Source organism: Grammomys surdaster, unplaced genomic scaffold (assembly GCF_004785775.1).
Source record: "Grammomys surdaster isolate TR1022 unplaced genomic scaffold, NIH_TR_1.0 126660, whole genome shotgun sequence".
NCBI classification, from domain to species: domain Eukaryota; kingdom Metazoa; phylum Chordata; class Mammalia; order Rodentia; family Muridae; genus Grammomys; species Grammomys surdaster.
This window is the reverse complement of record NW_021621449.1, coordinates 2742026-2793447: the sequence shown is the minus strand read 5'-3', so window position 1 is coordinate 2793447 and position 51422 is coordinate 2742026. Positions and strand designations below refer to the sequence as shown.

The window sequence follows — 51422 nt, the reverse complement described above, 5'->3', positions numbered from 1 at the left end:
CACTACAGATGGTTGTGAGCCACCATGTGGTTGCTGGGAGTTGAACTTAAGACCTCTGGAAGAGCAATCAGTGCTTTTAACTGCTGAGCCATCTCTCCAGCCCCCGAATTTTCTTTTTTTTTTCTTTTCTTTTTTTTTTTTTTTTTTTTTTTTTGGTTTTTCAAGACAGGGTTTCTCTGTGTAGCCCTGGCTGTCTTGGAACTCACTCTGTAGACCAGGTTAGCCTCGAACTCTCAAACTCAGAAATCCGCCTGCCTCTACCTCCCAAGTCTGAATTTTCACTGATAGAATTTTTGTGTATACTAAAATGTGAAGAGAAACCTGGTTTTCAGGGAGGGGCCGTAAGGGGAGAATAGGGACAGTAGTGGGGTGGGGGAGTGATGGGGAAGGAGCATTTGCTAAATACACTTTCAAAAATGCTGAAACCAGAAAACCTTTATTCCTGGCTTTATTGTAGCATCTTGGATAGCTTCTTGTAGTAATATGTGCCCTTCTTTTTCATCTGTATCATATGTAGCTTAAATGAGTTAATGTCTGGAAAGTGCTTTGTGAACTATAAGTGAAAGAGTTTTCACTCTTTTACCTACGTCCATGTTTCACATCTGTCTTGATCTTGTACAAAAAGAGCAGGTACTTGTTTGTGTTTACAAGTGTTGCCTGCCACATCTCAGCGGCCTTTTGTTGTTTTCATAAAGATTGATGGTAAAACTTTTTTTTTAGTCTTTTGATAGAGGAACCATGTTGAATTTGGGTAAGAAAATAGTCACATAAAATAAGATACTTTTTTTTAGTGTCATGAGAAGAGGTGTCTTAAGATAAAGGGTTTGAATGGACCTGAAAAATTTGAGGGTTTTGTTTGGTTTGTTTCTGTGATGTATACTTATATCGGGAGACAGTGGTGATGAGATTCCTGTCACTGCTAAAGTCCTTTTAAATCCTCTGTCTGCCTTGAAGTGTGTGAGGTTGAGTCTCGTCTCTCAGGACTTGGAAGCTGTGATCCTAGAAGTGAGGACATGGAGGCATTCCCTAAGTCAGAGGATGTGATAATTTGATGGTGACCCTCATTTGGAGATGGAGGGATGATTGAGTACTCTGTGGTGTGATAGTTTGAGAGATTTTCCTACACAGCATTAGCTATTTCTGTGAAGAATTACAAAGAAGGGTGATGGTGGCACACTTGTAATCTCAGCATTCAGGGAGGCAGAGGCAGAGTGTTTTCTATTAATATTTTTTATTTCATCTCTATACTATGAAGTCCCTTTTTCTTTTCAACAGAAATTTAAATCTGCCTTTGGAAGGTGGGGCTGGAGATTGTACTCAACCCCTTTAGTCATGTTAGGCACAATGAAATACTTTACCATTGGAAATACATACCCAAAGTTATATCTGTCAGTCTAATTTTATGTGAATTCTAAATTGTATTTTCTCTGGGTTGAAAGGATTTGTAGACATTAGGATCTATTAAATTAGGGAGAAAAAGCTTTGATTTGACTACATCTAAAAGTGTAACAGATAAAATTCTATTATCAAGTAAATTACTAGGCACATAGTGTGATGAGGGCAGACTCTTGACACTTAGGGCCGTAAATTTTCTGGAGATGTAGGCTCTGCTGCTAAGGTATTTTTGATGGGGTGGGGAGTCTTCATCTCTTGTCCTAGTGTGCTGGACTTGCTGGACTTTGACCCATGCCCTTTATCACTTGGCTACATCTTCAGCTCTTTTAATGAAGTTTATTAATCTGTGATAGCTATTATACTACTGATGGATGAGTTGAAATATTGTGTGCAGAAACATTCCTTAGGAGCTGAAGGGGCTTGCTGCCCCATGGGAAGAGCGACAATACCAACCAGTCAGAGCTCCCAGGGTCTAAACCGCCAGCCTGGAAACATGTATGGAGGGACCCATGGCTCCAGCTGTATATGCAGTGGAGGATGCAGCGAAGGCGGGATGCCCCAGGGTGGGAGAATTTGAGCTTGGGTAGATGGGTGGGGGCACACCCTCATAGAAGCAGTGGGAGGAGGGACGGGATGGGGACTCCCTTCCTCGGGGGGATGTGGAAAGGGGATACATCTGAAATGTAAATAAGTAGAATATCATATATACATTCCTTCGAGCTGGAGATGGGTAAGTTGTATGGTGTCTGATTAGCAGAAAGCTAAGGTTCATCCCCTGAACCTGATAAAATCAAATGCATTTAATTATTGTGTGCCAGGCCTGAAATGGGAGGGGAGACAGACCAGGTGTTAGAGGCGTCCTTGGTGTTAGAGACATGCTGCCTGTAGTGTGAGTGAGTATGGAAGTTGGGACAACTTCCAGTTTTTCCTTTCACTCAGGGTTCCTGGATCAAGCTCAGGTTGGGGATTGAGTTCAGGTTGTCAGACTTAGGCTTGTACCGACTTTTTACCTGCTGAGCTGTTGCTTCTGGCCCCATTTGTTTTTGTTTATTTGTTTTGTTTTTGTTTTGTTTTTGATTTCAGTCTAGGAGTTTACTATGGTAGCTCAGGCTGTCCTAGAAACTGCTGTGTAATTCTGCTGGCCTTGAAGGATTAAAGGTGTAAGACTTGCTACACTGGCATGAGAAATTCTTGTTTTATAAACACAATTAACATGAAAACACTGTGTGCTGTGACTTATCTGTCTGTGTGCTTGTCTGTATGTTTGTATAAAATCTAGGTATCTTCCTCTTGTTTTCTACCTTGTTTTGTGTGTGTGTGTGTGTGTGTGTGTGTGTAATCTCTCCTCCAAGTAGCTAGGCTAGCTGTCCAGTATCTGCCCATCAGTTCCTCCTGGTACTGGGTTTATAGACTGCTATACCCAGCTTTTATATGGGTGCTAGGGATCTGAACTCAGATACTTGTGCTTGCAAAGCAAATACCTTAACTACAGAGCCATCTCCCTAGGTTTCTCCCACTTATTTATTGACTTTTCAGATAGGGTCTCATTGTCCCGGTTTGACCTCAGTCTACATGTAGCCTAAGGATAACCTTGAACTGAGAATTTGTGCTTCCACGTCATGAGCCCTGGGACTACAGGTGCGTACCTGGTTTATGGGTAGATGGAGTCTGAACCTAGGGACGTGCTGGGCAATCGCTCAGAGCTGAGCTACGTCTCTAGTCCATTTTTTTCTTAGTTTTTTAGATTAGCATTATAGGCCAGAGGACATAGCTCAGTTAGCAAAGGTACTTGCCACCGAGTGGGACAGCCTGAGCTCATCCCCTGGGTCTTACTTGGTGGAAGGAGAGGCTAACTTTTCAGTTATTTATTTGCTTTACATCCTAATAGAAGCTTTCCCCTCACTCTTCGAGAACCTACTTCTAAAAGTTGTCCTCTGACCGCCACATGAGCCCATGGCACATATACTTACTTACACACCTTACACAAATAAAACCGAGGGAAGAACCAAGCAGTCCAAAGTCATGGGCTTCATACGGCCTTTAAGAAATCTTTTTATCATTGTTGTTGTTTGTTATTTGTGCATTGATGTTTTATCTGCATGTACATCTGTGAGGGTGCCAGATCCTCCTGACCTGGAGCTATCGTGTGGGTGCTGGGAATTGAATCCAGGTCCTCTGAATGAGCAGCCAGTGCTGTTACCTACTGAGCCGTCTCTCCAGCCCACAAGACATTTTATACAGAATTTGGCCAAATTGTCACCTACTACTCACCTCCCCTGCTATGTGCCTTAGCCCCGCCTCCTCCTATCTCACATTTATTGCCCTCTCTCCCTCCCCTTAAGATTTCCTCTTCCCCTTTCATGATCTTTATAGTTTCATGACTCCTCCCATATGTACAGACATGAAAAATAAAACCTAGGATGTACATATGAGAGAAAACAATATTTGTCTTTTTTTTGAATCTGGTTTGTTTTATATAATAGTTAATTTCCAGCTCTATTTTTCTGTAGATGCCATTTTTCTTTAAGGCTGAATAAAATTCCATTGTGTGTGTGTGTGTCTGTGTGTGTGTGGTCACATTTCATTATCTATTCATCTTGACTAGTACCATTTCTTAGCTCTTGTGAATAGTATAGTTATAAGCTTGGATATGCAGATACCTCTGGTATGATTTCTTTAGTTATATACCCAGAAGTGGTATAGCTAGGTCGTGTAGTACAATTTTTTTGTTTGCTTACTTGTTTGTTTTTGAAAATCTGTGTACTAATTTTAGCAATTGCTGTACAGTAGCAAATAGCCATTTCTCTTTACCTTATAAGTATTATTTGTTGTTTCTTTACTTGATAACCATCCTGACCGAGGAGGCAGAATCAGTGTATTTCCCAATGGCTTACAATATATTGGCTATTTTTGTTTCTTTTTGAGAATTGTTCTCAGTTTCTCTTTTTTTCTCCCCTTTTGTTTGAAACAGGGTCTTTCATTAGCTTACTTATTGTTTGGAAAAAATATTTTTATTATATGTATGTATGAGTATCTGCCTGTATATATATTACACCATATGTATCTGGATGCTGGCAGAGGCCAGAATGCATCAGAACCTTTGGAACTAGAATTATGAGTGGTTATGAGCCATCATGTGGGTAGTGGGAACTGAACCCATGACCTCTGCAAGAACAGTGCATGCTGAGCCATCTCCCTCTCTTTTTAAACTGTATTGGTTCCTTGTGAATTTCACGTGCAGCCTAATCCCATTCATCCCCCCCCCCTCCACCCTTGCAACTCACCACACAACAAATAGAGGGGGAAAAAATCTCATTGTGGAAGCTGTAGTGTGTCAGTGTGTCCCACAGTATTCCCTTTTATCCACGTCATTTTGCTTTCGATGAGTCTTTGGTCTGACTTCTCTATCAACACTGGAATCTCCTGCCAGATCCTGTTGTTGCCCTTTGTCATGAAGATCCTGTAGTTTTGGCTCTATAGGCCTGGCCCCTTCATGTACTCCAGCAGTTCATCCATGGGTTAGATGTTGGGAGTGGGCTAGTTCAAAGCCCTGGATCTGGGCCTAAGAGGTATTTGAGATGGTCAGCCTGCTGGCTCTCACACTTAAATGCCCTTGGGCAGGCTCACCATAATCAGGGCTATCTATTCCCTGCTGCCTAGGTGAGGTTGAGGTGCAGGGCCCGGCTGAGCCATCTCTTTGGCCGTAGTGTGTGTGTGTGTGTGTGTGTGTGTGTGTGTGTGTGTGTGTGTTTAAACAAACTTTAGCAGTTCTTGTAGTCTAGATAACAATCATCTGAGGTATAATTGACAAAGATTTTCTTCCATTCTGTAAGGCTGTCTTCACTTTGAATGTTTCCTTTGCTGTACTGCATTTTAATTTCCATATAATTCTGTTTGTGCTACTTGTTCTATTGGAATCCTTGGAAAGTTGTATCTTAAGCCCATTATTCTGAAGTTTTCCCTACGTTATAAAAACATAAGGCTTAAGAATGATTATTAGAGCACTGGGAGATCCTAGTTTATAGGAACTTGAATCTGCTGGACAGGTGGTGGCTGACCTGTATCACCAGCTGTGGAGTTTTATTTTATTTTTTTAATGATTTCTGTCCTGAGGACTGAGTTCCTAGATTCACTAGATAGAACTTGCAGACACAGAGAGCTAAGTATATTAAAGAGCTTTGGCATACCGTCTGATGTTAGACCATCTGATTCATATGACAAGTGTAGGACCCTGGTATGGTGCCTTTAATCCCAGCCAGGTTTACATAGCAGGGTTCAGCCCTCTCAGGCTTACATGGTATGACCTTGTTTCAAAAAACAATCAACGGCAAAAAACTTGGTTGGCGTGATAGATTAGCAGGTAAAGGTGCTTGCTGCCTCTACCAACCTCTAGCAACCTGAGTTTGATCCTCAGGACCCACATGGTAGAGAGAACTGACTAGGTTAAGTTCTACTAGTGCACTGGCACGTAAGTATCCCTCCCAATAAATCATACTCCCCAAATTATAATACGATAGTGCTAGAGTACGAGTGTAATAGTCGACAGGGCCTCTTTAGTCGCTAGAGGAAGGAGGAACAAGGACAAACATCAAGTAACAGGAAATAGGAGAGAATACACCCGACAGGGAGGTGGTGCAGAGGGGAGGTATTTTATAGTATTCTGGTTGTATGATGAATGAAGAGACCAGTGAAATTGAGATAATACAGAAATAAAATATTGTATGTATGTGTGCCTTTTCAGAAGTAGCAAAGAAGGCAAGAAAGAAGCAAAAAATAGTTACTACGTTTCTGAATGGAGTACCACTATTAGGATATATATCAGCCACCAGGCAGTGGTGGTGCACGCCTTTAATCCCAGCACTTGGGAGGCAGAGGCAGGCGGATTTCTGAATTCGAGGCCAGCCTGGTCTACAGAGTGAGTTCCAGGACAGCCAGGGCTACACAGAGAAACCTTGTCTCTAAAAAAAAAAGAAAAGAAAAAACAAAAAAGATATAAATCAGCCACTGTTGGCCAGAAATACAAAGTAAATGTATGAATGGATGAGTTACATAATTGTGAGGTTAATAAATCCAAATCTGTCAAGATGGCTAACAGTTCATAAACACACAAGTTGGAAATTGCTGCCTTCGAGCACACTAATCAGCTGAATGGTTGTTGGGAATTTTGACTCTTTCCTGTGAGACCTAAGACTTGGCAGAGTCTTGTGTTTGAGCAAGGTCTTCAATTGATTGGACAATGGAGGCGTTCCACATCATACTTAAAAGTCAGTAGATTATAGCTCTTGATTATTTCTACAAAATACCTTGAACATACAGACAAGTATGTGATCCAACAGATGGGCACTGTAGCCTCACTAAACTGGTCAGAAAGTTTAGTGATCATGTGGAGATACAGGTGCTAAAGCAGATGTGAATTGTAAGCTCAATGAGGCAAGAGAGGATGGCATTTAGTCAGGGAAGCCAGTGACTTCATTTCAGTGATGAGCTCATAATTGGAACAAGATACTTAGGTCCATGTTCCAAAAATAGCTGAAATCTGGGTGAAAATAGCATTTCTAGGTAGTAGAAAGTGGATTTCGAATGAAACCCTGTGGTTTATGAGCAGGAGAGCTGTGAGGGACAAAGGAGCCTTGCAGGTGTGCCTGAAACTCAGCACATCGATTATCAGTCTCCACAGACCCATCCCACGCCCATCTCAGCACAACCTGTAGCCATTCTAGATTGTTTAAATGGTATTAGAATTTATCATCCATTTTAATATACAAATTCTGTTCCATATTAACATACCGCCATTCCCCCCTTGCTTTTTTTTTTTTAACCATACACTGAGAGAGAAAGAGGAACATGGTATCCTTAATTTTTTCATTTACTTTTATTTTTCTATATTATGCATTGTTTTTTGAAAACTACCATAATTCTGCAGTGGATAGTTATATCTCATTGAAAATTCTAAGTATTCATAAAGTTCAAGGATTTTGAATTTTGAGAATATTTTAAGGAAATTGGAAATAGGAAGTAGAATGCTTTCAAAATCATTTAAAAGGTGAAAAAAGTAACCATTTTTAGCTTGAGTGTAATATGAGAATTAGAAATTAGAGAAAATAAAGTCATAGTCTAAGGAATGTATAGCTGGGTTTGGTGACATTTGCTTATGTTCCCAGCACTGCTCATGGGAGTGGGAGCTGGGTTGGGGTGCATTAAGATCAAGGGCAGTTTGAGCTACATTTTGACTCTTTAAAAAAATGATCTAGGCAGTCTTAAACACTGAAAACAATAACTTTCCTATAATTTTGAGCCTTGTATACTTTATTGGCATGCTAATGCTGAGCTTTACAAGGGAAAATTGTCAAACGTGTAGCTGGCTCAGTCGTTCAGAGCACTTGCTACTCTTGCAGAAGACCCACACGTCGATAATTTCATACCCAGGTTGTCTGCTTTCTGAGCCTCCATAGGCACCAGGTATGAACCTGCTGCAAATGACAGGCGGACACACACTCGTACACAGCAAAACCTACTTCTTACTAGAATTTATAATTCAATATTTATACATTGCTTTCCTTGATAATTTGTAAGAAATAAAAAGGGATAGGAATTACTTGACCTGATTTTACAGTATAAGAGAGGAAATGAGCAGGCTACAGTGGCGCACACTCATACAGTATTTTGGAGATAGAGATGGAAGGATTGCTAATTGAAGTTTAGCCTGGTCTATTTAGTGAGATTCTAAAGGGGCTGGGAGGGGGTGGTGGCAACACTACTATGCTTCTGTAGACATTTGCCAACATTCTGTTTACCTTATACTTGTAGGAAAAGTAACCATTTCATTTTACAAGGGGGATTCTATTCATTTAAGATAGTAAATACTAGGGCCAGTGAGAGGGCTTTAGCAGGTAAAGACATTTGTCATAAGACAGTAAATCTTCTAAATAATCCATGTGCATGGCATCATAGTCTTGAGCATATAAGGTAGAAATAGGCCTTTCCTTGCCTAGGACCCAAGAATGAGCTATAGGACTCTAGCTGTGTAACTGTCCAGGAACGTTGTATACCCTCCACAAATACACCTCCTGCTCTTCTGTCAGAGAGCTGAGCATGCAGCATCCCAGTGATGCCAGAAACTAAGGTTTGCCCTTCTGCCTGTGCTGAGTCTGTTTCTGGGGTTCAGACTGGGTAACAGGTTAAGCCAAACACATCTTCAACAATACCTGCTATCTAGAGACTTCCGTAAACATTCACAAGAATTTTAATATTTTATTTATAGGTAATCCGAAAAAGGTTTTATTGACAAAATGTTTCTGCTTCTCAAAAACATTGTCTTAGGATTGCTAGGGCAGCAGCTGTCACTCAGAAGGAAAGTCCATCGTGCAGGAAAATTAGTTACCCATGAAAAGATGAGGCTCAAGAACTTAAACCGAGCACGCACTGTCATGGCTCTGGATGTTAGGGAAAGTGGTTTTTTGTTTTTTGGGGGTTTTTTTGTTTGTTTGTTTTTCGAGACAGGGTTTCTCTGTGTAGCCCTGGCTGTCCTGGAACTCACTCTGTAGACCAGGCTGGCCTCGAACTCAGAAATCCACCTGCCTCTGCTTCCCAAGTGCTGGGATTAAAGGCGTGTGCCACCGATGGCCGTGAAAGTTTTAGAAAGACACTGAATACAAGTGTTTGTTTCTTTCCTCAGGGGAAGCTCGTTTCTTGGCTTCTCTGGTGTGACGTTCCTTTGTATCTCCACCTTCTTAGTGAGACCTTTCCATATGTGATCATGACTTCCTAGAGAGCACTTTTGCCATCTGCCTGGCAAAAGTGTGCCTTCTGTGGTTGTCCACAGGGGGGAGAGTGCAGCACTAGCCCTCAGAAGAAACATTTGTCCCTTCCAGGGAAGATGATGACAGTGCAAGTCTGCTCTTTAGGTTTTCCATGGCTATGGTTAAAGTAAAACTCTTATATCAAGGAGAGCTTTGTAGAAAAAAAGGTTTGGCTAGGCAGGGAGACATGCTTGCTGAGGAAAGATGAGGCAGGAGGTCTCTGGACTACGTAAAAAACTCCACCACCTACCAAAACCTTTCTTTTCAAGGAAAAAGGAGCATAAGTTTGTATCTTGTAGGCTCTATAGGATATCCCATTATAGGGAAAATAAAACAAAAAAATGTTTTTATTATAGTTATCTTCTAATGAGGTATCTTAAACTACACAATCATTGTAATTTACAGTTTTCCAAAATTGGGGATGATATGGCATTGGCTGGCTCTCTTCTTAGCTTTAATTGAGTTATTACTGTATGTAGCAGAGATTAACCTCTGGCTTAAAACCATTTGTTTACCTTGTGATAGAAATGGTTGTGATGTAGGAGAATTATCATCAGTAGACGTTTCAGTGGTAGGCTTAGCAAGCCAAAATACTAAGGGTCTATCTATACTGTTGGCTTACTGTGTGGGTCTGAAAAAAGTCCTCCTCAGATGATATCTGGGAAAGTGAGGAAGAGCCTACTGAAGGACTAGTTCTGTCTTGCTGCTCAGGAAGCTGCTGATCTGCCTTGCCTTCTAGTCTTGACTGTTGTTTCTGGGTGGCATTCCATGCCATCTGACGTGATACTTGAACAGTCCTAATTCCTTCTGCTCACTCCCATGCTCTGCATCAGTGGTCTCAACTAAGACTGCTGTAGCAGACATGTGTAGGCTCTGTTCCTGCTCTTGGAACAGTTTAAGTATTTGTCACTTTAAAGTATACAAGAGAATATGTGCAGGTTATGTGTAAACATCAGTAAACTTTTGGTGTGCTCTGGATGGGAGGGAGGGATGTGAGTAGAGTTGGGAGCTAGGCCTCCCTCATATCCTTGATGCTGTGGGCAAGGGACAGTTCTGGAAGGTATTTAGGGTTGTATTGATTTTTTTTTTTTTTTTTGAAGTAAGAGAGACAAGATCTCATTTTGTAGAGCAGGCTGGCCTAAAACTCACAGAGATCTTCTTATCTAAAAAAAAAGAAAAAGGGCTTTTAAAACTTTCCCCTTTATCGAACTGTGAGTGATAAACTTTGCTTTTCAGGAAGACAATTTTTTGCAAAAAATTGTTTGATTCAGACTCGGAGAAATGGCACTCTGTTGGAAAGACATCCTCATTTTTTGCACTCTAGTAAAATATGTTTCAAATGTCCTATTTAAAGGGACGCAAACAAAACACGGAGTAAGAGTGATGTCTCTGCAGTGATGGGGATGGGTGTGTGCTTGCATTATGTGGAGCTCTCTTTGTCATTGTCAAAGTCTTCTCTCTCTATTACTACCTAAGACGCTGTGCTTTGCTTATGTAGTAATACACATTTTTTATTGTTTGTAAGTTATTTATTATTGAAAAGTTTAAATATAAAACTACAGATAAAAATAGAAACTTAATGGGTTATCTAGTGATGGGGAAGTAGGATATTGTCAACGATCTATACAATTCATTTCATACCAGGAAGGGAATTTTTTTTTTCTAACATGGGGTTTCTCTCTAGCTCTGGTTGTCCTGAAATCAGAGATCCACTTGTCTCTGCCTCCTGAGTTCTGGGACTAAAGGTGTGCACCACCATGCTCAGCTGGGAATTAGATTTTTATATTATTGCTAAAAACATTTTTAGGTTTATTAAGCATATGAGTTTTTGCATGTACACTTTTGCAGTATATGCTTGCCTGTTTCCCACATGTGACACCACGTCATAGGAGGGTGTTGAATGGAACTGGAGTTATGGATGGTTGTGAGGCGGTGTATAGGTGCTGGGATTAAACTTAAGTTTAACCATCTTCACAAGGATTAGAATTTTAAAGGAAGGGTGAAACAGTAAAAATAGAAATAGGCAATCAGATTAAGTATAATTCTGAGACAAAATTAATAATAATAATACAAGGAAATTGTACTGAAAGTTTGTGCTGTGTGAGCTGCTGTATTGCTAGCTTCCCCGGGGGTTTTCTGAGAAGATGTCCATATTTTTACTGTTATACCAGCAGAGAGAACGCGTTTGTTTGAAACAGGGTTACGGAGGTTGGCCTCTGTCTCTATGCAGCCATGTATGACACTGAGTTCCTGATCCTCCTATGTTTAACCTTCAACAGATTAGCTGGAAATACTCCCCTTCACTTGTGTGTTTAGTTAGCGTAAAACTACAAAATTCTTCTGTGAAATCCAAAAACCTAGATGATTTCATCATCTCATGTGTATTTTCTTTCCCTTCTAGATAAAAGTCTACATCAAGTAATCCAGGAAAGGAAGAACAAGCAGACCAAGATGTGTAGCTCAGGGGCTGGTAAGCTGTGGTTCTTGACGGATCGTCGCATCAGGGAAGACTACCCACAGAAGGAGATCTTACGAGCCTTGAAGGCCAAATGTTGTGAAGAGGAATTGGACTTCAGGGCTGTAGTGATGGATGAGGTGGTGCTGACAGTGGAGCAAGGAAATCTGGGTAAGACTGTACACATGCTCTTCTGTGGTGAATCTGTTTCTGGAGTAATGAGGACAAGTGACGTCATAATATCCTCATCAAAAGTACCTACCTCACATTGCAAGTCTGTTTATAGAAGACATAGGGGTTCTAACAGTTCCTAAATGTCTGAAAGAGCGAGAGATATCTGAGTTCTAGTCAGTAGGTATATAGAGAGTTCTAGGACAGCAAGGGCTACACAGAGAAACTCTGTCTTTAAAAAAGCAAACAGTAAATAAATCAAAATTTATCTACAAAATTTCAATAACTTACCTTTCTTAAGGAAAATTCCTTTAACTAATGAGAATTCTTGATATTTTTTCCTTTAGATAATATCTGCAGCATTAATTAAAATAACCTATCAGATGGATTGAGTATCTTATGATCTGCCTCAGCAGGTGGTACATGCATTTCTAATGTTTCACATGTGATGTGTTTAGAAGATAACGGGCATGGTAGTTCATGCCAGTAGAGGCAAGGCCGGAGATCATAGCCAGTCAGCTATGGAATAAAGAACGTGTCCCCACAAACAAAATACATAAACAAATCTGTTGGTAGCCTTTGGGGGCTACTGCTGGTGCTGCTTCTCCTCTTCTTCCTCTTCCTCCTTTTCTTCTTCCTCTTTTCTTCTTCCTTCTTTTTCTTCCTTTATTTTTTCATCTCCAAGACAGGCTTTCTCTGTATAGCTCTGGCTGTCCTGGAACTCACTCTATAGACCAGGCTACCTCTGCCTCTCAAGCACTGGAAGTAAAGGCATGTACCTCTCCCACCTGTAAAAATGACTGCTAGTTAACTAACATTTGGGAGGTAGAGTTGGACATCACTCAGTGTGATGGTTAGTCCATATGACTTGGTAGATGATGGTGAGCTTCAAGGATCTAGAATTACCCAAAAGATGTGCTTCTGTGAGGCGTCTTAACTAGGTTAATTCATATGGTAAAAGTCACCTGGTTTGGGATCCTTCACCAGTGGACTTCTTGTGGGTCTAGGCATTTTTATACTTAAATTTTTAATATTTTTAGATTATTGGAGCTGGAGAGATGGCTCAGTGGTGCTCTTCCAGAGGTCCTGAGTTCAATTCCCAACAACTACATGGTGGCTCACAACTATCTGTAACGGGATCTGATGCCCTCTTTTGGTGTGTCTGAAGACAGCTACAGTGTACACATTTATATATAATACATAAATAAATTAAAAAAAAATTTTTTTTAGCCGGGCGGTGGTGGCACTCGCCTTTAATCCCAGCACTTGGGAGGCAGAGGCAGGTGGATTCTGAGTTCAAGAGTTCGAGGCTAGCCTGGTCTACAGAATGAGTTCCAGGACAGCCAGGGCTACACAGAGAAACCCTGTCTCGAAAAACCAAACCAAACCAAAAAAAGAAAAAGAAATTTTTTTGGATTATTACTTTATGTGCATGGGTGTTTTGTCTGCATGTATGTATGTACACTAGATATATGCCTGGTATCTATGGAGGTCAGAAGAGTGCATTGGATCCCCTGGGAAGATTTTGAGCAATTATGTGGGTGCTGAAAATGAAACCCTGGTCTTCCTCAAGAGAACAAGTGCTCTTCACTGCTGAGCCGACTCTTCAGCTCTGTACAGTATACTAAATGCCATCCTCTTGTAGGGAGGTGACGGAACAGCTTCTTTCACAGAACTTTTGTTTTTCTCCTTTTTTTTTTTATTAAAAATCATATTCTTCAAGTTCTTTTTCTCTGGAAAATTTTCCTCAGTATAAACTTAATTGTAGAGCAAAACCAAACTATGCTGTTATACTAAAGTGAAGTCAGTTGGCCCAACCCAAGTTGGGCCTGTGGGGCTCTGTCCTTGGGCTGCCAGTACTCTATTTTCCCTGCTTATCTGACTGTGGTTTTGACTTCGGACTCCCTGCTTCATCTCAAAGCCACCCCATTTGATAGCAAGGTTCCTTGTTTTCAAAATTGAATACTTGGGTCAAGCTCTTCTATCAACTGACCCGTCAGGGTAGAAAGAATAATGAAAACAGCTTTCGTCAAACAAGTGGCAGATTTTCATCTTGCATGCTTATAATGTGGAATATTGCAGCCCAGGGTGGCCCCAGATGTCTGCTGATCTCCTTTGTCTACCCTTCAGGGCTGAGATTAGTGGTATGGGTACCACATGTGGCTCTCCTAGATGTAATTTATGTGGTATTGATATTTGTTGATTATTTTTATGAGCTTTCTGCTTTGAAATGACACTGACATTAATTTGAAGAAAATTCATAGTTTAAAATACTTATGTTTCATTTTCAGTTACATACAATATTTGCTACATATGAATTATATTTCTTGTTGCCACCCTTGAGTTTTTGGATAATCTCTTCCTTTTAAAAAGTACCTTTCATTTTTAGATGAGTGTCATGTTAATTAAGTTCTGAGATTAATTTTCCAGCTAAGTTCAGTGTAGTGAAGTTTCTTCTCCCAAAGACCCTTTTTTTTTTTAAAGATTTATTTTATTTATATGAGTACACTATAGCTATCTTCAGACACACCAGAAGAGGGCATCAGATCCCATTACAGATGGTTGTGAGCCACCATGTGGTTGCTGGGAATTGAACTCGGGACCTCTGGAAGCGCAGTCAGTGCTCTTAACCGCTGAGCCATCTCTCCAGCCCCCAAAGCCCCTTTTTATTAGTGGTTTTAGAATGTACCATTTTTGTTTGTTCTGTTTGTTGTTGTATCCTGTCTGCTGTTCCCGTAGAAGGTCTTATGCTACCAGTCACTGTTACTGCACTCTCACCTAGGCTGGCTTGGAACTCCCGTAACTCAGATTGGCCTAAAAGTTGCGGTGAATCTCCTGTCTTGGCCTCTCTTGTGCTGGGGTCAGAGGCATGAGCCACTGTGCCCAGCTTAATGGTGTTTTAAAATCTGATGCTCTGTAACATCTGACCCTGTTTCAGATGATCTCTTCAAAGTATTTTTTACTCTTCTTTTGGTATAATAAAACACCCCAGCAAAACCCAACCTAGGTGAGAAATGGGTTTATTCCAGCCTACTGTTGAGCCTGGCACTGTAGATAAGGGAGGAACTTGAGATTGCTAGTTACCAGTGAGCGCATGACTGTTTGTTTGTGCTCAGCTCGATTTCTATGCTCAGGGATTCTGCGTAGAGAATGGTGTTGCTTTTAGTGAGCTGAGTCTTCGCCCACTGGTTAAGGTAATTAAGACAATTCTCTACAGACATGCCCACAGACAGTCCCTCATTGAGACTCTCTTGTCAGGTTATTCTAGGTTATGTCTAGCTGGCAGTTAAAACCGACAGTATCTGGACCTTTGTGTCTGATCTATCCCATTCAGCACTTTTTTTTTGGGTGGGAGTGAAGGGTCTCAGTGTAAACCAAGCTGATCTGGAACTCACTGTAGTGCAGGCTGGCTTTGAATTTGGCTCTGAGTGCTGTGATCACAGCGTGAGTGACAGCCTGGCTAGCCTCGTGATTTCAGCAGACTTCCATCTCTTGTAATATACACACATCAAACTTTCCTTCTAAAAGCCAAGTACTCATTTACTGTTTAACTCTACATTTTATCTACTTGGATTCATATCAGCAGTGCACAGGGTTCCAGTATTGCACTATGTCAATTTGTACTATGTTATTCTATTCAATTTGTCTGTTCTGGAAATGAACGTAGGGCTTTGTGCATGCTATAAAAATGCATACCACTGATTGCATACCCAGTCCAACTTACTTGATAGTGGCCATTCTAATGGATATGAAGTACTGTCTCATTATGGCTTTGATTATTGGTGTTGAATATCATTTCAGTTAGTAATAAGATCATCAAGTAATCACTCTCTAGGTAAATCTCATTGGATACAGTGGTAACTGACAAAGAAGGCTTGAGTATCTTTTCCAGGGGGAATGGTATTTTGGAGAAGTACATATTCAAGTCCTTTACATTGGCTTGAGGAGAGATCATGAGAACTTGGGTCTTTTCTGAGTAGGTTTTGCTTAGGTTTGTGTGTATTTTGACTTCCTTTCTGGTTTTGGGTGTCTCCATTTCCTGCAGCTTAGCCACAGGGCCAAGATTGTTGCTCTGTTCCTGTAATGACTTGCTTCAGGTAACTGCTGATCTTTAGGTTTCCCCATAGCTTTCAGAAGCAGTGCCTTTAGCTTTCCTACCTGAGAACCTTCTTAGGTGAAACAGGAATCAGTTCTTTTGCAGTACCCTGGTAGATCCGAACACTGCATATAAGATCTGTGTTACTTTCAGTTCCCAGGGAACTGTGTTGCCGAGTTCTGTAGGAGGCAGTGCCTCCACTCAGACTGGGGATGTAGGCACAGGTAAGATAGGATTCCATGAAACTAGCCTTGAACCTTTTGATCCTCCTTCCTTCTGCCTCGTAACTGCTAGGTTTGCAGGTGTATTCCAGCAGATCTGGCCCTTTGTCTCCAGTCTGGCTATTTATGTTTTTATGAGTCTTTCTGTGTAGCTCTGGCTGGCTTGGATCTTACTTTGTAGACCATGCTGGCTCAAGATCATTCTGCTCCTGCCTCCCAAGTGCTGGGATTATAGGTATGTCATACAATGCCTGGATTTCTTTTATTTTTTATTTGTGCTTGGCTGTTTTGCCTGCATGTATTTACCACTTTCATGCCTGGTTCCTGAAGAGGCCAGAAGGTGTTCCAGTTCTAGGAACTGGAGTTGCAGATATGAATGTTGGGAATCAAACACAGCTTCTCTGGAAGAGAAGCCACACAACTGCTAAGCCATCTCTTCAGTCCCCCTCTTGGAAAAATACCTCATTTCTTATAATGAGTAAATAGAGTTAAGTTATACAGAATAGTAATTTTGACATGTCTGAATAATTTGTAAAAACAAATTGTATGAGAGTGTGTGTGTGTATTTACCATGTGCATGCCTGGGTAAAAAGAGGTCAGGGTGTTAGAAGCCGTGTTGTAAGCCACCCTATGGGTGCTGGGAATTGAACCTTAGTCCTCTGCTAGAGCAGTAAGTACCCTAGTCCACTGAATAAAAATAAATATTTTTTTATTTTCTGTATATTTGGGTGTTTTGCCTGTATGTATGTCTGTATACCACACACACAAAGTGCCTACAGAGACCAGAAGAGAGTGTTGGATCTCCTGGGACTGGACTTAGAGATGGTTGTGAGCCACCATGTCTGTGTTGGGAGTTGAACCCAGGTCCTCTGGAAAGAGCAGCTAGCGCTTCTTGTTACTTAGCCATTTCTTCAGGGATGGATAATACAGAAGTCAAGTGCCCTTCTCCCTGTAGCACGTGAAGCAGGGTGCCATTATCTTTTATTGCTGCTGATCTTAAGCTGGGTTTTGCTTGCTTTACTTTTAAAAAAAGTTTCCCCTTTGTAATTAAATACTTAAGATAGGGATGATTCCTTTGAAATGTAGATCATTTCTCCTTAATTGAGTGGGTGCTGGGAATTGTAACTGGATTGTAGGCTTAGATTTTTAAAAACCTACTTTAATAAGGGTTCTCAAATGCATCTGCCCTGCTTCTAGCTCACTGTCCAAAGGTAGGGGAGAAAAGATGACAGGACAAAGGGATGTGGATTTGTTTAGAAGTTCATTGAGGTGATTCCAATCTTTGCTGCCAGGATACCATCAATCCAGTTCAGTAGTATCAGGATACCAGCAGTCCAATTCAGTAGTGTCAGGATACCAGCAGTCCAGTTCAGTAGTGTCAGGATACCAGCAGTTCAGGCATGAGTCAGCAGGAGCCTCCAGGACCAGCAGTGCCAGGAGTTCTGTGCTGTGCTTCTCTCAACAAAGACTAGAGACCAGCACCATGTCTGCCTGCAGGCTGACATGTTTTCCATCATGATGATAATGGACTAATAAACCTCCCAGTTAAACATTTTCCTTTATTAGAGTTGCTGTGGTAATGTCTCTTCACAGTAATAAAACCGTAACTAAGACACAGGTTATTTATTCCTTAAGAAACTTTCTATTTATATATGTGCAAATAAAACTTATTTCAAATTTTCCCATATAATAGTTCATCATGTATTTGGACCTTTCATTTCTTAATGTAAATATGTTATGCCGTCTCTTTAAATGGTGGTGCCACATACTCCATAATTTAGTTAATAAAACAGGTAGAATTTCAGCTTTCTTAGAGAAAAATATATCCCAATCCAGTATTAATAACACAGTGCTTTTGATTTTGTGATACAAGCTTTGGCATTTTATTATTTCTCTATAATAGTATTACTTTTATTTAAATTTCAGATTCTACATGTATTCTTTCCTTTCCTCCCTCCAAATCCTCTCATAGACCCTTCCTTACTCTTTCAAATTCACATCCTCTTTTAATTAACTGTTGGTACATGGATATATATGTATGTCTATATATGCATACTTATTGCTAAATACATAACATACAACCTGCTCAGTCTGCATTATGTTACTCATAAGTATGTTTTCAGTACTTTCTCCCACTTTATGTAGGGTTGAGGCAGGCCTCCTGGGTTTTCCCCTGTCCATGTTAGCATGTCTATTGCTATTCTTATTCAGCTCATGGTTATACAGTCCTATTAGTGAAGCTTAGTGGGTGTAGCCTCTGACAAAGCTAGGAGACACAGTCTTGGAGCAAATTCCTTATTCGTTGGCTCCTAAAATCTCTGTTCCTGGCCCCCTCTCTTACTGGCATTCAGGAGAGCTGGCCCTACTTCTCTAGGACAGCAGCACCTTGCCCAGGTAGTATAGTGGATCTGGCCTGGTAGCAGAGGGCATTGGTCAGCAGACCCTGAGGGCATAAGAGCTGACCCCTGCCACTCATCTGCTGTGAGGTGGCATAGGTGTGGGGGCGATTTCCGCCCTCCCTTTGCCCTTGCCACCAGGGAGCTGACCATGAGGTCATGAAAGCAGGAGAGCTATCCCTGCATCTCACCAGCTGTGGAACTCAGGAGAGCAAACCCTGCACCTCACCTGGGAGCACAGTAGGGCAGGCCCTGATGGCAAAGGTATGGGTGAATTGAAAGCCCTGAGGAATTGAAAGCAGGAAAGCTGGCCCAGCCCCTTGCCTGCTCCAGCACTTGGGAGAAGTGGTTCCATACCTTGACGGGCAACACAGTGTGCCCGAGCTGAGCTGACTCTTCCTCCTGCCAGTGGTGGCATTGGGTGGGCCAGACAGCCGAGTGCTGGAGAGCTTGCCCTGGAGAGCTTGCCCCAGTGGTGCTGATGTGGAAGAGCTGGCAGGCTGATTAGCTCAGATAATTAATAGTGTGAGTACTGGTGGCCTTTCCAAACATCCGTACTGTTATTTTAACTTCTTTCACCTGCTTCCTCCTCCTCTACGCTTTCCTAATTAGAGTCCCCACCCTGCTCTTTCCTTATCCCCAGTCACTGCTACTCTGCTATTCTCTACATTATTGCCCCCCTACCCCACCCTCCACTTCAGCAGAGATTCCTTGTTACTTTTCTGGTTTTTGTAGTTACTCTAGGAAATGTAGTCTCATCTGGAGAGTCAGAGTTAGGACCGTCGCATGTGAATGTGAAGTGTTCTCTCAGTATATTTTCTAGTTCCATCCATTTGCCCGCAAAGTTCATGCTTTCATTTTTCTTTGTGTATAGCACAACAGCCTTCCACAGTATATAGGTACCACATTTCATTATCCATCTGTTGGTTGAAGGACATTCAAGCTATTTCTGTTTTCTGACTGTTGTGAGTAGAGCCAAGGGACATAGCTGAGCAGGTATCAGTAGAGTGGAGTGTGTCATATGGCAGATTTATGTTTAGCTTTTTGAAAATTCTCCATATTGGAGTAGAGGTTGGACCATTTTGTAGTGAATAGTGGGTCCCTTTTCCCTCACCCCTCCAGCATTGGTTCTTTGCCATTCTGACTGGGATAAGAAGAAATAATCAACAAAGTTTTGATTTGCATTTTCCTAATTGATAAGGATAGTAAACATACTTATTTTGTTTTTGCTATTGTTCTTTTGAGATAGAGTCTCTCTGTATAGCCCTGAATGTCCTGAAATGCTGTGTAGACCAGACTGCCCTCAAACTCACAAGAGCTTCTTCTGCCTCTCCCCCCTGAGTGCTGTGATTAAAGGCACGTGTGTCCATGGCCAGGTTCAGTGTTCCCAGGCCCACTTTTCAGATGGGTTACTTGGGTTTTTTTTTGTTGTTGTTGTTTTGTTTGTTGTTCTGTTTATATATTCTAATTATTACTTCATTGACAGAAATGTATAGCTCAAAGATTTTTTGGGGGGCATCTTCTTCACAGAGTTGAGTCTTTTTTTCTTTATCCGTTTTTTTTTAAAGTTGGTCGTTTCTTTAGTTGTGAACAAGTTTTATGAAGTCCTTGTCAGGTCTTAATTCAAATGGAGTAAGCCGGGCAGTGGTGGCGCACGCCTTTAATCCCAGCACTTGGGAGGCAGAGGCAGGTGGATTTCTGAGTTCGAGGCCAGCCTGGTCTACAGAGTGAGTTCCAGGACAGCCAGGGCTACACAGAGAAACCCTGTCTGGAAAAACCAAAGGAAAACAAAACAAAACAAAACAAAAACAAATGGCGTACTCGTTAGACAGTCCTTTCCTAAACACCTATATCCTGCAGGATACTGTCTGTTTTCTAGCAGTTTCAGGGGTTCAGGCTTCAGGCTTAGGTCTTTGATCCATTTAGAATTAGTATTTGTATAAGATGATAGATAGATGTGTCTAATTTTATTCTTCAGTATGTGGACATCCAGTTTTCCCAGCACCATTTACTGAAGATGCTTTATTTTCTCCAGCAAATCCTTTTGGCATCATTGTCAAATATTAAATGACTGAATTTGTGTGTTCTTGTTTGTTCTGTTCCATTGATGTGCATATCTCTGTTGGTTTTGGTTTTTGCTAGTACACACTCTTCATGACTATGGCTTTATAATATATCTTAAGATCCTGAATGACAGTCACTTCAGCATTGGAGTTTTTTGTTTGTTTGTTTGTTTTGGTTGTGTGGGATCTTTGTGGTTCCATAAGAATTTGAGCTTAGTTTTTTATATTTCTGTGAATGAGATGGAGATTCAGGTTGGGATTACACTGAATATATTGTCACTTTTTAAATAGTAAAGAACTTGCAAAGAGAAAGATAGGATCTCACTTTCTGGTCCTGGCCTTGGTCTCAGTCTCATGAGTGGATTACAGGATGAGCTGCCAAATCCTTTTGTTAATACTCCTTCCAGTGATGTCAGCTTCACTATTCTGTTTCAGGTCTGCGGATCAATGGAGAGCTAATCTCTGCGTACCCACAGGTGGTGGTAGTGAGAGTTCCAACCCCATGGGTGCAGAGTGATAGTGATATCACTGTTTTGCGCCACCTAGAGAAGATGGGGTGCCGACTGATGAACCGACCTCAAGCCATCCTAAACTGTGTTAATAAATTCTGGACATTTCAAGAGTTAGCTGGGCATGGCGTGCCTCTACCAGATACTTTTTCTTATGGTGAGTTCGCAGATAAGAGGAATGTTTCTTTTGGGGGCCTAAAGAGATGGCTCTGCAGGTAAGAGTGCTTACTTTACCAGTATGAGAACCTGAGTTCAGATAGCTTGCACTCTTGTGAAAGATGGATGTGTTCATGTATCCTGTAGCCACAGTGCTGTGCAGAGTGGACAGGAAGATCACTGGCTACCAGCATAGCTCCAGGTTCAGTGAGAAACACTGTCTCAGGGAATAAGGCACGTTCTAGTGGTAGACTAAGACATAACATCCTTCTATGACATACACATGGACTAGTGCATGCATCACACAGAAACACATAGAAAGGTGTTTAGTATCCCATATTTAACTAATAGAAAAAACCAATTGAACCAGAAAGAGCTTATCTTATAGAAGTAATGTTCAAGATGGTTGTGACGGAGGTAAAGGCAGGAAGATTTGGGTTCTAGGCCAGCCTAGAGTATATAGCAAGGCAGAGAAGCATCCTGGGCAAGAGGAGTCATGATGTTTATTTTTCTAAGATTTATATGTGCACATGCCTCTATTTACACTCCATGCATGCATTGCCCCTAGAAGCCAGAAGAGGTCATTGGGTTTCCTAGAGCTGGAATTAACAGACAATTTGAGCCTATCATGTGGGAGCTGTGAATTGAGCTTGTGTTCTTAACCAGTGAACCATCTCTCCTGCTCTGTAAGTCACATTTTAAGGTTAGCTTTGTGACATGGAGTTTAAAAGGTTTAGCACAACTTTTCTGTAAAGTCTAGTTAGTAAGCATCTTTAGTTTTACAGTCCAGAAGTTCTTTGTAGGGACTGTCAACACTACTCTTGTAATGTGATAGCTGCTAGCTACAGTGCTTAAACAAATGAGTATTTCTGTGTTCAAATTGTAAAATCAAGCAGTAAGCCAGAAATACCCCACAGGCCGTGGGTTTTTCATAGCTTAATATTTTTATACTGTTTAAGAAATGGACTTTATTAAAGATGGGATTAAAGGTTTACCAGTGAATCCTCACTGTAGGAACACCTGACTCATAACGGAGATAAGAAAGAAATCGTACGTTTGAAAGCTTGTGATATCAGTACAATATCAACAATTGGAAATTTACAGAAATTAAGAGTTTAATCCCTCACCATTAAAGGTACAATTAACTGTCTAGTGAGCAGTTTTTGCTTTCCCAAACTGAACCACCAAGAGCATTAGGAAATCAGCCTGTAAGTGGCTCACACTAATTTTGTACTTTTGTGTAAATACTAAAAGCAGTAACTCTATCAACACGAGTGTGGGGTTCCATTCTTTATAGTAAGACAAGGAATTCTTTTAAAACCTCATTAAATCTTTAAGCATTCTACTGAGCATTATTTGAAAAAAATGCTTTCATAAAAAATGATAGTGTAATTTATAATTTCATCACTCAGGAGCCTGAGGCAGACAAATCTGAGTTCAAGGCCAGCCTGGTTTACAGAGGATGGCCAGGGCTACACAAAGAAACTCTGTATCAAAAAAAGAAGAAAATGAAAAGAAAACAATACTTCTGTAGAACGCTGGGTGACATGGTACAAATCCAGTAACTGTAGCACCAGAGAAGCAGAGGCTGGAAGATTTGAGGAAAGCCTGGTTACAGAGCAAGTTCAAGGCCATCAGCCTTAAACAAACAAAATTAACATGGTGTTATCTATATCAGTGTTAACTCAAAATGTGCCTCTTATGATGTTTGCTATGGGCTGGTGATCAAGTACAAAAACCATTTCACGTTAGTGTTAGTGCACATCAGTTTAACTCTGTCAGAGTTTAAGTACTGCTTTAAAGTCTCTTTATTAAAGATTTACCAGTGAATGCTCACTGTAGAAACACCTCTGACTCATAACAGAAATAAGAAAGAAATTGTATGTTTGAAGAGTGGGGTATCCAATTTAAAAAACAAAACAAAATAAAACCATGCTGGGCCTAGTAGCACAGGCCAGTAATCTTAGCTACTCAGGAGCTAGATAGAGGCAGGGAAATCACATGTTAAGCACAATTTGGACTGAGTTCAAGGTCAGCTTTGGTAACTTAGTGAAATTTTGTCTACAATAAAAAATAGATGGTTGAAGATAACAGCCTGGTAAAATTGTTTGCTTAGCGTGTGTGAAAGTGGGTTAAATCTGTAGGGCTACACACAGTACAGAACCCAATAAAGCACTGGGACAAAAAAAGAAGTGTGGATTTTGGAGTATAACAGGGGCTCAGATAACTCATTTAGCTGTATCCATCGGATTCTTTGCAGAAAGAATGTCCAAGAATGTGCATTGGAGAAGAGACTATTGCAGGCTGGGAAACCTGGGTAGCCACAAGTAGAAGAAACTAAATCCCTATTTGTCACCCTGCAGAAAAATATCAGAAGTGATTAAAATATCTCTCTCTGATTAAAAATCTCTCTCTCTCTCTCTCTCTCTCTCTCTCTCTCTCCCTCTCTCCCTTTCTCCCTCTCTCCCTCCCTCTCCCTCTCTCTCCCTCTCTCTCCCTCCTTTTGGTTTTTTGAGACAGGGTTTCTCTGTGTTGCCCTGGCTGTCTTGGAACTCACTCTGTAGACCAGGCTGGCCTCCAACTCAGAAGTCCACCTGCCTCTGCCTCCCAAGTGCTGGGATTAAAGGCGTGCGCCACCACCACCTGGCTTAAAATCTCATTATAGGCTCTGAAACTATGCAACCACTAGGGGAAAACACTTTTAAGATAATTTGTAGACAATTACACACCCACTGCAGTTCTTAAAATTTTATTATTTTGTGTATGGTTGCTTTGTATGTCTGCACTGAGTGCTGCCAGTGTAGATGAGAAATGGATATTAGATCCTCTGAAACTGGAGTTTTGAACAGTTGAGAACTGTCATATGGGCACTGGGAATTAGCTAGGTCTTCTGGAAGAGTAGTCAGTGTGTTACTGAGCCATCTCTTTATCCTCCAAAGATACTATTTTCAACAGCTAGTTTATACTTAATTTCTTCAAGAAAAACAGAAATTAGCCATCAGTCTCTTAACCTACCTCCCTTGTGCTGTGCTTAAAATTGGTCCCAACATACTTCTGATATTAGCCAATTAATTTTTTCCTCAAACCAGGTGGCCATGAAAACTTTGCTAAAATGATTGATGAAGCGGAAGTGCTGGAGTTCCCAATGGTAGTGAAGAATACACGGGGTCATAGAGGTGGGTAAGATTTGTGGATATGGTATTTAGTTTTGAAATTGCTTTTGCAAATTAACAAGGGGGATTTTGGATCAGCACTTCTGAAGAATAATTGAAGACCAATTGAAGACCAACCAACAAGTGGTATGAGACCACAAACTTATAGGAGATTTCCAAGACTTCCATTTGGTGAGATGCTGCTCCTGTTTAGAAGGTACAGAAGTGTTAGCGTGCATAAATAAATCCAAAATTAGTGTTCCTCTTCAGCAGTAGATAGTCGCCTAAGTTGAATCACCCCCATCCCACAGGTTGTCTAGTTGGAATACTTGAATGTCTAAGGCAGAATTGATAAAACATTTTAGTAAATTAATCATACTGCATTATAAATGCTGGCTTTGTTGAAATTTTCTGCATCATACTAACTATTCATTGACCTTTAAATGCAAAATCACATGAGGTCTCTGGACCTGGACAAATAGCACTTTACCAAATGTCATGTCTGTGGCCTCTATTCTAGTTCCCAGTAGTCTTCATGGCCATCTGAAACCTCATGCACATGGTCTGCTGTAACATCTCTAGAGCTGGCATAATGAACACACATCTTCCTGTGTTTCCAAACTCTTCCACAGAAACAGTCCAGAGGGCTCTTGCCCACATACATCATCAGGAGCATGTTCAGCAGTGTGTGAAGTCTTGATACCAGTGTTCTATATCAGTCATTTCCCCCTTACTTTGATAAATAAACACTTGACCCAAACATCCCTGTATGGAGTAATACTTTCATAGGTTTTTATTCTCTGTCTCAAGAGGGCTACTGCATTAACAATACATTTTTCTTGACCTTCTTTCAAGAATGTTGTTTTACTAGATCTTTTCTCTGGGCCACTATCTGGTTGTCATGCCTCAATATTTATCAGTATATTATATAACATTCTTTTTGAAGAACATGTTTTTCAGAAACTTGCACTGTGATGGTAGGTTGGCCAAAGATCTAAGGTTTGTTGTTACCTTAAGATGTTTATGCCAAAAGTGTCAGCTTTTGTATATCCCACGTAGCCATTCTACCTACCCTAACTGTTGGACGTTCTTTCCATATGCAGAGTTAGATTCCTCCAGTGCTGGTGTACTTGTTGGACCTTTCTCCTCTCAGTATTTCCCACAGCTAGGCTCTGTTCCTAGGGCAGCAGTCTATTTCTAGCCATTGTATTTGCAGTCATCCCCAAGCCAGCCTGATTCCTGTTGACGTAGCAAGTACTGTTGACTTTTAAACAGAAAATATAATAAATACAAGGATATGATGTGCAGTACCTTGACTGGGAAACGTGGTTCAAAATTCAATTAAAGCCATTGAGTTCATGGTTTACGTGGCTTCTATAATATGATAGCTAAGAACCTGGGACCTCCTGTGGTGAATGCTCAGTAAATAAAAAAGCTGCACACAGTACTCGACTTAAGAGTTAGAAGTCAGAAAAATGGAACCTAGCCGGGTGGTGGTGGTGCACACCTTTAATCCCAGCACTTGGGAGGCAGAGGCAGGCGGATTTCTGAGTTTGAGGCCAGCCTGGTCTACAGAGTGAGTTCCAGGACAGCCAGGGCTACACAGAGAAACCCTGTCTTGAAAAACCAAAAAAAAAAAAAAAAAGAAAAAGAAAAAGAAAAATGGAACCTAGAGTCAGTTCCCCCAGGGAAGAACTTATAGCCACATGTTGAAAAGAGCTACTTCTACTGGCATAAAGATAAACAAAGCAATGAGGCAGACTAGATAATTCAGAAACAATTTATCTATGATATTGCTGTGTTACTGTATTGTAATACATTGTTAGTATGTAATAGGTATGCATATTTAAGTCAGGGCAAGGGCTTTGCTAAAGAATGAGCTAAATTGACTAACCTTTGGAGGAATACAGTGCGGGTCATTTACATTATAAACTCAAGGTGAATAGTTAACCGTAAGAGTTTGTGTTTGGGGGAAATATAGGAAATAGTTAAGTTTGACTCTTACACATTATCTCAGTAATCATAACTAAATCACTGTCAAAGAATACTGTAAAAATGTACAAGTATAATTGGTTCTGAAGGAATATATTGGGACGCAAGAATGTATATTTATCAACTATTCAGTTTCATGACTTGCATGTATTGTATATTTTTATTCTTTTTAAATCCTAGGCAAAGCTGTTTTCTTGGCACGAGATAAACACCATTTAGCAGACCTAAGCCATCTTATTCGGCATGAAGCTCCATATTTGTTCCAGAAATATATTAAAGAGTCTCATGGAAGAGATGTACGAGTCATTGTTGTGGGAGGCCGTGTCGTTGGCACCATGTTACGTTGTTCCACAGATGGAAGGATGCAAAGCAACTGTTCCTTAGGTAAAGATACTGCAGCATCTTTCTGTTGGCATATAAGTGAGTGTGCCTTACACATGGAAATCATGTGAGAGAATTAGGTTTCACTGGTCATGAATTTACTCTCTATTTTGTGATAACTTAAATTTTTCATTTCTGTTCAAGTTTTTCATGCTTCTATACATCGTATGCTTAGCATATCCTTCATACCCAGCCACTCTTGCTTTCCTTGCCTCTCTTCCACTGGTCCCTTGGTCACCTTAAAAGCTTTTAACTTTAATGGGCCTTGCCACATCCATTGCTAGGATTAAAGGCAGTGGTCCATCGCACACGTGGCCATCATCCCCATGATTGACTTGTATTTTAGTAAGCCGTTATCTAGAAAATGTCTCCTTTTGTTTTTATATATACAAATACATATACAACTGTTTTGCCTGATGTGTATCATATGCTCTCAGGCCTGAAAAGGGCATCGGGTCCCCTGGAAATGCAGTTACAAGTGGTAAGCTAACTTGTGGGTGCTGGGATTGAATCTGAGTCCTTTGTAAGAGCAACTAGTGCTGCCAACCTGGAGCCATCTTTCCAGTGTCCCCTCTCCTCATTCTGTGGCTTGTGTACTTCCAATACAGTTTCTCAGATTTTCTATTTTGTTTCATGATTTTAAGGTTGTTTTGTTTGTTTGGGGGGGTATTTGTTTTTTGAACGGTGCTTTAAATATATCCCCTATATTTGATTTCATTGATTGTACTTCTTTTGTTTGGATTTGTTCTGTTTTGAGAAGCTGCCCTTGAATTCATGGTAGCATAGGCTGATGTTGAGTTCTCCCCTGTCTCAGTCTCATGACTGCCCCTTCAGCACACTCTGCTCTCACAAACTGCACTGTCCTTTATTTCTTCTGTGCTCGTAACTGCTGAGCTATCTCTCCAGCCCCCTTTGTCTCTATTTATCTGTATATTAAATTAATGTTTTTGAGACAGTCATACCATAAAGCCTTTGCTGGCCTGGAACACACTCTAGACCAGGGTGACCTCAAATCCCAGCTCCACTGGGATTGTACTCTAGACCTGATTCACTTGTTATATAAAAGCCAGATGGTCTAACTTTTTATGCAAAAGAGATAAACACCATTTAGTGGATCTAGGCTAACAGAACTTTCCATATCTGGGGGTTCAAGTGATTTAACTCAGGTGAATAGAGCTCTTTGTATGTATGCTTCCTAAAGGTTCCTCAAAGCAGAAACTATGCTAAATCAGTAGGAGTCAAGAAATAGACAGTCACTCTCTACCTTAGCCTCCTGGAATGCTCATCCTTTCCTTGGCACTGTTAGAGTCTTTGGATTGAGTTTATGAACTGGAAAGTTGAGCCTACAATTGTTGCTCCTGCCTTGAACATACTGTCATTGTTCTTAAGCAATAACATTTTAACAACTCTTTGGAGTTTCCATTGTAGCAGATATTACACTCTAGACCTGATTTAAAGTATGCAGGAGGTTGTAAGTACTACAGACTCTGTTAAGGGCTTGTGACCTTCTTTTCTTAGGCATGTTATCTCTGGCAGCGATAGAAGATTCTGGAAACCTTCCCTTGTGATACTATTTGGTTTATGTTATCATAAGCAGGATAAACCCTAAGGGCAGTTTAATGTCTTCCTAAGACTTCCTCACTTTTCTTTATGTTCTGGAAGATTAAAAACTTAATTTTAAGCCAGTGGTGATAGTGCATACCCATAATTCCAGTACTCAGGAGGCTGAGGCAAAGGATGGTGAGTGAGGCTGTTTGGACTACATGATTACCATCTAGCCTCGATAGGACAAAGCAAAAACCAGTTTACAATTAGAACTGTGTTAATTCTACTTCTAAAACTCTCTCCCTCTTCTCTCCAGGTGGTGTGGGGATGATGTGCTCACTGAGTGAGCAAGGGAAGCAGCTAGCTATCCAGGTGTCGAATATCCTGGGAATGGATGTATGTGGCATTGACCTGTTGATGAAAGATGACGGCTCCTTCTGTGTCTGCGAGGCCAATGCAAATGTAGGTTTCATCGCCTTTGATAAGGCTTGTAATCTAGATGTAGCTGGTATCATAGCAGACTATGCTGCCTCCCTTCTGCCCGCTGGCCGGCTCACCCGGCGCATGTCCCTGCTCTCTGTGGTGTCCACTGCCAGTGAGACTAGTGAGCCGGAGCTTGGTCCCCCTGCCAGCGCTGCTGTCGACAACATGAGCGCAAGTTCCAGCTCTGTTGATAGCGACCCCGAAAGCACCACCGAGCGAGAGCTTCTCACCAAGCTCCCAGGGGGGCTGTTCAACATGAACCAGCTGCTAGCCAATGAAATCAAACTCCTGGTGGAGTGACTCCACTGGTAAATAGTTAAACAACAAAACCTTGTAAAACTGTCTCCCTGCACCCCATCCCTTTCCCCTTTAACCAACTTGCAATGCTGTTCATGGAGAAGGCTGAGAAGGTTGAGATAAAGGTATAGTAAGATTGGTTAGAAGAAGGGAAAATAGATGAGACCCCTAATAGTAAGACATAACTGATTCATTTACAGATTTCACAGAGGAATACTAGGTGACACACAGAGAAATGGCAGGCTCTCATGTTAACCTTTTCAGTTACTAAAACCCTGCTCTTAGGCCATGAGGAACATGAAAGTTTTTTTTTTTTTTCTCCCCATGGTCTCTTGCTTTTGTTTTTATGTGGAATGATTTTGATCCAAATACTTGGTAGCATGACTTCAGTTTCAAGATTTGTAAAGAGGAAAACATCCGCTTAAAATACAGAAATGTTTTAAATAAGAATCTGAAAATTCTGCCGTTTCTCTCAGCTAGCATTTAGCGCATAGTTGTTTATGAACTCTAAGGGGCTCTGACTGGAATTTCTTATTTTCATGTTTGTCTTTGTTTTTTTCCCCTTAATTTGGGTGGGAGGGTAATGTGATTATAATCCAATAAAGATTTTTAATAACAAAATTGGCATGTTTGCATGATGAAAGGAAAATGAACAGTATTGCAATGTCTGGTATACAAAGTAACATTTACTCAATGTAGATAAAGTTACACTAGTTAAAAGTTTGTGCATTGACTTGTATTTGTTAGTGTTTTAGTCTTTTTTTGAAGGATATATGCTCTGTTAATGTTGCATTTTTAATACATGCTGGTAACACCCTTGCTCTATGACTGCATCTTTAATAATGGCCAAAGTAAACAAAATGCTACTTTTTTTGGTTAATAAGATAACCACTCAAAACACACACATTTAAAAGTCTCCCTGCCTTCCTTTTTTCCTCTTTTGATGAGTTAGACATTTTAAGGATATAAAAGACATTTCAAGGAGACAAGTCAAGGTTATTAGGTATAAAGCTGAAAAGATTTCTTAATGCTAACTTTTTGTGTTTGCATTTTTTCACATTTTAGAAAGGAGTATATATGTCGCATGCAAGTGTACATGTTTTATTCTTTGTTTACACCAAACAGAAAGAATAGATTCTAGAGAATGGCATGATGGGAAGCAGTTTTTTACTTAAAACAAAGCAGATGAATTGCCTTAGACCTCAATAGTATAGAGATAACTTAAGTCCCCTAAAGACAATAGGAAAGTAGATGTTTCTTAGGCTTTTTTGTGTGTATGTATGTTGTTTGTTTTTGTAGACTGTTTGGTGTATGATTTATTCAAGGGTACATGCTTTTATTTAATGTTGTGGCTGTGCATTTTCTTTTTTATGCTTAAGATCTGGAGGGAGGTGGGCTGGATGTTTATTGGGGGATTTATTTAAGTACTTACGAGTCTCATATAGCCCTACTCCTACGCCTTCAGTACTGACCACTCTGTTCCTTTTTTGAATTGATGAAAGCCCCAAACTGCATATAATATGAGCCTTTAAGTCAAGGAATAAAACAGTCTAGTGATGAGTCTGGAAGATGTGTTAAGAAGTGGAGATGCTTCAGGGATCGACATAATTTTTCCCCAAGCTTTTCTTGCTTCTCCAGTGCTGTTTTTCTTCAGATGGACCTTAACATAATTTCTTGGACACTACTTAGAGACTTCAAGGCGATAATAAAACATCAGCATTATCCAGCTCTAACAGAGGTTTGATCATGCGTAACTGTATAGTTCTTCCATTTTAAAAAGGAATGTAATAAAACTTGGTTTTCCCCATAGAATTAAATAATATTAAAACGGAGTGAAAGGTTTTATTGACAAATAGAATAGTACCTGTAATCTGTGCACTCTTCTCATTTCACCTCAGAAAAAAAACACATAAGGAGTTTCTAATTATATTTAGGGTACTCTAATTGCATCTGCACGTTCTGATCTGCCCAGGATTATTGGGAGTCGTACATACCTCTGATTCATTAACAGAATAAAAGTACTTGGTACTTTGCCGAATGATCATATTTTGGAGGGTACATACTATTTGGTATAGACAAATAAATGAGCAGCTGTGTAATCAGATCCTAAGACCATCTGGTTGCCACATACATTATGATATACATGTATATAAGTTCATGCATTTGAAAACATATAGAACATCTTCACTTGTTGAAAAATTCACTTTTTATGGTGGGATAATAAAGAAACAGGAAAATTATAGTTAGCCATTTTTCTAAAGCAAGCAGTGCTCTAAGAAGCTTTCCCAGCAGTTTCAGTCCTGTGCTAAGTACAGCTCTTCCCCAGCCACCCTCGGTGTCACACTCACACTCAAACTGAAAGTAGGAAGGGTGCTCATTTTGAATTCTCTCAAATTAAGGTAAACAATAAGAAAATTCATTCTGGAAGAACTCAAAGGAAACAAGTGAGAGTTGACATATTTTCATAACTTTTGTGTAGTCTTCATTACTACTGTGAGAAAATGTATCAAATTTGTGTAATCGTGCCAAAAATCTGAATTACTGTAAGTTTTGTGTACACTGTTAAAATTGTAATTGTTAGTTGTATTTTAATGATTCTGATTTTGTTTTTATGTTAACTTATGATGAGAATTGGACTCATAGATCCATGCATTATGAACTATGCCACTTAAACTTTCTAATTGAGTCAATTTTTTTGATATTTTGTTCATTTCTGCTGGCTTTTCTCCAATGAACTTTGAAATCTTTCTCTATGCTCTCAATAAGAAACTACTTGGAACATTAGAAAAAAAATCCAGCAAGAGACTTGCTTTCATCAAGCACTTTATCAGACTTTAAGACAAAGCACTGGAGGCATTGGAAAAGGGCCCTGACCATCAATCATCTTACTCAAGAAGGAGAAGAGTGGAAACCCTGTGCTCTTCACTCAGAGAACCCCCAGTGTGTGGGGTTGGGGGGTGTTAGAGACACTGTGAAATCAAATCTTGTGTTATCTTTCTCCTGGTTCGCTGTTTTTGAGAAGGTTTGTGGGCTATTTGGCTGGTGAGACACGATCCCCTCCTAAGAACATGTAGGTGCTCAGACAGGTAACCTCTGCTGCTGTTTGTTTGTCTGTTTGTTGGCTTTTATTTAAAATTTACCTTTGTTGTGCTAGGATTTTTTTTTAAATGTAATATATTGCAGGATTTATAACCAGGTTCACTGCTTTCTTTTGTTTCTTAAAAAAAAGAAGAAGAAAAAGTTTCACTTAATATAATATAGGCGCCTTGGAATGTTTTAGTGATGGACAGAAGTCTGCTATTGGAATCATCTAGTCTTCCAGATTAGATTTAAAATGTTTTCATTTTGTTTTGGGGTGTCTGTGATATTTTATTTCCTTTATCCCAATGTACTTTGCCATGCCTTTTGGGGTGGCTGCCTAACTCTAGGGAAAAAATTTTTTCTATGTTAACAAAAGTTTGGTTCTTAAAATTTCCTTAATGTTTACATTTTTAAAATGGTTTTTCAAGAAATATTCTAATATTTTGCACTGTTACTGTTCTTTGCCAGCCTTTTCAGGAGCCAAAATATACAAATACAAACAAACAAAAAATACTCAGAGAAAATACTTTCCTTCTTCCCCCTTCCTGCTGATGAGTGAGACGTTTTGAGAGCTTTGGGGTCAGTGCCCTTCTAAACTTCCCCTCCCCCAGTAACGCAGCTGCGCAGTGCGTGCTCAGTGCAGTGGCTCGGACCGTGCCCAGCCCAGCCTGCCGGCAGGTAATTGATCTCTCCTCAATTTCTATCAGAAGGCTAACATTTTACTTTTTTAAAGTTTTCTTTCTGTAACACTTTAAAAGTTTATCATAACTTGGTTTTTACAAATGCATAAATATGATAGCAAGTAATGTAAAGAGTTTTTGGGGTAAAGTTTGAATTGATTGGGATGAACTGAGAACGTGGGGATTTTGTTTATCCATTTAGAGTCTCCATTCCTTGCATATATGTCTATAATTAAGTTTTTCTGAGTGTGACTTTTTGGCTTTGTTTTGTTGTGGGTTTGTTTGTTTCTTCCATTGTGCTACTCTGGCTTAAGCTTTTTCAGGGCTTGGTGTTCCGAATACACAGTGAGCTCACAGTATAAAGACATCAATTAGGAGTTGACAGGTATGGAAAACTAGAGCTGTGTAAAGTAAATTAGGCTTTAGGTTATATATACGGGTTTAAAATACTCTGTAGTGTTTATTTGGCCATAGTGAAGTGGAAGGGACTTGGGAAGCACAATAGAAAGCCTTTAGTCATTTTAGAGTTAATGTATACAGAAGTAATTGCTGTAGCTCGATACACTAGTCCTAACAGAGATAAATGTGGTTAAAGACAATCAGATTCTAAAGCATACACATTATAGATAAATTTCTGAAGCACAGCATGGTAACCAGATAGCTAGCCAGGGTCGTAAAACAAAGTCAGTGGCAGAGTCGAAGTATAGTTGTACAGTTTGATAGTCTTTCATTTGTTCTCTCTTCCCCTTTCGTCTATCCTCCCTGTCTTCCTGTTTCCTCCTTTCCTGTCCTTTCTAAGGTTTTCACTCTGAAAGCTACTCCTTATATTTTACATTTGGGGCAGTAATCTCTTTATAATAGAGACATTAGCCAGCACCTTCTTATCTACTATCTGAAAATGTCCTACTCAAGAGTGTGAACATTCAGCAAACCACTAGTTAATGAATAAGAAACCTAGTCCTTGGTGCTTTCTACACCTAAATAGAGGCGTGTAATTCATTATTAGCCTATTCTGTGCTTCAGTTGACACATGAGATAGGGACATCCTCTAGCGTCTTAAGATAATTAAGACTGTTGAACTGAACTGAAATTTACGTGTCCAGGAATCCCAGCTGCAGTCCTGCAGGGATATATGAAGTGTTCTGAGGAGGAGTCCTTCAGGAGACTCCCGTTCTCTGGATGAGAATGGCCACCATTACAATGTCTGCATAGTGTAGGGTGTGCAGAGTTTATTTAAGCAACCTCCATTCTGCTGCCCATTAAATCCTGCTGACTTGTAAGGACTCTTGCTTTAGATTTTATCGTACTCAAAGTTACTAGGTGGACCTTATATAGTATGTTTACCTGGCTGCTATTTGGGGTTTGGGGAACATGAGGGGTGGGGTGAACTGTTGTTGTTTTAGGTTTCAGTCAGACAGACATCCCTGCGCCTCAGTTCCCAGAAGCACAGCAGGCCTCTAGGAGCATCCGTGGGAAAGGCGCAGTCCTGCATCACCAGCTTCTCCTGCTCAGGCTCATCCCATATGCAGAGGTCAAAAGGGTGGGGCTTGAGATGGGGGAAGGAACGAGAACGTAGAAGCCATGGCATTGCAGTGCTGCCGTTGACCAGCTTTTGGTGCTTCTGTCAGTGTGTGTTTGCTTGTTTTAAGTTGGCAAGTCTGTACATACTTTTATTTGGGAGGGTGGAAAACAAGCCATTATTATTGCTAGTCAGTCTTGGGAATAGTTCCTCAGTATGTAAGGTCAAATAAATTTCAAATGTAGACTCCAGTGGCAAAGAATGGGAATAGGAATATTCAAGTTTTAAAGGCAGAAGACATCATCCTGTGTTAACTCTCAGCTACTTAGAACCATGTTTGTCATTCTTTTCCCTCCCCCAAATTTTGCTGTGTTTGTAAATAGTTTAAGGAAAATACATTCATGGTCAGTTGTTTCTAAGGGACTTACCGAATATTAACTCGTTTGAAAAAAAATACCCACTGCTTATCTGGGCATACAAATGCTACCCTATTTTAAATGTAGGTGGCGTATGTGTTCGTGCTTTAATGTATTCAGAGCCATTGGGCAATAAGCAGTCCAGAACATTGAAATCTCAAGCAGGTAAAGCACCTAATACCCTTAGTTTCTAGAATTACTTTAAATACTTTATATTGTGTGTTCTTTGAGTAGTCTCTGAATTTGAAATTTGTAGGTGTTGTAGACTACCAAGATAAATTTTCCATAGTTGTAGGAATACGTAAGGAAGGGAAACAGCAGAACATACCGTGGCTCTGAGACAATGACTGCGGAGTGGACAATCGTTCCTCTCCTTCCTTTTCATTTTTAATTTTCCTAGCTTAGCATGAACACTGACCATACATTATTTGATTTTCTGTGATTGGGTTTTCTCTACTGATTATTGAGGTGGGATGGGCAAGATATGAAAGTGTTGATTCACATGTTAAAATATGTAATGCTAAAGCTTTGTTTAATTTGAGCAATAAGCAACGCCTTTTTCTATATACCCTTCTGCTGCAGCAGAGAGATAGACTGGTAGGTGGCAGCAGAGAAAGGAGTTCTTCAGACTGATGGCTGTGGACATTAAGCCTACATAGGAGAAGAGATGGCATGTGACATACCAAGTGGAGCGAGGAGCAGCAGCAGAGATGGAAGCTGGCCTGGGAAGGCTGCCACTTCACTGAAGGTAGGATACTTCCAACCCAGAGCGGGATTTGACTGCTGTGTAAGGTGGGAAAACTTGATGCCTGTCATTTTCTGCTTCAGATGGAGTCTGACCTTACTGGTGCATTATCATTCTTCCTTTGAAAAATTTAGCATTATGCAAAGTTAAAATCCCACCAATACATAGAAACATTGACCTTTAATTGTGTCAAAACTATGTTGAATGCAGTTTTAAACTATTTTATGAAATTAAGACCCTCCCCTTTAGTAGGAATGCTGGAGTAAGGAGAGCAGGTCTCCTGGCACCTCAGTGCTCCTGACGGTGCACCCTCACCAGTCTGGCAGAGTCTGTCTCTCTGTCTGTCTCTCTCTCTTTCTGTCTCTCTCTGTCTCTGTCTCTCTCTATCTCTCTGTCTCTCTCTCACTCTCACGTTCTCTCTCTCTGTCTCTCTTCCTCCCTCCCTCTCTGTCTCTGTCTCTCCCTTCCCCCTTTACCTGACCCTTTTTTATCTTCCTTCAATTCTCCCCATTGCCTCAAGATTTTTACTTACTCAGTGTTGCCCTGCTCCTTGGTCCTTTTGTTGTTGCTGCTGCTGCTGTTTTGTGCCTTGTCTTGGAACTCACTATGTAGACTAGGCTGGCCTTGAACTCACAGAGATCAACCTGCCTCTGCCTCCAGAGTGCTGAAATTAAAGGCATGCAGGTTTTTGTTTGTTTTTCTGTTTTTTAAAGTTTACTTTTTTTTTTTTTTTACAGTACAGTCATTGCCCTTTTCTCAGTCTTCCTCATCCCATTCCTCCTTCCCCTGTCTCCAAGAAGATATTTTCCTCCACCTCCACCTGGCCTCCCCACCTCTCCACTCCCCGAAGCTTCAAGTCTCTTTAGGGTTAGGTGCATCTTCTCTCACTGAGGCCAGACCCTGAGGCCAGACCCTGGCAGTCCTCTGCTGTATATGTGTCTGTGGCCTCGGACCAGCTCCTGTATGCTGCCTGGTTGGTGGCTCAATATCAGAGATCTCAAGGGTCTGGATTAGTTAAGACTGCTGGTCTTCCTATAGGGTTGCCCTCCTCCTCCTCTTCTTCCAGCACAGGGATCACTAGCTTCTGTCCATTGGTTGGGTGTAAATATCTACATCTGACTCCTTCAGCTGCTTGTTGGGCCTCTCAGAGGGCAGTCATGCTAGGCTCCTGTCTGTAAGCACACCATAGCATCAGTAATAGTGTCAGGCCTTGGGGCTTCCCCTTGGGTTGGATCCCAATTTAGGCCTGTCACTGGATCTCCTTTCCTTTATTTAGGCTCTTCTCTGTTTTTGACCCTGCAGTTCTTTCAGACAGGAACAATTCTGGGTCTAAGTTTTTTACTGTGGGACAGCAACCTCATCCCTGTACTTGATGCCCTGTCTTTCTGCTGGAAGTAGGCTCTACAAGTTCCCTCTCCTCACTGTTGGACATTTCATCTAAGGTCCCTCCCTTTGAGTCCTGAGAGTCTCTCATCTTCCAGGTCTCTAATACTTTCTAGAGGGTCCTCCCACCTCCCACTTTCACCCCAGAGATTACATATTTCCATTCATTCTGCTAGCCTTCAGGGCTTCTCCCCGTCTTCTCTCCCTTCTTACCTGATCATGATCTTCAGTGATTATTTTCTTCTCCTTCCTAAGTGGGATTGAAGCATCTTCACTTGGGCCCTTCTGCTTGCTAACCTTCTTGAGGCCTGTGGATTGTATCTTAGGTCTTCTGTACTTTTTCGGCTAATATTCACTTATTAGTGAGTACATAACATGCATGTCCTTTTGGGTCAGGGTTACCTCACTCAGGATATTTTCTCGTTCCATCCATTTGCCTATAAAACTCATGATGTTCTCGTTGTTAATAGCTAGTAGTATTCCATTGTGTAAATGAACCACATTTTCTGTAACCATTCTTCCATTGTGGAACATCTGAGTTCTTTCCAGCTTCTGGCTATCACAGATAAGGGTGCTGTGGACATAGTGGAGCATGTGTCCCTGTGATACGGTGGGGCATCTTTTAGGTATATGCACAGGAGTGGTATAGCTGATCTTCAGTAGATCTATTTCCAATTTTCTGAGGAACCACCAGATTTCCAGAGTGGTTGTACCAGTTTGCAATCCTACCATCAATGGAGGAATGTTCTTTCTCCACATCCTCGACAGCATCTGCTGTCACCTGAGTTTTTGATCTTAACCATTCTGACTGGTGTGAGGTGGAGTCTCAGGGTCATTTTGATTTACATTTCCCTGATGACTCTTGTTTTACATCAGTGTCTTTTAGCTCAGGGTGTCCTCAAACTCCTGACCCTTTGGATTCTACCAATGAGTACAGACATGCACACTGTGAGCAGCTCAGATAAATGGTAAAAACAATTGACCCAAACAGGCAATGGTTCCCAGGAGCATATTTGTTAGCTGTCTTATTGTTACATGGAAGTAATTGTTTTCGAATATACATGGATAGAAATAGGACATCCAGAGATAGGTGACATTTGCAAAGATTCATTATCAAGTATAGTCTTGAATTCAAGCTCAGGTTAGTCAGGTTTGTACTTCTAGCAGTTTTACATGCTAAGCCATCTCTTAAGTCCTAGGCAAGTCTGGGCAACTTTTCTGAACTTTAGCTTCATCCCCAGAACCCATGGTGGAAGGAGAGAACCATCTTCTGAGAGAGTTGCCCTTTGATGTGTTTGCATAACGAACACAATAAATAATTTAAATTAGGAAACGATTTCCCAGGATTACAGAGCCAGAGCTAAAACCATTTTCTTTTATTTTAAAGTGTTCTTTACATTTTACACCACATTCTTTAACATCTGTAGTTACCAGAAACATAACCCTGCAGTGGGAGCTGTCCTTAAGCAGTGTAAGCCTGGGGGGGGGGGGGTCTTTGGGAAAGCTTTGTGTACTTCTCAGCATGTCTACTGCTTATATGCCCTTCGCTTGTTTACGTGCATGTTCATTGTTTACAGGCACGTTGACTTGGCTTCCTGTTCTTTCCAAACCAATTTGGAGCCTACAGGTGGCTCACTCACTCCAGAGGCTGAGCTTCTGGCATTCACCAGCACTTACAGTCATGCCTACACACCCACATGCGAGCCTATGCACAATTCAGAACAAAATCTTTTGAGTAAGGAAAGATGCAAAGACTCCTTTGTGCTCTCTAAAATATCTGTTGAAAAGAGAACACATTCACACCATGAAGCCTGCCTCTGTTTTGTACATTCCATTCCTGTTTGAGAAAATGAGTCAGTCTGTCACAGAGATGAACTCTTCTGAAGGTCTTTTTTTTTTCCCCTTGTAGATTTTAAAACTAAAGAGGGATAGGTAGAGACAGCAGGGTGAGTAATAATAACACGTAGTGTGGGACACCTGCTTGTCCTAATGTTGAAAAAGACTCTGCTGCGTAAACACTTATGTCCCAATATAGAAATGTTAAAAAAAAAATTAAGGCTGAAAAAAATGACCAACATGAATAGTAATCTGAAGTAAAATTTATTGTGCATGTAATTATTGAGAATTTAAGCTAGAGGACATGAGTAAGAGAATTAAAGTTATTAAGGAATTAAAGTATGTTTGTTTTGGGCCTCGTACAGTAATTTTATTATGTAAGAATTTTCATTTTTGTTTCCTTTTGAAGTAATACATTTATTTACAGTAACATTCTTAAATACTATAATGCAACCCATGGTTCTAGTTTTTAAAAAAATATGACCATTAAATATCTTTGTTAACTAAGATTAAGCCAAGTCGGAAAATGGTAATAATAAAAATTGAAGTTTTGTAACATATGGTAATGTTGGTTGACTTTTTGTTATTTTCCCCATTAATGAATTTTGGTTTTCCCCCAGGTTCTCTTGAAGTAACTGGTGGTCTTCTGGATGAAGACAGACCTGCGAGTGGAAAAAAAAATGCAGAATAAGAAAGAAGTAGTTCTTTATATCTTGTTGCATTCAGTGTGGGTTTTCTTTTTCTGAATTAAAAATACTGAATAGAAATAAAACTCATGGAGTGTGATTTGTTCTTTTAGCAGCTGTTGTTTGTATTCACTCCATCTTAAGTGTCATTCACCTTAGTCCAGGGTTCTAGACTCAGAGTTCCTTTCATTCTTTCCCACGAGCTGTCTTTACGGTGAAGTGAGTATTCCGTTGGCACATAGGCAGGCACTAAGCAGTGTTGGATGGTTTCCCATCTCCTCCTGCACACACTGAATGTTCATGCTGAGTATTGTTGCTGTGTTAATCTCTGAAGAGCACTCTTGAAAAAGAATAGTCCTATTGCCTCAGATTTCACATCTAACAATGGTCACACAGCCTCTGCACACCTCTGTCTCCATAATATAGAGTATTTTTTCTTTTTTCTTTTTTCTTTTTCTTTTTTTTTTTAGTGTAGAATAGAGTTTATTTAGGGCATGGAGAGGGGAATTGAGAAGGCAGTAGAGGCAGAGAAGGACAGAAAGTGAGCTAGAGTATTTTTTCTAAAGAAAGAAAATGAACTTAGTTTGTTAGATTAATATGTAATGATTACCTGTGATACAGTATCACCCATTGTTGAATAATATTAACACTATCGGTCTTATGTATATAGTTATTGATAACTCATTCAAAACTATTGAATTATTTAATTAACTTGCTGAAAACTCAGCATGGGGTCTTTCCCATATTGGGCAATCACTCTACTGAAATAAATGTATTGCTAAGACTGGTGTTTATGTTTCAATTCTTAGAAGATCTTGTACTTAGATGGGACCTTGTACTGTGTGTGCTTATGGCATTTTTTCTAGACTCAAATTCTCCACATTTTATTTGCTGGATTGTTTACAGTGGACCATTCCTTTACTCCTTAGAAGACAGGGGCACACAGATATCTGAGTTTAAGGACACTCAGGGCCACACAGAGAAATCCTGTCTCAAAGGGAAGAAAAAGGTGAAACAAATTAACAGTGGGACAGGGTTTGGAAAGTACATGATAGAAACATGTTTGTTGTTCTGGAAAACAACGGAATAGTGAGACACCCTGTGTACTTCCTAATTACCTCACTGCTGTGACAGTACACCCAACCAAAGCAGCTCATCACAGTGTGGAGAGGAAGAGTGCTGCTCACGGCACATCCACATCAGGAAGCAGAGATGAATGCTGGTCCACTTGTTTGTTTTCCGTCCAGGACCCATGAAATGGTGCTGCCCTTACTTAGTATCTGGGGAGAAGGGTGAGAGTGGTGGAACTTCCCACCTCAGTTAACCCAGTCTGGCAGACCTCTCACAGTTGTGCCCAGAGGTTTAACTGTCACACCCAGCAGTATAGATAGTGTACCCCTCAGGTAGCAGGCCATCATCCAGTGAGAAGTATCACGTACCCAGCAATATCACAGCATTGGAAGTATTTCTGAGGGAAAGGTCCTGTTTTGTAGAAAACATCTGTTGAAGAATGAACAGATTGAATGTCTTATGAAATGACCTACAAATTGAGACTCTGGTAATAGCATAGTCTAAAAGGAGTAAGAGATGATATCTCATGAAGTTAGTCCAACTGAACCTGTGAATAGAAAGCTGCCCTTTGTAGTAAGATGCCCAAGTATAGGCAGAAAGTACCAAGTAAATGTCAACTTCTTTATTAGAAACACGTGACCTCCTTTAATCCCAGCACTTGGGAGGCAGAGAGAGGCAGGTGGATTTCTGAGTTCGAGGCCAGCCTGGTCTACAGAGTGAGTTCCAGGACAGCCAGGGCTATACAGAGAAACCCTGTCTCGAAAAACAAAACAAAAAAAGTAAAAAAAAAAAAACAAAAAAACACATGACCTTTGACAGATTCAGGGGGATTTGTTTGCTTTTGGTTTTGGTAGTTCCCTGTAGTCAGCTCCTTTGATAGGCAACACTAACAGCCCTCAGCCTTGTTTATGAAATCCATACTTCCTGTAGACGACCTAAGAGCTTATAAATGAAGATCTTAAGAACTGAGTAGTCAAGAGATACAGTTTTGAAGGAAAGATGCTAAGAAAAGGGAAAAGCAGTGGACAGGAATGCTTTTGGGGTGCAGAGAGAACAGACTTCATCTGCATGCAAACCTGCAAGTCTGAACAGGTTACCCACTGCCTGGATAGAAATGGCCTAACTGGTGTGCCCTAGGAAGCCAGATCTGGCTGCTGCAACCAGTCAGGAGTGCTAGAGGCTGTGAGCCAGGTGTTAGTCCCAGACCTGGGTGCCGCACACCCATGGCAACCATGTTTCTCACCCCTTAATGCTACACAGACACATTTCACACACGTTGAGAACCTCTTCATGGTTTTATAATCCGCTGAAATTCCCTGTGCCATTACCACCAACCCTTTTCATGCTCTTGGGATTTGCTGCAGAGAGTCCAGTTTGCAAAGCCATTGGCGTCTCGCCTAGAGTCTTCCTGCAGCTACCCCTTGTTCTTGGCCCTTTCTCAAACTTAGCAAGGTCTCCTAATCATTGAGTACAAAGAAAGGCTGAAGCATTGTTTCTGGCCAGATTGTTACCTCTGTACCTGGAGTGATCACCAAGTAGTGTTTGTTTCCTAGTAGCACATGATGAAAAGTGAAGTCACATTTCTTTCATTTTGTAGGGCATTTCCCAGCACACCCTTGACAGGCCTCCTAAAATATTACAACAATGGCAGAATCCTTTGTCTTTGGAGATTTTTACATCTACCCAGAATACAATGTAGCAGGGTTTCAGTGTGGTAGCTACTTTATGCTCATTCTCCCCAGTTAATGCATCACGGATGAAATGAGTTTTGTAATACATTATCCAAACAACTTAATTATGTCCCAAGAACTGCAGTGGATGCCTGAAACAGCAGATAGTACTAATTACTGTGTATATTCTGGTCTTTGTGTATAACTGGATGCTTTCCCAGTACCAGAGTTCGTTTGTCTTTCCGTGTCTTGTGTCATGATACCTCCATGTACCTTCATTCTTGTGCTTTGGGCCATTCTTGAGTGAAATAAAGGTTACTGAGACACAAGCAGTGAATGATAAAGCAGTCAGCTTAATAACCAAGATAGCTACCACCTGAGCAGACAGGTGGTACACAGTGGGTATGCAGGACAGAGGGACAGTTCAGCCCTAGTCTAGGTTGGACAGCAGAACAATACAAGATTCTGTCTTGCTACACACAAAGGTGTGCTACTTAAACCTTTGGAAATGGATCTGGAGTGTAGCTCTGCGGTAGATGCCACACCTGTCTTGTTCAAGGACCTTAACATTCCAAAAAATCAAAAATAAAACTTAAGAACTGTTGATTCTTAGAATATTCCATTTTATATTTTCAGACCACAGTTGATTGTGATGAACTAAATCTGTAGATGGTTGAGGGATGTTCTGTGGGACATAACTTGACTATCAAAGATTAAACCATCCCTAGAGCAAAACTAAATATTGTCTATTCCCCAGGCATGAGAACATTTCTGTTTCTCTTTCTTGATAGAATAAAAGAGAACCCACATTTACTAAATCAGAGATTATATGTGAACGGTATAACTGAGTAGTATATAGTCTGTGCAGTATTACCTGGTCTGATGTCTGACATCAACAAATTCTTTGGGTCTGAAGTGGATCCCAAAAGTGACAGTTGGAACCCAGCTAGCCTACTACATTTCTTAAAATTTTTAATTTTTAGTTTTTAGTTTTTCGAGACAAGGTTTCTCTGTGTAGTCCTGGCTGTCCTGGAACTCACTCTGTAGACCAGGCTGGCCTCGAACTCAGAAATCCGCCTGCCTCTGCCTCCCAAGTGCTGGGATTAAAGGCGTGCACCACCACTGCTCAGCTTACATTTCTTTATTACTTATTTTAGAGACAGGGTCTCACTGTGTTTGTTTGGCTGGTTTGGAACTGGCTCCATAGACTAGGCTGGTCTCAAACTCACAGAGATCTGCCTCCAGAGTGCTGGTATTAAAGGTATCCACCAACATGCCTGGCATCATTTTTTTGGTCAAGATTTTTAAAAATAAAGGGTTGGAAAAACTGGCTCAGTGGTTAAGAGCAACAGCTGCTTTTGCAGAGGACCTGAGTTCTGCTTCTAGCAGACATATTAGGTAGCTTACAATCACCTGTGACTCCCAACTCCACAGAATCACATGACACACACTTCTGCTTCCACAGGCACTGTATAACAGATGCACGCACACACACAAATATTTAAAAATTTTTAATTATGTCTTTAACTTGGTCTTACAAGACCATGAGGTTTCCATGGGTCTTTTGTGTATGTAACGATGGTGTCATCTGTATGCATGTGCTATGTAGCAGATCTCTAAAACATACCCTGTAAAACAGACATGAATATCCATTTCATTGCGTGTCAGTTCATTTACCACCGCCCCAGCCGTGGCCGTCTCACTCTGCCCTTATTCTTCTTCATAGCATATCCTCAAGGTAATCATGTTCCATGACATGGCATTTTGTGTGTGTGAGTGTGCACGTGTATGTGTACGCCTGTGTGTATGCATGTGTATGCGTGTGTGCATGTGTGTGTATATGTGCATGAGTGTTTTTTTAAATTAATTAATTTTGAATCAGGGTCTCTTTATGTAGTCCTGGCTGGCCTGGAATTCCCCTGTAGTCCAGGCTGGCATCTAACCCTCAGATCTACCTGCCCCTGCCTTCTTGAATATGGAAATTAAAAGCTTGTACCACCGAGATAGCCCAGGAAGTGTTTCCTTTCTTAAAGGATTAATTATATCTCACCAGGCAGAGGCAGGCGGATCTCTGAGTTTAAGGCCAGCCTTAACTGGTCTACAAAGTGAGTTCCAGGGCATCCAGGGCTACACAGAGAAACCCTGTCCCCTCCACTCCCAAATAAACAATAGTTAAAGCTTAGTCATCTCTCATCTCATTCCATGAATATAGCAAAATTTTGAAATTCTTGTCATCTGTCAATGAACTTGAGGATGGTCCCATAGCTAAAGATTATACAAGAAACATGAGAACAGATATATCTATTAAAAAAAAACTGATTTCAGTTCTTTTGGGTAAATACCTAAAGTGGCATTGCTGGGTCACTAGTATGACTGTAGCTGTATGTTTAATATGGGAGTTGGGGAGGGGACTCTACACTGTAGCCTCCCTATTTCTCACTGAGTTTTATACAGGAATTCATCAGTATTTATGGTAGACAAACAGTTTTCAGTAGGAGAAAACATATTAAAGTCAAATTGATGCTACTTACCTCCTGTTGGCCGTACTCTAGAGCAGTGATTCTCAACCTTTGGGCTGCGACCGTTTTGAGAGTTAGCTGTTTCTTCAAAGGGGTCATCTAAGGCCGTCGGAAAGCAGATATTTACATTGTGAATTCTAACAGTAGCAATATTACAGTTATGAAGTAGCAACAAAAATAATTTTATGGTTGGGGGGGTCACCACTACAAGAGGAACTGTAGTGGTGTAGCATTAGTAAGGTTGAGAACCATTGTTCTAGAGGAAATCACTTTTAGCATTTTCTTTGATATTTTTTGGCACATTTATATTTACCTTTTTCTCTCTTTTGAAGACAGTATCTCTTGCATCTCAGGCTGGTCTTGAACTCACTATATAGCAGAGACTGGCTTTGAACTCTTGATTCAACTAGTTCCATGTCTCAGGTACTAGAATGACATGCCTGGCTGACTTATAACTATTTTTTGTTTGTGAGGTTGTTTTTGAGGCAGGATCTAATGTAGCCAAGGCTGGCCTCAAATCACTATACAATTGAGGATGCATTTGAACTTCTTACCTTCCTGCCTCTGTCTCCTAAGAGTTGGGATTGCAGGTGTGCCCCCCACACGTGTGTGTAGTACTTCTTAACCCAATTGGATCATTACAGAAGCAGTGGTCTGTAGCTTGTATCCTCATATTTTGTCATACAAGCAAGTATACATTTTATTTTGTTAAAAGATTTTTTTTTATGTATGAGTCCACTGTAGCTGTCTTCAGACACACCAGAAGAGGGCCTCAGATCTCATTAAAGATGGTTGCTGGGAATTGAACTCAGGACCTCTGGAACTGCGGTCAGTGCTCTTAACTGCTGAACCATCTCTCCAGCCCTCCCTCAACATTTTAAACAGCATTTGATAATCCATATTTGCTTCTATTTTAATTTACCCTGGTGTAACTACATATATAGCATACTGGTTCTGTTTTAAGGAATCTCCCTTTTTGCTAAATCTTGTTATTTGTAGGTGCATTCTAAGAATTCTAATATAAAAAAGGACATTTACTTTATTTACCATCATTAACTAGGGTGACCAATTGAAAATTATTTGAACACATTACTGTTCCTGGAAAAGTAACTAATCCCTGGGGTTGGGAATCTGTATACTTGTGTTTGAAAATTAGCACCTGGCCAGGCAGTGGTGGCTCATGTCTTTAATCCTATCCTCAGGAAGCAGAGGCAGGTGGATCCCTAAGAGTTTGAAGCCAGCCTGGTCTACAGTGTGAGTTCCAAGACAGTCAAGGCCACATACAAGAAAAAATAGCACCTGGAAAGCTGTGGGGAGTAACGGGAATCATACTGTAGTTAGGTCTCAAGGGAACTTCAAAATGTGGTTATAATTATCAGAATCAATAGAAAAAACATGGGTTAAAAAAAAAAAGAGATTGCTTTTCTCTACCAACATAGTTAGGAATTCTCTTGGGATCTGGCCTAAGACAGCTGGAGGATAATGGACGTGACAGGAGTAAGGAACTGCCAGGTCCAATTAACATCTGGGGCCTGTAAAGTACCAGCATAAGGAGCAAAGTCATTTGCACTTGTTTAATAAAATCAGTTGAATATTTGAACACACACTTGGGAAATAGAATCAAACCTCGCGTTTAGTTAACGAGGGTATGCGATCATAAGGAGAAGCCTGAAAGGAAGAGTCTGCCAAGAATTCAGTACAGCTCAGTTCCAAAACCATGTTCTACAGTCTTAAATATTTTCACTTTATTCCCCCATTTCATTCCTAAATCTACAAGATAATTTCCATTTAAGTGAAAACATAATGCTAATAATACTAGCTAGTCTATAATAAACCAACATGTGTTTGCTTTTTTTATTTGTTGGCCACAAGGAACAGATTTGGTTTATGTTTTAGCTTAGGGGTCACCACAATCCTAGACCACTTCCAATATGGTGAGCTAAATGGCTCTCGGTCTGATTGAGCCATATAAATATGTAGTGTAAATATGCCATTCTCAGAGTCCATCTATGCAGGTTTCCCAGCTTGAGGTGTTCATAATGGAGCCAGTACAAGCAATCAGTTGTCTCTGCCCTGGAGTCTTTTCTATCTGACCTAATTATTTGACAGACGTAGTAAGCAAATTTCAGTTTGAGTTAAATCTAAATGTCAGCTTTGTAGCTGAGCATGGTGGGACACACCTTCAATCCCAGCACTCCAGAGGCAGAGGCAGGAAGATCTCTGAGTTCAAAGCCAGCCTGCTCTACAATAGTAAGTGCTTGGACAGCTGGTGTGTGACACAGTGAGAACCTGTCTGAAGAATAAATAAGAACACCCATGCACATATGAGATAATAAAACCAAAGGCACTTGACAGGAAACATAAACCTGGATACATGATAACTGGCACACAGAGGGTTAACAAAAGTTAGAAAGTTGGGCACACTTTTGTCGAAGACCAGTGGGAAAATTCTCACTGTATTCTGAAGTTAACGGACGGACGTAGATTTGAAGAAAGAAAATAAGAGAGGTGCAGTTTTGTAGACGCAATGACTTGAAAATTCTGTTTGGATCACACCAATGATTAGTTACCAATATGCTCTTTCACCTCTTCTATATTAAAATTTTATTACAAAAATTAAATTATTCTTATTTTATCTGAGTGTTTTGACTACTCATGTCTGAAAACTTCCTGTGTGCAGTGTCTGAGGAGGCCAGAAGAGGGCATCAGATCTCCTGGAACTGGAACTACAGGTGGTTCTGTGCAGTCATTTGGGTCCTGGGAGAGATCAATAACATTATCTACTTGCCTGGTGGTAGTGGTGCACACCTTTAATCCCAGTACTTGGGAGGCAGAGGCAGGTGGATCTCCAAGTTCAGCCTGGCTTAGTCTACTGAGTAAGTTCCAGCCCAGTTAAGACTACCTCTCGGGAAAAAGAAAGAAAGAAAGAAAGAAAGAAAGAAAGAAAGAAAGAAAGAAAGAAAGAAAGAAAGAAAGAAAGAAAGAGAAGAGAAGAGAAGAGAAGAGAAGAGAAGAGAAGAGAAGAGAAGAGAAGAGAAGAGAAGAGAAGAGAGGAGAACCTACTCTTGATTAGGGGCCCGTGGGATGCTCTGCCCTAATCCACCCTGAATTCATCAGACTGATAAAGTAAATGGAAGGAGGGAGTGCCCCAGTATCTGTTAGTGGCTGAATTGGCCTCGTTCTGCACCTTCCAGTCCTGCTTCAGCAGCACTGCATCCTGTATGTTTTCCAGGGACTTCATGAGAAGAGAAACTTTCCTGCGTTGGTGTAGGGCGCCCGCCCACTGAAAAGGAGGCTGATAAGCCAGGATAAGCAGATAAGCACTGCCTCTGTTCAGTGTTTTCTCTTTGCCCATAATTCAAAATTAAGGGCAGTATAAAGTCACGTCCCCAAAATGGAAGCAGACATTACCCATGTCCTACCGTCGTCTACCGAGATGAAATGATGCTGGGAGTCATTTTTGCCTGCTTCTGTGAAAGCCTGCACGTCAGGCAGAGTCAAGGCAGATCAGGGTCTGCCGGCACGTTTCCTGGCCTACTGACACACGGAATGATAAGAGGGGATACACTTGAGGCTCAAGGCGAGGGGCTGAAAGTTCTGTTAACCTTGGTGGAAGGAACAGGAAGGCCTCCGAATGGGAACAGATATCCTATGTGTATCAGCCGTTGTCTCTGCTAGCTTGTGACTTTGTTTCCCACAGCACTGTAAAGTATAAAAAGGCTAAGAGAAGTAAACTCAAGGCTGGTGTGGTATTGACCTGCAGTCCTCCTGACTTCTAACTTTTGTCTTCTTTCTGTCATTCCTGTAATCATCCTCACTCTCATCTTCAGAGGACTGTCCGACTTTGTACCAGCAGGACAAGTACAAAGTCTGTGGGTCAGATACGTTGTTAACTCCCAAGAGTTGTCAGGCTGGGAGACAGCTTCTGACACAATGCCTGAGGAGGTGATTCTTTTTTTTTCTTTTATTGGATATTTTATTTATTTACATTTCAAATGTTATCCCCTTTCCCAGTTTCCCCTCTAGAAACCCCTTTTCCCATTCTCCCTCTGCTTCTGTGAGGATGCTCACCTACCCACTCATCCACCCACTCCCGCCTCCCCGAGATGACTCTTGATATAGAAAGTTTTCCACAGCCCTTGTGTTTCATTTCTCAACACTCTACTGATCCAAATTCTTCCCTAAAGACTACTATTGGTCCGATAAAATAATAGCTTGGCTTAAGAAAACAAATGGGTTTTAGGGAGTGTAACAGAGACTTAAGTGTAAAGGTATATTAAAGCACAGAACGTTACTATGGATTCAGAGAAGGTCGGAGCTGGGGCAGGGGTACATTCTGGGTAGACAGAGTAATGGACCCAGGCTAGGTCAGAGGGTACATACAAGCTGGATTTTTATAACTCAGGGAGCAAGTCCTTGACTCAGGGGAATTGGTAATATTTTTGTGTTTCTTGAAAACTACGCCAGATATAAGAGGTAGACAAAGCAAGGATTAAACAAGCTGACTGAAACGTCCTACCAGAATCCAGTGACTGAGAGGACCAGGTTTGTACTGACCCTTGGATAGTGATCTTGAGGACCCACAGCGGAGTCTCAAAAGATGAAACTGCAATCCTTAGTACTAGTCCCACAGGAGAAAATAACATTTTGACCACCCTGTAGTGACTCGAGGGTGGAGAAGACACAGAGGGATCAAGGATGGGCCAAGTGTCACTGGCTCTTCTTTTTCTTTTTCTGATGTGATTTGGTTGTGACTCTAGTTCTCCAGATGTAGTCTTGAGTCCGAATAGCTGGAGCGAACCCGAAAGGAGCCTCTCTCTTCTGGTCTCTGCTAAAATGAAGAGAGTAAAACCCTGGCTACCAAGAGTTCCATCCCCTGGCAGGAGGTACCAGGGTGTTCTTAGGGTGCCACCAAGTGAGTGGATTAGGAACTTACTGAAACCACAAAGAATGAAAATAAAGACTAGCAGGCATAAGGCTGGTGGTATGTGTGAAGAGTGGAAATAATTGGGGAAAATGAGGAAATAATATGTTTGAGCAGAATGCTTTAGAAGGAAATATAAAACACACGGAGGGCTGGCAATATGGTTCTGTTGGTTTAGTGCACGAAGGAGTCTCTGAGTGTGCCTCTAACACTACATAAAACTGGGTGTGGTGTTACCTGCCTGTTATCCCAACACTCTGGAGATGAAGGCAGGAGGCTCGGGAAACAAAGCAAATTTACTGTCAAGAAAACCAGGATAATGCAGAGATAGAGGAATACATTAGAACAGTGGCTCTCAACCTGGGCGTTGTGACCCCTTCAGGAGGGTTGCATATTAGATATTTACACTGCAATTCATAACAGTAGCAGATTTACAGTTATGGAGTAGCAGTGAGATAATTTTACGGTTGGGAGGGGCACCACAACAGGAGGAACTGTATTGGAGGGCCGCAGCATTAGGAAGACTGAGCAGCACTGCCGTAGAAGAAAAGCCGTTTTATTCTAGTTATATTGACTGAAAGATTAGTATCACTGGGCTCGGAGTGCAGCCGGGGGTTGAGTGATTGTTAGTGTGCACAAGGCACTGAGTTCAAACCCCAGTACATACACACACACACCACACCCTCCCATACCCAGTGCACTCTGTACATGTTCGCTCGTGTCTATAACACCTTTTCTTTGTAAAAGGAAGAACATTATTATTTTTCTGTTTTTATGCATTTGAGTGCTAAGCGAGTGGTCTATTATGAAGCTATAGCTTTAGTCCAGAAGGATCACTCTAGACAAGAAAAAAAAATATCTCTCTCTCTCTTTCTCTCTCTCTCTCTCTCTCTCGCTCTCACTCTCTCTTTCTCCCTCCCTCCCTTCCTCCTTCTCTCTCTCTCCCCCTCCCCCTCTCAGACACCAAAGAAAGAAATTGAGGAGGACACTAGAAGATGGAAAGACCTATTTCTCTCCCTCACTCTACCCTGCCCATCCAGGGACTTTCTCGGTTCAGTTTCTCAACTACTTGGATTAAGCTAAAATTAATCTCTTAAGAATCTATAGTGGTGACTGGTGCTAATTTCAAGAGTCTGAAAGTAAATAAGCTTCCATTCATACTCAAGAAACCCAAATTAATTGCAATACACACAAACACACACACATGCATGCAACACACACACGCCACATGCACATGGCATGTGTGTAGCAGAGTATGCTGGTTAGTTTTGTTTGTTTGTTTGACTCAAGCTGAAGTCACCTGAAAAGGGGGACCCTCGACTGAGAAAATGCCATCAGATTGGCCTGTAGGCAAGCCTGTGGCATTTCTTAATTGGTAATTGATGTCTTGTCCCAGGACACAGTGGAAATGCTGTTCCTGGAAAAGTAGTTCTCAGATGTATAAAAAAAACAAACTGAGCAAGCCAAGAGGAGCAACCCAGTAAACACTGTTTTTCCATGGCCTCTGCCTCAGTTCCTGCTTCCAGGCCTTCAGTTCATGCCCTGACCTCCCTTCTTGATAGATGGTGAGCTAGAACCCAGACCAGTGACCTGAAATAAGCCCTTTCCCTTTGTGTTGCTTTAGGTCATGGTGTTTATCACAGGAACAGAAATAAACTAGGGCAGAGAGTGGCTTGATGGGAGGAAGGGCTTTAGTAGGAGGAAGAGATAAAAGAATGAGGGGAAACTCGACCGTGTGTGTGTGTGTGTGTGTGTGTGTGTGTGTGTGTGTGTGTGTGTGT

General features: G+C 40.9%; 1 protein-coding gene and 1 long non-coding RNA gene across 2 annotated transcripts; both read left to right on the top strand.

Annotated features, from left to right (window-relative positions):
* The first annotated feature begins 11645 nt into the window (after positions 1–11645).
* Rimklb (ribosomal modification protein rimK like family member B) lies at positions 11646–29327 on the top strand. The gene is made up of 5 exons (XM_028761153.1): positions 11646–11820; positions 21032–21262; positions 24351–24437; positions 26586–26789; positions 28648–29327. The coding sequence occupies exons 1-5, from the start codon at positions 11646–11648 to the stop codon at positions 29112–29114; spliced, it is 1164 nt and encodes a 387-aa protein (XP_028616986.1). The 3' UTR covers positions 29115–29327.
* Positions 29328–32840: 3513 nt separating this feature from the next.
* On the top strand, positions 32841–39569 carry LOC114615341. The gene is made up of 3 exons (XR_003710461.1): positions 32841–32870; positions 35390–35555; positions 39392–39569. It is a non-coding gene; the product is annotated as an uncharacterized LOC114615341 (long non-coding RNA).
* The last annotated feature ends 11853 nt before the right edge of the window (positions 39570–51422 follow it).

Excerpts from the sequence above, each read along its gene's own strand:
- Rimklb (XM_028761153.1), top strand. The coding sequence starts at position 11,646 with ATGTGTAGCTCAGGGGCTGGTAAGCTGTGGTTCTTGACGGATCGTCGC. Across the intron at positions 11,821-21,031 it reads AGTGGAGCAAGGAAATCTGG|GTCTGCGGATCAATGGAGAG; the intron begins GTAAGACTGTAC and ends ATTCTGTTTCAG. Across the intron at positions 21,263-24,350 it reads ACCAGATACTTTTTCTTATG|GTGGCCATGAAAACTTTGCT; the intron begins GTGAGTTCGCAG and ends TCCTCAAACCAG.